We start from the raw sequence: 67075 nt of genomic DNA, 5'->3' as shown, positions 1-67075 counted from the left end.
GAAGGTGAAGTGGAGGACAAGAAGAAACAAAGAGGCTAATATTGTCTGCCTAGAAAACATCTCTACACATGTCAGTAAAAAGCAAACCATTGACATCTACTTAAATGCAAGGAGGCCCAATGCTCGCCTGGGGCGTGCCACCCGGTACTCGGCTAACGGTTGACGTATAACCTTTTATAAATACGCACGGCTGCCGATCGGAGAAATTCCATTCCTATATGGAGTCAACGACACCAGGCGTGCCATATGTTCTGGAGTTGTTAAAAGTGAGGCACGAAAGAGAGGGTCAAATGCTTTGCTGTGATCAGTGAATGTATCAAGGGAACTTTGACACTTAAAGGTTCTAACGCGAAAGCGTTAATGAATTCGTTCCACAGAAATCCCGGTGTCGGCGTCGCTTGAGCAGCAAGTGTGAACTTTGGCCTTAAGAGTGCGGGCCTGAGCGCTAGCCCACTTGTTATCTCGGCAAACATCATCAAACGGCTAATATACTTTACTATGTTCTGTGCCCTCACCACATCGCTTTGAGACAACAGAGTGCACGAAACGCTCTCGTCTCCCTGGAGGGGCCGTATTCCTTTACACCAGCGTTTTACAGTGGACATAATAAAGACGAGCTAAAACGGACGAAGTATCGTCCATCAGACAAGTTTATACTGCACGAAGAAGAGAACACGTTCGAACATGGAAACATGCAATCGGGGAAATGCGATATTTGCTCACTTCCTTCATAATTCCTTTTTCAGTAGCGGCAGGCATTTTAAGATGGCTAAAGACATAATTTGGGACAGTAATTAAGAAAGGTAAATCAATACCTTTTCAATTAGTTGAATTAAGCAGCTATGTCAAATGGGTGAATAAAATTTCTTCATGACAAGAACTCTTCACAGTTTTGAGATATAGAAAAGGCGGCGTCTATTAAATGCTGTGGCGCAACGAAATTGAACCAAATTCAACGGCGAAAGCTCTTGAATATGTTTCATTTGTGTCCTCGTTGTTTGGCTTTCGTTCTTTCGTTCCACAATTAGTTCTTCTTGGGCAAGTTGGCACTTACTGAATGCCATGATGTTGTAGGGCGAAACTCGATTAGAAATACTTAGAGGCCGACTTTCCTACATATTTCTGCCTCTTAGTGTTTCTTTTCGAGTTTTTAACAATATGGTGTCCTGTTTTCGCTCCAAGGCGGTATGTTGGAAATACAATAAAACTGAAATGAAGATATTAGGCACCAATCTTTGCTTGGAAGAAAATGAAGTGATCCGAAATGGCCCGCCATAAAATGAGCTAAGAAGAATAGGTGAAGCATTTGTGTAGGCCTTTAATAGACGCCAAGGACAAGAAATCACTGCTGGAAGTCCAGAATGGTGCACCTTTTGCCCGGAAGGACCACTCGGTCTGCTAGTCTAGTCCTCGCCATGGCGCTCATGCAACAAAAGATGGCCCCGACGGGAGCACAGGAATGGTGATACATTTGTCGCGAAATATTGTTATATCGCTTAATCGCTGCGATTTTGACTTCTTTTGCGAGCTAATTCAAGCCCAAATGAAATGTTCTAATCTCTGCTAGCCAAATGCAAATTTTGTTCCTGAATATCGTCGATATTGGGCTGCATAGATTTTAGCCGCAATATAGATTAGAGGTATTTTGATGGGATGAGCACGCTGGCTAAAAATTGTTGGAGCAGGCGCGACTATATTGTCAGCAGCAAAAAACTGTGCTTTTCTCATTTTGCGTTAAAGTTAACTTGACTCCTTTAGGAAAAAGAAACGCCACAAATATACGCACGGTGCGTACAGTCTGCTGTGCACTACGATAAGCCCTACAGAACGCACTAAACAGCCATCCGTTTCGCACGAAACACGCAAGTGGGAGCAAGACTGCGCATGCGCTGAACCTATGAGAAAGGCATGCATTTGCGCACTCAGGGAGTGCGCAGGCTACATCTCGGCGCTTGCGTTGCGCCCGCTACAGCCGTTCAGAACCTTATCAATGGCTCCCTCGCGAGATGTCGACCTGTCGAGAGCAAAACATACAAGATGGCCGCGGCCGACAACAGCACGGTGGTCATGGCAGCGAACGCAGTCTATGTGAATTGGACGTTGCCATTATTTTCGAGCTTATGTAAGTAGCTTGAACAAAATCGCTGAGCAGCTGCATTGGATTGTAATCGATGCTAAGACGGAGCACAATGCACCACTACTGGGAAGCGACAGTTCCTGCGTGCCGGCTATGTTGTCAGGAAAGCATTCTTACAAAGAAACAATAACCCGATTATTATAAAGCACCGCAACGGATTTGTGGAGTGTGCGCAGGGCGTTATGTGTATAATCCCTTTGAACTCTGGTGTTTGTTACGTGGGTCAAACAGGTACATATCTGAATGATCGCCTGAAAAAGCATGCCAGATATTATGAGCGAAAAGGAGGGTTCCAGCCATGCATTATAGAACATATGAATGCATCTCCGTGTTCCACCAAACTAAAGGAATTTTTTCGCATGCGGACAACCTGCACCCTCATCGTTGTGGAAGCACCTTGCATGGCACGTGAAAAATACCCAAGCATAGGTAAGAGAGATGGCATTCCTGGAAGACGTCGACGCAAACAATGGTTTTTTTTTTGTATTTAGCGTTTAGGGCAATCCTTATCCAGTTCTATTTTTTGTCTTCTCTTCCTGTAAAATGCCTGTAGAAACAATAAACTGGCAGTTGGCAGTAAGCGCTCGTCTTAATCTTCTCAGTGTCCCTCGTGCAGCTTCGCACTGCACCATCTAAATAAAAATGCAAGTTGAACACCCCAACAACTACTCGTCTTCGTAAAAGCTCGGCTTGTCTGGTGCCTTCACTGGCCCGTTGCGTCGAATAATATCGGTTACTACAGCTGATTGCTTCGCCACTAGGTGGCGCGAAGCAACACTCAAAGGCAAGCCTGTTGAGGCTCAGATGCAGTCCACGTTTCGGATGCTGCGCGCGGCAGTGTAAATGAATGCTGTGGGAGAGAGCCTCAAAAGTAGCGTACGTAGCGTGCAGGCCGTTCCGCACGTACAGCCTTGTGTACGCTAAACTGAAATTGTCTAATGGTAAGGTATGAGCACAGTCGTAAGCACAGCTATTTTTTGAATGTCAAACGTTCGACAGAAACCTTCTTGGTTCGCGACAACTGCACAAGAAGCGAATCAGAATTGTAACCATATTTATTATAGCTTTAAATATCCGACGTTTGCAAGCGTATCATCTTCAGGAATAGATGGTCTAAGCCGCACCTAAATGTGTTTTCCACGTTCTGACGTGCGCGTCTGCTACTCTATCCATCTATCTTTCTATCTCTCTCTTTGACGCAAATGCGACAGCGTTCCCAGAAGCTTGTCGCCGCGCTTGACAACAGATGGAGGGCAATGTTCCCGTAGGTGCCGATGGCGTTGCCGTAGTTGACGGAGGAGGCTGCCGAAGGTGGAGGGAGGCGTATTAGAAACCTCGACCCGCACATTTCGGATTATATGTGCAATTGTCTTACTGACAGGCGGGATTGCATGAAATTCAGACATGGCGTCGCTGTGGGGCCGCTGCCGTCATCTGGCTCGCAATCTCTTACCGACTATCGAGAACGCGGCGGATAAACGCCTCTGCACTGTGATTAATATCATCGTCTATGGTTACATTCCTCTTGTTCTCATCTTTTTGGAGGTGTGGTGACGAGCACATACCTTTGGCTCTGTTGATTGGGCTTCGAACAACGGAAAGCTTCTGAGAGGTAGAATGAATAAAATTAAGTCGAGGTTACGTCCAGTGTGTGCTGCCTTCCTGAAAACTTAATATGAGAGGTTCCCTCATTCTCCTTCTACGAGGAGCTACAATAACTGGAGTAATTAACAATTTTGGATTCAGCCATAAGTTATATGGTCGCCTATATGAAGTTAAAAGCCGACGAGCAAACAGCCGACTTTGGGCAGCCCCACGACGCAAAAACAATCTACTCGTTCTCGCGAAACTCTTCTCGCATAAACGCACTTCTCGTCCAACAAACAATTCTACATTCAAGCCAGTGTCATTTCTTTGGGTGCCGCAAGTTTGGCCTCAGTCGCAACACTCGCTATGAAGTACCCAGACAGCCGGGCGCTTGGTACGTTCATTGTGAAGCCCAAATTGTTCGCTGCGCAGACAATTTATTTTGCGTGGTAAGGTCACCCGATGCTTAAAAGGTGCTAGCCCACTTGAGCTCCTTAGAGACTGCCATAATTTCTACGCAAAAAATGCAATATTAGTGATATGTCCTGTTCCAAGCCGTTCTTGTTAGACTGGGTACTGTGCTCGGCGGTTGGCGAAAAAATCGCTAGTTTGATGTCGGCTGCGGTGGTCGCCTTTCTATGGTAGCGAAATGCTAGAGGCCCGCGTACTGTGCGATTTCATTGCAGGTAAAGAATAAAAGGTGGCTAATGTTTCTGGCGCCATCCACTATGGTGTGCCTCATAATCATATCATGAGTTTCGAACGTAAAACCCCAGAAGTTACTAATTATGAAAGAGCATGGTGGAAAATCTTTTCTTTTTTTAAGAAAGGCAACGCACACATGACGTTACTACCACTTGAGTTATAAACATACAGATTCCCACAAACTTTCCTCTGTCCGAAGCCTCAACAACAAAGCCCATTGTACTGATTCTTATGAAGTGAGGGTTTCGTAGAAGTTTTCAACTTATTCAATAGTTTTGGATGCCTTAAAGGGAAACTAAAAGGCAAAACGATGTTTCTTATATTAGTAAAGTAGTCTTTCACGATACCAAAAACACCACGCTTGCTGGGGGGGGGACGCTTAGTAAGAGAGACAACGCGCAAGAGCAAAATGTCGGTGGCGACGCCACCTTGAAATTTCCGAACCATTCGCATTGACGTCACATATTTTCACGGTGTCAACAAGGGAATGGGTATTTCCTAATCGGTAAAAATGAAGTACATTTTCCTCTGAGGGAGCCGTACACTTAACCTATAGAGATTGGGGTAATTTAGTTGAGCCAATGGCGCCAAAATACGATAAATAATCTTTGCAATTCGTGACGTCTCACGGGGCCATTATGGCGCGAAATTTAAAAATGAAAATTTGAACTTGATTTTCTCCTCCTTTAATAAACCTGTGACGGCAAAATTAGCCACATTAGAGTTCTCAGAGCACAATTTATCGATCTAGGCCGATTCATTGTTTCTCTTTAGCGTCCCTTGAAGTTAATTGCTGCACATCGTACTAGCTGAGAAAGTGTTTTGCTGTTGATATAAAAATGCCGATATACTGTTTTTGTAATTCCAATTTACTCCTCATGATGAAATTTCAGCGCATTAAAAACCGAAGATTTTGACCATTTCTTAAAACGCCTCCACGCCACTCTGACAAACTAGAAGAGCCAGAAAATTGATAATCCTGCCTTGCCTTAGCCTGAACTGCCATTTCCTTAAGTGATAGCTCAATAATTTTTACTTTGGCCTCTCAAATATACTTAAATATACTTGCATCTGGTACTGTTTGCCTTCCCCAGCGGCCTGCCACTAGGTCATGAAGCAGGCGAGTACCAAAGCACATTACAGTTCTCATAATTGCTACAGGTGCTATAATAAATTTTTACAGCATCGATCAGGGCAAGTGAAAATTTTTTACTTGCATATGACATACTTGTATCCTAAATAATTTTCAAGAACGCCTTTATGATAAACTATGGCTCATTCAAATAGGCTAAATTACGGCATTCAAACTGCTAGAGGAACAACGTAGCCGAGGCATAAAGTTCACGAATTCAAACAGGTGTAACCATTTGTCCCGAGAAAGTAATCGCACTTCAGAACGGAAAAATGTGTTCCTCGACAGTTGCATTTGTATTCATTTATAAGAAAGTGTTATCACCACTCAAATGTTGCTTTGCTCACGTGAAGGTTTAGTGTATGTAAGTGCAGCAGATACCTTTTGTTTTTTTCATTGGATGGTGTTCTTTGTCTGAACATGCATGTCATCGCTGTACTACGCACTTGTTTTTTCAAATAGTCTTGACCCTGGCTTGACTAAGCATTTACATTTACGTAGCCATCGACGTGGGCATTCTTAGCAGCGTTAGCTTGACTAAGCGTGAGCAATGACACGGTTAACAATCTCAGAAGTGCTATTGTAATTTATTTGCGCTACTTTTTTGAATGCTCACTTGGAATAAAATAACACCTTTTTTTTTCAAAGCATTGCTCTCAAGTGCTTACAGCTAAGAATTTACTGCTATAACGAAGCCACTAGCTATTTAAAGAGCCCATGAGCTACAATTTCCAAAGCGAAGAAAAACCTTAGTCAAACATGTTTCGTTAGTGCGAGGCGATGTGCTTGGCACGTGGTTACTAAGGCTATATATGCCGCTGTTTTTCTGACAATAAAAGTTTCAAGCGGCGCGCTTTTATGTTCTCTCTCGAGTCTATGAAAACTTCAACACTGCGTCTCACAGGAGCCAATGTTTCGAAAAGTAGTATTGCACTTATTAAAAGGTAGACACTGCCTACCATCGCGCGCTATGCGTCGCGCACGGTCCCGTAACTTAAATTCCAGTGTAGCAAATGATTGATCTCGTTCAATGTAACGAAACTTCCTTGCTGCATTTCTCTAAGGAGATCTTAGCGGCCAGCGAAATCTACAGTTTCTGGCCCTGCTATTTCATCCGATTAGTTTTGCGGGCAATATTGTCAAGCAGTCTAATGAAGTTTAAGCGGGCTTCCCATCAGTGAAGCTAATAGTTAGAATACGCGTGCTCTATTCGGGATACCCATCCACCTTAACTTTATAACGTAGTTCAATGAATCGAAAATTGTGCAGCGTGGTCTCTCTGTGATAACAATTCCAGCCTTTTTAGCGCATCCGTTCTTCAAGCTCGTGATAACTTAGCTGGCCTTTTATCACGACATCATTTATCTATCGTTGTTTTCCAGAAATTATATGATCTTTTCTTTGCAGTTTCAGCTACCTCACAATGTCATCGCTTGACCAGCGACAAAACACCACTCCCTAGTGGTTTACTCTCTACCAAAGCAAACTATCACCCATCTTCGCGCTTTTCTGGTTAACAGTAAGTGAGCTGGAACCGTGCACTTGCAATAGCCGAGCATTCCACATGCAGTTGATGATCTGCATAACATTCCCGAGAATTCCTCCGATGCACAATAATGCAGTTCTGTTGCGAATAACTCTTGAGGGTTTTGTTTTCAGTATTCATACTCAGAGACTCTCATAGAGCATTTTGTAACTGATGCATATGTAAAGAGTAAACTCAAGCCTAAACTCTCACTACATTGAACGTCACCCTCCATGCAATACATCAACTTGGGTATTTCAGCCACAATAAATGAATAATTTAATAAATAAACAAATAAATGTAGTTTTAAAATTTTGCCCAGTCTGTTTTGTGAGGTAACGGCTTCATGAATTCTCGCCCATCTTTGGTTTACACGTAATCTCGCCACACCGCTACTGTAGCCCTTATGCTCAATTTTTACAAGAGAACAAGTACAACTTGTTGTCAAATGGCAAAACGAAAAAAAAATGGTGCCGTGAAATATCGCACTGTTTACGGTCGTCATCAGAAAAACGGAATTCTACCATTGCTGCATAACAGAGGGCTCTTCCAGCGTTGTTTCGCTACGACAGCCTTGGGCCACCTTTAATTGCGAAGCATTTCTCTACAAACGATACACACTTTGTCCGTTTCTATCTATCTATCTATCTATCTATCTATCTATCTATCTATCTATCTATCTATCTATCTATCTATCTATCTATCTATCTATCTATCTATCTATCTATCTATCTATCTATCTATCTGCATATGTCTGGGCACTCTCGTGGTCGACTTCCTCCCTCCCCCCCTTTGAAACGTGGTGGCCGACGTCACGAATCAAACACGAATGCTCGAGCGAATAGCACCGGCCTGTGATTTTTTAGCAATGATGTAATGCGTCGGGTAAAAGCAATTTTCAGTTATTCAAAATATGTCGCATCACTGTGTCTTTACAAAATAGAATATTCGTGGCATCAGCTCCTAAAAGACACTGCTGCTGCGAAAAAATCACTGCAGCACAAGTTTCTAGGACCTTGAATTGATGGATCTGGCGAGCCTAAGGTGCTTCTTAGGGTTACTCTTTTTCATGTACATGGCAAACTTACTTCAGTTTTCCTTTCACGCTGCGTGTCCCACTATCCTGCGTGATAATTTCAACAGGTGTAGATTTCATGCATCTTGCACCGACTCTTTTAGGCACATTCATAGTCAGCTTCTTTTTCCGTACAGAAAACTCATCCCATTTCAAATCTCGGTATAATTATACTGCTGCTCTTCGGGCACCTTTCGGCGCTTGTGTAGAATAATGCAAACACCAGAACGTAATAATTATATGGTTCTGACATTCGGTGTACGCTGCCTTTGACCAAGCGCACTATCTGTGTTCGAAATGTCAAAGCATATGTGTGAGTGTGCCGTAAAATATTCAATTTCAGGCCGTTCTCTCGCAATTAATCATATACAAAAATGCAGACTTCACACTTCTGTGGCATCCTTTTCGTTCGACATTGATTGCTGCTTGATGGTCTGTTACTTTCAGAACAATGCAATTTTCGCCTCGCCTATCTTCACGCTCACAGCTGTCTCATCCAAGAATGACAATGTAGTTTAATCCCGATTCGTTTATAAAGCAATGTGTCAAGATATGAGCCGCAATAAGCAAAGCCTAATTGCATACTTCGACGAAGGCAACGAACAGCAGATTGACAAAGATACGAGACGGGGAAAACGATCAAAATTGCACCCCTTAGTCTTGTGCATGCCACGTGCTCAAACTTGCATAAAACGAACCTTCGCCTCCCCGTAGAAAATACAGCGCCCTGTGAGTTAAGATTTGAAGCTTCTGCTTCTTCTCGTATTGACCGCATTTCTCATTCTGGCTGTGATGCAGGAGGATAAGAGCTACCTAGTCGTTGCAGGTAAACAATAATTTTGCTCCTATTTCCTCAGGTGACATTGACAATATGCAAGACCCACCCGCACCAGAATTACATAATGAAACTATATCATACATGCTCCTATTTACTCAATACCGTACGAATATTCAAGGTACGTAGATAATGTTGTTACATGAACCTGTAGACCTGGGAGGTGCGTGGAACAAAAGGAAAATCGTAAATGAGCTTCTTGAATCAGATCATTACCTTCAACGGAGCTTGCTTTTAATTAGAGCACTGCACACCTGGCAGCACTTCAATTTACATACCCGAAAAGAGGGAAACGAGCAAACGCACGTAACTCCGCTAGCGTTCAATGTACACTTGTGCACAACTGCCACGCCACAACTAAATTTCGACCTCTAGGTGGTTTAGAGGCCCTTTAACAAAGACAAACGGCATGCCTTTCTTTGCAATCAGGCGTAGAGCATATAGCTCAGAATTTGTTTCAATAGATAAAACGACAAAAGAATTAATGTCAAATTTTCAGAAAGTGGATGATGCATGGTGAACTACAGCGCAACCACCTAGACGAGGACGATAAGAAGAATTACACAAGGCGCTGAATTACAACTATATTATTTTCTTGAAAAGCGCACATGTATACGTGCCACAAAAGAAAACACAAAGAAACAACAACAAAAACACGTGATAAATCAACAAGAGATGAAGCCTAGCCATTACCGTTATCGACACATGCTCTATTGAGATCGCTCAACTTTTTCTTGGTTAGTGCTATCGATGTCACACTTGTGCATTGCACATCCCAGCGGTAAATCGCTGCTTCCTGGATAATGTCCTAGGTAGGTGTGTGTGAACTTTTCCCAACTATGCGGTAATTCTCAAACTTGGGCTGAAACATACATTCGTCACAGTGGATGGCAAGGTGTCCGTTCGCTTTCTCTATTACATTATCATGATGTCTCAGCCGGTCATTCGCACACCCCCTGGTTTGCCCAATATACATTTTGCCACTAAATAATGGTAAATGGTATACCACACCTTGCATACAATTAACGAAGGGTTCTCGGTGGTTAGTCCAGCAAACGTTGTTTCCTTTTCCCGAACAATGACTCATACTGCAAGATGCAAGTGGTTTCGTCGAAGCAGAGAACACCAAGTGCCCGCTCGTCCAGCTATCGTTTTAATGTTATGCGAAACTGCATGAATGACAGCCCAATTCCCCTTATGCACTTTGTGATGGAATTTCCGTTCTGAGCCCTATAAACCTTGCTTTTTACACCTAAAACTTCTGTGTGCCACATAGGAAAGCAAGTGCACGGGATCATCATCAGCCTGTCTACGCCCACTGCAGGGCAAAGGCCTCTCCCATGTTCCGCCAATCAACTCGGTCCTGTGCTTTCTGCTGCCACGTTATACCTGCAAACTTCTTAATCTCATCTACCCACCTAATTTTTTGTCTCCCCCTCACGCGTTTGCCATCTCTTGGAATCCAGTCAGTTACCCTTAATGACCACCGGTTATCCTGCCGACGTGCTACGTGGCCGGCCCATATCCATTTCTTCTTCTTAATTTCAACTATGATATCCTTAACCCCCGTTTGTTCCCTGACCCACTCTGCTCTCTTCCTGTCTCTTAAGGTTACACCTATCATTTTCCTTTCCATCGCTCGCTGCGTCGTCCTCAATTTAAGTTGAACCCTCTTTGTAAGTCTCCAGGTTTCTGCTCCGTAGGTAAGTACCGGTAAGATGCAGCTGTTATATACCTTCCTCTTGAGAGATAGTGGTAGACTACCATTCATGATTTGATAGTGCTTGCCGAATGAGCCCCTTCCCATCCTTATTCTCCTAGTTATTTCACTCTCATGGTTCGGCTCCGCGGTTACTACCTGTCCTAAGTAGACGTACTCCTTTACAACTTCCAGCGTCTCGCCACCTATCGCAAAGCGCTGTTCTCTGCCAAGATTGTTCCACATTACTTTAGTTTTATGCATATTAATTTTCAGACCTACTCTTCTACTTTCCGTATCCAGTTCAGTAATCATGAGCTGTAATTCGTCTCCCGCGTTACTCATCAATGCAATGTCATCAGCGAATCGCAGATTACTGAGATACTCTCCATTAACTCTTATCCCTAATTCTTCCCAATCTAGGGCCCTGAAAACCTCCTGTAAACACGCGGTGAATAGCATTGGAGAGATCGTGTCTCCCTGTCGTACGCCCTTCTTTATTGGGATTCTGTCGCTTTCTTTATGAAGGACTATAGTGGCTGTGGATGCGCTGTAGATGTCTTCCATTATGTTTATATAGGCTTCGTCGATGCCCTGATTCCGCAGTGCTTGCATGACTGCTGATGTCTCCACCGAATCAAATGCCTTCTCGTAATCTATGAAGGCTATGTATAGGGGTTGGTTGTATTCCGCGCATTTCTCTATCACCTGATTGATAGTATGAATATGGTCTATTGTTGAGAAGCCTGTACGAAATCCTGCCTGGTCCCTTGGTTGATTAAACTCTAATGTCCTATTAATTCTGTTAGCAATTACTTTTGTGAATAGCTTGTAGACAACGGACAGTAAGCTGATGGGCCTGTAATTTTTCAGGTCCTTGACGTCCCCTTTCTTATGGATCAAGATGATGTTGGCATTCCTCCAAGATTCTGGTATCCTCCCTGTCGAGAGACACTTCGTATACAGGGTGGCCAGTTTCTCTAACATAATCTCTTCCCCGTCTTTCAGCAGGTCTGATGTTATCTGATCCTCACCAGCGGCTTTGCCTCTTTGCATTCCCTTTAGGGCTTTCTTTACTTCTCCTGTTAATACTGGTGGGATGTCAGATTCCTCTGGGATATTGCTGCTTCTTACATTATCATCCTGACTGTCTCGGCTGCTGTACAGATCTCTGTAGAACTCTTCCGCTACCTCAACTATTCTATCCATATTGGTTGTGACCTTGCCATCCTTGTCCCTTAATGCATACATCTGATTTTTGCCTATGCACAGTTTTGTCTTCGTAGCTTTGAGGCTTCTTCCGTTCTTTAGAGCATGCTCAATTCTCTCCATGTTATACTTTCTTATGTCGGCTACTTTACGCCTATTGATCAACTTCGAAAGCTCCGCCAGCTCTATTTTGTCTGTTGCATTTGAGGCTTTCATAGCTTGACGTTTCTTAATGAGGTTTTTCGTCTCGTGGGATAGTGCACGGGATAACCAGAATTTAAAAGGCGAATGGACTGCTCACTGAAAGTAGCTTGAATTACGTGACTACACGATTTAGTGAGCGCATTCATGAAACATAGTCTCGAAAGGACCCTTTTGACTAGTTTTCAATGTGCGGAAGAAGAGGCAAAAGCGAATTTTATCTATTTGGTTCACATGGCCAACAGACATGAAGAGCAAAAAAATTCAGCCTAAAGTCTGGAAAATGGATTGAATTAAATCTTGGCTGATTCATGCGTTAACATCAACAGTTTCATGCACGTTCGAAAAATGGAGAGCACATCTGCGACGTGTTGAACAAGACCTTCCGGGGTACACTCAAGTTTGATAAAAAAATCGTCCACATAATGAAAGACTTTCGGTGCACTAAAATCGGAAAGGCAACTAGATACGGTTCTTTGGAAATGTGGTAACACCAAATTGCTGGGCACTGGGGAAATACACGATCCGACACAGAACCCATCTTTCTAGAGAAGGATTTCGTTATTCCATATAACATGTCAGTTTTCGGTACATAGACAACAATTCAAGGAAACGAGTGGCACTCACACCTGCAGGGTGTTGAAACGTTACCGCCCCGAATCGGCCTATGCATTTTGAGTGCAGAGTGCATTTTGAGTGCATCTTGAGAAAGAAAATAGTACAAATCAATGATATCTTTTGAAAAGGCAAAAAACAACTTGTCAGAGGGATTGGCATGAACTGCTACCACCGACATGCAGTTCTTGATGAAGAAGGGTCATCTACCGCTAGTAAATTCAAGTTTTCTTCTAAGAGATTTGCCAATGCCTTCTGCCAGATGTGAGTCTCCTCAAAATAGCGCAAAATGACCAGTCGACGTCGTGGGCTTTCGACTTGTTGTCGGTGTAGTCGTCTTTTTATTCAAAGCCACGTTTGGTGCAGGAAGCTTTCGGAGGTCGGCGGGGAAGACCAATACATCAACTGAAGAAAAACAATAAAATGACTTTTGTAGCGTCCAGCCGAGCGCCCCAGTTTATCATCGAGACGACAATTTATAGACCCGCGAAAAGAAATGAAAGGCACGCGCCATATCCTGCCAGGGGCTTATCGGCACCGGCCAGGCGACGATGAACGTGTGGCAATAAACGTCACTCGCTCCTCGGAAACTTGTCTGCTCCTTTTTCGCATGAACCCACGCTGACACAACTGCCGACGAGGATGGGATCTGAAACCGTCGTTCCTCAATTTGGAAGGCAAGTGTTTCCGACATTCGCTCAGTGAAGAAAACCGTCTTTTTGCAGTGTGCAAGGCCGGTGACTTTCGTTATTGCTGAAGCCGAGGCGGCGGGGACGCACTTCGCCGGGAGTCTAGGCCAGCTGGAAGCTTTCGGCAAGTCCGCCAGCAACTGCGCTTCGTACGAAGAGCATCTTACGTCATTTCTGATAGTCAACCGTGTGCGCGACAGCGACAAAGTACACGTGTTTTTGAGCATCATCGGTCCCAAGACCTACGGGCTCTTCTAGTCATTAACAGCTCCAGAACTGCCTTCTACAGAAAGTTTTGAAGTCCTGAAGAGCGTTTTGAGCACCACCTGTCCCCGAAGCCGTCCGTCATTGGAGAGCGGTCCAAGCTTCCCCGGTGGTGTCAAAAGAAAAGGGAGTCCTTATCTGAAGATGTTGCCGGGCTTCGCAAACTGCCACAAATGTGCGAGTTTTGAAGGGCGCTTGACGAGTACCTCCGGGACCTCTTCGTGTGTGGCCTTCTACGAGAAGACATTCAGCGAACGCTTTTCACGGAAGATACCAAGTCAACATTCCAGAAAACGGTGAAGCGGGCTTTGGCCATAGAAGCGGCTAAAAAGAGGGCTGCTGAAGCACGCAGCAGCGGCTTTGCAGTCAGTGATGTGCACAAGGTGAATTCGGAGTCCCAGAAAACAAACAAAAGGTGGTTTCGCTGCGGTTCACCAAAACACAGGAGTGAAGTGTGGCGCCATGTGGACGCAACTTGTTTCAATTGCGACAAAAAAGGACATATCCAGAGAGCTTCGCGAAGTGGTGGTAAGACTTCGTCAAAGAAAAAGCCGAGGATATGTGAAGATGCTGACGATTGAGTCGCGGAAAGCTTCGACCCTCAGTCAAAATGGCGTGTCGATGGCTAAGCTCGATCCAGTCACCGTACAAATGGCTTCGACGGCGTCTTGGTGAACATGCAGCTAGAAATGGGAGCGGCTGTTTCCGTCATTCAACGACTCAGTTCTGTCAGCTGTTTCCTTCGGCTGTGTGGGAGCGTACTACCGTAAAACTTCGTACCTACTCAAGAGCAATGGTAGGACATCAGGAGTTCTCTTCGGTCAACGTGCAGCACGGCGAACATTCTGCGCGTCTTCCGCTTTACGTCGTGGACTACAAGGGACCACTTTTACTGGGCCGGGAGCGGCTGCACGCCGTCCAGCTGGAGTGGGCGAAAATATGGAACCTGAACACCTTGCAAGGTCAGACGCTGCTACTCATATCAGCGCAAAAAAGAGGCTCGACGCATTCCTGGTGAAGTACGAACCCCTTTTCAAAGATGAGTTCGGCATTATAACAAAAGAGCGCAGCGAACTTTTTCGTAAAATTTATATGAAGCCGAGATTCCTAAAAGCCAGGAGTGTTCCGAATGCATTGCAAAAAGCTTTTGACGCTGATTTGGCTAAAATTGAGCTACTGGGGATTATATCACCCGTTACGACGTCAGAATATGCTACGCCGACGGTACCCGTGATCAAGCAAGATGGTAACATAAGGATTTGCGGCAACTACAAGACGACCGTTCACTCTTGCCTTGATGTCGACCGCTACCCATTGCCGAAGGTGGACGGTCTGTTCACAGCTTTGTCGGACGATAAGTATTTCTCGAAGATTTATCTCAATCATGCCTATCAGCAAGTGGTTATGTCGAAGTCGTCAAAACAATACCTCAAGTTAAATACGCAGAAAGGATTCATTGCTCTTAGGGGACTAGCGTTTCGAATTTCGTCCGCATCCGGGATTTTCCAAAGAATAATTGACACCATGCTGAAGGACTTAAGCGTGGTTCGCTGCTGCCTAGACGACATTCTGGTGACGCGTAAAGATAGCGAAAAGCATTTCATGAACCTGGAAGCTGTGGTGAAACGACTTCTTGAAAGAGGCGTCCGCGTCAAGGAGAAATGTTCATTTTTCCAGCAGGAACTTTGCTAGCAGAGCCGCGCACGCTAGCGCAAGCATCCAGGCACGCTAGCAGAGCCGAGCATCACCTTGCATAGTATAGTGTAGCAAGGGGTGATAAATAGAAGTGAACGTGAGGGTGAGAGATAAAATGGTGAGGCGGAAAGAAATGAGGAGGGGGCATAGTAAAGCTTAGAATAACAGAGAGCTGAGCTAGTTGGTAAGTATGCATTCTAAAAAGACAGGTCGTGCAAACACGGACACAAGAAAGAAGTCAGGATACTACAAACGCCGACTAACAACTGAGTAGATGCACAACGGCGGAAAAGAAAAAAGGCACGAAAACTTATCTGCTCATGCCCATGCAATAGGCGAACCTATTCACTTTAGAATGAACATTGTAAAGCGTAGCACAAAAATAATGAGAGAGAAATAAACAATTGCAGAAAGAAAAAGAGACAGAGAGCACATCAACGAAAGATAGAAAGAAAGACGTAGAGAGAAAAAAAAGAAAGAAAGAAGAAGCAAGCATCGCATCGTCTAGTGACCAGATACCGCACCACCAGATACCGCACCGCGTGTGCAGTAGCTAAGCCACGCCCATCGACGAAGACATCGTGCGCAACCTCCTCTCTATTGTTCATAGCCTGGTTGCGTACTCTCTTGGGGGAAGCCGCGCATCTCGAAGCTAAACGTGTGACTTGACGGCACGTACGAGTGGCGACAGGTCAGTACTTCATTGTTCCAAGCTTTGCGCGACAGTGCGAACGTCCCGCATTTTTTCTCTCGTTCCTTGGTTCCCTCTCTTCCTGTCTTTCTTATGTTTCTCTCTATCTCTTTCTCTTTCTTTATATGATATGTGCTACTCTCTCCTCCTCCTCGCCCTCGCATATCTCCTCATCATCCTCACTTCTCCTTCCCACCCCCTTCCGCAACTACACTATGCAAGGCTAGGTTATGCTCTCCTAGTGTGCCTGGATAGCCGAGTGGTTACGATGCTCACATTCGGATCGTTGGTAAGCGTGTTCGAATGAATCGAATCTTACCTCGTCGGGAAATTTAGTTTTCAAAATAAAATTTATCTCCCTCTTTTTCTGTCCAGCTATCTTCCTCTGTCTCTCTCTTTCTTTTTTCTCTCCGTCTGCACCCGTCCTCTCACCTATCACAGTTATTGCATCCGACGCCGTACAAATCGGCGTACGTGTTCTGGGAGCGAAAGAAGGCGAACAAGAGGACGTACTGGTTCATTTTCTGCCGTCGCCAAACGGCTTAAGGAAAACCTTAAGAGCTACGCTGTAAAACATTGTATACTGTGCTTGGTTAAGTGCTGAAAGAGTCAGGCCTCGGTTGTGACCTGCGTAGAGGAACTGGGATCATCCGTGGGCTAGGCGAGCGAAGGCTCGAGCATGATGGTGAATGGTCCCATTTTCAAGGAGTTAGAAGTGGGCTGGTGCCCAAAGAATTGGGGCAGTGCGATTGCCTGTGTTCTGATTCCGCATTTTATTAGCTAATGTGGAAATGCTCATGGTCATGCATGAACTTTTTCAATCTTCGGTGAGAACGTGCCGCTAGATTTTGCCAGTATAGGCACAAGAGCTTTGATGACTGCCCAAGGCCGCGCAGCCGTGCTGAATATATCATTACACCAGTACAATTTCCGTGCTCTTGGAAAAGAGTCTAGACTATTTTGCACAACGCACTATCGATATCTATATTTACGAAAAAAAAATGAAAAGTGGACAGCGCAGTATTGAACAACGATTTTGTGTATTTAGGGTTTCTATTTATGAAAGGGTGGTATTTGATTTTGGAAACACACTTTACCCTTCGTTCACTAATAAAAAGTAGCCCATCACTTTATACTGGGTGTTTCAAGAAAATCCTCGGCAATCCTCAGAAATAAGATATTTTCACGCTGCCTTCATAATTACTTTTTTGGTGGTGGCAGGCACCTTGTCATAAGTAGAGGCATCGATTATTAGAATAACAAAAGAAATTAGGTTAATCAGCTTTTTAATTATTGGAGACAGGTGGTTGGCTCACATGGGAAAATTGCAGCCCTCCCCGCGGAGAGGCTTTTGCCGCTTTCAGAACTCGCGAAAGCAGCCGCTGGCAATTATTAGCGATTAATGAAATGTGACGAATTTCATCGGCGAAAGGGAAACTGACACTTCGAAGAGCGCAGCTGTCATACTCTTCCGAGACGCCCGGAATCAGCGCGCGTCGTTGTACCAACCATCGATGGACCTCGCTTCGCGGTTGTGCTAGTTTTGTTTACGATTAGAGTACGTATGGCTCACATACCTTATTAAATGCAGAAGAGCCTAAATCCCTGCAGTCGCCGTCGTGAACAGTGACCTCATTCTCGGCGTCTCCTAGTTGCGCTCATCGGAGCTTCCGTTTCGGTTTCGCCGGTCAATTTGGTTAAAATTCATAGCTCCGCATTTATTACCAGTGGCCCATTTTTCAAAATTTCAATGCCTGGATGGCCTCTTATCACGAAGGACCGCAATTGTTCCATTTGACCCGACCGCTTATCTCGGCTAATTAGAAAGCTAATTAATTATTTTTAGTTACGGTAGGTCTTAAATGTCCTGCCAGTGGCGATGATGCAACAGTGCTCCAAGTCGATCATTTACATTATTGACTTGAAATGCATCGAGATTTTCCGCAATTTCAGTGTTTTTATCGTAATTTAGTGCTCTTCCAATCCCGCGCGCATAGTTCAGCTTCTTTATATTGAATAAAATTTCCGGTACGATAAGTTACTGATTGAGAGTTTTGCTCTTGGTCACATTTACCCCACATAGTTGAAAAGAAATTTATTCGCATATGTCATCGAAAGGTCGCTGAGCCTCCTAAACAAGCACATCCAAGCTGAACACGCTCATGAGTTGAACAAGGGTCCTGAATGATCTTCATGAATTTTAAAAATCAAGATATTTCATCAGCGTGTGATGACCCCATCTGCAAAGGTACATGCCTTCTTTGCTTTCATGGATGACTTTATCGGCTTAGCACACTTCAAGGATATAAAAGATGTAAATTGAAGAGAAAAGATGCTTGGGATGTAAAAAGAAAATTTTTGTAGTATATATTTATCACGAACAAAAATATGCCTTGGACACTTAGGCAGGGGCAAAACCCGCTAGTTGGGGCTATGCCTTTTGCTAATTAGTCATACTGTGATTATTAAAGCAATATTTTTTCTACTTAAAATATAGGAAGACGACGAGGTGGTGGCGGAGGAGGAGGATATGCAGGAGGACGGAGAGGAGGCATTGGTGGAGGCGGTGGCAAGGGCCCCGGTCGATGAGCCGTCTCGATAGAACTTCATTGGCAGCTCACTGCCGGCGTTGTAAATAAGCAAGCTATAAACACTTTCAAGCTGGTTTGTTAAGTGACCCGCTCACTTCTACAACCGACTCACTAATGTAAGCAATACCTCTCCCTCCTTTCACACGAAAGTGTTTTATGCTGGGGACCACCAAGACTACAGTGACGTATTTCTGTAACGAAAAAGACATCAAAAAATACACACGATCAGATGGCAAAGAAAAAAGTTCCTTCAAAGGGATTCGAGCACATGACCTCTTGTCCGCGGTAACAAGATGCCGGGCACGCTATCCACTGCGCCACGGTCACACTCTCTGGAGGCGGTTTGAATAACGGAGCAGTGTGAGCTCTACGAACGGGAATGGCTAGGTGCTCGTGATACGCACTTCTTCAGATTTGACATTAGAGGAGCTGCATTTAGCGCATGATTTAGAAGTACACCAATCACTACACAAGGTTTTTTTTTTTTAACACGGAAGTGTTTTATGCCGTGGTCCACCAATACTTCTGTGACGTATTTCCGTCCCGGAAATGACGTCACAAAATGCGCACGATGAGATGGGAAATAAAATCTGAAGAAGAAAGTTCCATGAACGGGAGTCCAACCAACGACCTCTCACTCCGCGACAAGAGATTCCGGGCACGCTATCTACTGCGCCACTATCACACAATCTGGATGCCTTACAAACACGCCTTTTATATCTAATAATTTCTTCTCCCAGCGCTCCTGATCGGCGGGGTGGTGTCGCCGTCCAGGCGCGGTAAAGAGAAGGACTGTATCATGACCATGGCCTTCGCGATTCGCAGCTGCAACGCGTCCTTGCTATGCGTCCGTTCCATTCGGCGTGTTTCCAATAGATGAAGTGCAATTTTCTCAACGCCATAACACACCACGAGGTGGTGACCTTGAACCAAGCCTCGGCCTCGCTCATAGTATCCATCTATATGAAAAATAGCTCTGCGACGCGCGCCTGCCTCGCCTGGCTGTAACACTGCCTTCCCTGCTTAGGTTCGCACCGAGAAGAATCGCGGCCGGGCTAGAGGGGAGACACGACGCGCGTTGCGTCTCCCTCTAGTCCGGTCATGCTGTTCTGTTTACTGTTTAACATGCCGCGGGATGGCGACCATAGCTGTCGCCCTTCTGGCTGTCACACCGCGTTCTTTGATTACGCTCTAAGTGTTAACTACTACATCAACCACAAAGGTTTGTTTAGTCGTTATTCATGAATGTTAGTCATCGGGATGGAGATGTGTCACCAAGCGTCAACTTGGGTGCATCCACGCTAAATGGTGCTGTATCTGCCAAATAGCAACAGACATTGAGCAAGCTATCTTATATGAATGTACAGTAAACATTCAACTACTTCTATAAGGACACGTTTTACTTTCGTGTTATACCGATTCCTATGACGGGACGATCAGCCATGTTTTTTTGTCTACGCGCTCGCTCTACGTACGCAGCCATCCGCTAGAAACTAAATTGTAACGACTCCGCCGTAAAGTTTATCACGTGTTGGTTATAAGATGGATCCTCAACAAGTGCGTGAAATCAAACAACTCAGTACGCCGAGCAAGTGGTTCAGTATGGCTGTAGGCCAGTCCTCAGTCTTTTATACTGAGTACTGGCATTAACATTGCTGTAAGTGTTACAGTCGAAACCCGCGATAACGAAATCCCGAGGGAACGAAATTCTCACCGCAAGGAAATATTTTCGGAGCACCGGCGAACGCCCAAAGGAGACAATGCATTTCGTAACTCGCGACTACGAAAGATATTCATACCGCAGTCCCTCATTAACGAAATTTTTGAAACACGAGTGCGCAAATAATCTGCTCTCGCAGCATTAACTATACATTCGAAAACTGCGGAAACGCATTCATGCTACACTTGAATTGTGCAAAACTATCGCTACAGCGCACTTGAGAAGCAGCCGTCTTCATTGTTTAGAAAAAAAAAAACAAAGCTGGTGACAATGATGATGACGATGGCTTGCCGAAACACCCGTTCGTTATCGCGGACTGCGTAGCCAAATCCACATTCCTCATAGTTTCTTTCGTTGGCTTGGCTCTGTGGTGCGACGTGAACTGTGTGTTGCGATTGCTTCGTCCGACTTCGCTGCCTGCGAAGATGCCGCCTCCAACGAAAAAGCGGAAGTTCATCACGGTGGAAAATAAGCCTGCAATCATCAGTTAGGTGGAAAATGGCAGGAAAAAAAATGGACATCGCCGAAGAATTCGGCGTTGCGTGCAGCTCGCTGCCTACGATTTTCCGCATTTCCAGCGGAGCCGGAAGAAGGTTTGCCTGTAGGCGCACTTGATGACGGTACTGGTGCATGAGGCGAACTTTGTGCCGTGGCAAACGAGATTCCCGATCGAGAGGCATGAATTTGCTGCATGGTAAGGCCCGCCAAAGCAAATTTACTGACGTTTGAAAATAAAAAGTGTTTTTTATAAATTCCATGTCTTTTCTGCCGCATTCTCGCGCCAATGAAATTCCCGCAACAGAGAAATTTTGTGCTTTCACTGCCGATTTCGTTATTGTGGGTTTCAACTGTAATTCAATGTAAGTACACTGATGCCATCGCATTTATCTACATGCAGTATGATGTATCATCTACCTTTACTTCTCGTAATTGTAATGTTACCTATGTATGTGCACTAGGCTGTCTTAGCGGTATTGCGACACGTTTAATATTGTGTCCTACATGTCAACGCTCGATGTTCTTCAATGTGCGCAAAAGTGCACTTTGTTTTCACCCACACAATCTCTCGCGCAATTTCAGTACGATCATTTAGAAACCAAGTGTCCAAATGGGGACAGCGACTTACCAGCTTGAAAGTACGATAAATAAAATTACTAAATGTGCAACCACTTCTTTTAAACTAACAGTTTATGAAAGCGTCTCCTATATTTATACTGCGTGAAAAAAGCAAATAAACAATATCAATGCCTCTTTTTGTATTTTTAACACGAAAGTGTTTTATGCCGGGGTCCACCAAGACTTCAGTGAGGTATTTCCGTCACGGAAATGACGTCGAAAAAATATACATAATCAGATAGCAAATAATAAAAGTTCCCTCAACGGGCATCGAACCCATGACCGCTTGGTCTGCAACAAATGATGCCGGGCACGCTATCCACGGTCGCAGACCCTACAGGCTTTACAGACGCGCCTTTTATATATACCACATCTACCACTCTACCGGTCGGCGGGTGGTGTTGCCCTCTGGGAGCGGTAAAATAAAGTAATTCTTCATTACTCTGTCCTCCGCGATTAGCACCTGCAACGCGTTGCACGTGCCTCCCATTTGGCACGTTTTCAATAGAAGTTCAATTTTGTCAATGCCTTAACACACCGCGAGGTGGCCACCTTAGCCAAGCGTCGTAAAAGCGTCGGCCTCGCTCATAGCTCTGCGACGCGCGCCTGCCTCACCTGGCTGTAACACCGCGTTCCCCGTTCACGCGCTCGCCGTTAGAAAAATCACGGCAGGGCTACCGGGGCGGCACGACGCGCTTTGCGTTTCCCTCTAGTCCGGCAAATGGTCCGGCCGTGGTGTTCAATCACATTTTAACATGCCGCAGGATGGCGACCAAGTTCTGTGTCCAATATGCGACGCTCTTCTAGCTATCACACCTAGTTCTCTGATTACGCTTTCACCGTTAACTACTACAGCTACCACAAGGGTTTGTTTAATCATTTAGCAGGGACGTTAGTCGTCGGGATGGAGATGTACCACGAGTCATCAAAGTGGGCATATCTACGTTCAACGGTGCTATAGCTGCCAGACATCAATATACATTGTGCAGACTCCCTTATGTCAATGTACAGTAAACAATCAGTTACTTCTGTATGGGCACGCTTTACTTTCGTGTTATTCCGATTCCTATGACGGAGGGATCAACCATGTTTTTCTTCTTTCATTTTTTTCATACAGCCTTTTCGTTTTTCTCTTTTTGACGGTATTATACCTCACCAAGTATTTGTCGCACATTCACGAATGTGAATGTGAGACAAATACACTCAGGAGGTATAAAGAGGAGATATGAACAGGAGATATGAATAACAAGGAGCGTCCATCAATTCCGACTCTACGCTACCATCATACTCTACACTAGCAATGCAGGCCAACGTTGCCTAGCGTTAATCTTTCATACTTTCACAAGAACCATTATTCGCACCCATTCATTGGCACCGGAAAGACCAAAATATTGCGGGGTGAAATTTCCTTTTATTCTCACATCACTGTCTTTCATGATATTTGAATGTAAACATTTTATTCTATTTCGTAGTTCCGCACTTCACTATAAAGAGGGTTCAATAACAGGATAATTAGCACGGGAAGTTAAGGAAAGAATATTGGCTCGCTGCCTTCACAATTACTTTTTCTGCGGTTGGTGATATTAAGACCACTATACCCAGCAATTACGGTAGTAATTAAATAAAATTATTTAATTATTATTTTCATTAGCGGAGAGAGGCTGTCGGGTCAAAAGAGAGAATCGCTGTCCTCCCTGGGAGGAGAACATTGCCGTTTTGAGATTTTGAAATATCGGCCTCTGTTGCGAAGCAATCACATTTAACTAAATTACCCGGCGAAATCGAAACCGAGCTTCCGAATAACACGACTAGCAGACGATAAGAATAACGTTGCTGTTCAAGGCGACGATAGCAGTAATGTTAGTTCTGAATTTCTTAACGTACGTGCACCATACGGGCTTTAATCGCAAACTAAACCCGCACACCAGCAAAGCGATGCCACTCAATGGATTGTGCAACGGCGCTCGCTCAATATGGACACCTCAGAAGAGCATGGCAGTTTCGCTCTTCTGAGTTTCGCTTTCAGTTTTGCCGGCGGAATTTGCCAGACTTTAGTTCTCCTTAATAACTGCCAGCGGCTGCTTTTGCGAAATTTGGAAGTGGCAAAAGTCTCTTCGTATGAAAGGCTGCAATTTTCCCATTTAACCCTACCGCCTATCCACACTAATCAAGAGTTAATTAACCTAATTTCTTTATATCCAGCCGTTATTGACGCTTTATTCATGTTAAGGTACCTGCAACCGCAGAAAAAGTAATTATGATGGCAGCGGGAAAATCTCCTATTTTTCTTAGTTTTGAGGATTTCCGGACCCATTTCTTGAAACACCCTGCATTTTCGCACATGCCATCTGCATTTATTCTAGAAGTTACGAAAATGTACTGTTGCACAACATCCACTACTTTGTCAATTATCTGAATATTCTGAGCTTCTTTAGCTGTTCTCATTGCTCTAGGCTGAAGCCAGCGAATGTCATTCTGATTTTCGTTCGGCAAATGCTGAAAGCGCTTTGAACACGTTAAGTTGACGACGACCTTTCTATTTTGCATCATCGTAAAGTGCTTACCTGCTCCGAAGCCTCTTTCGCACAGTCTTCTTCTCTTTTATTTGTTGCCTGTTTGTATTATGCTTTCGTATTTGTATCTTCCCACGATGTATCTGTGTGCAGGATTCTTCGCTTCCTTTACTTCGTCCAGGATAACGCTGCAAAATTCGCAGGACTGAAATACAAGAACAAAATTAAAGTGCGATGTCCATTGGCTTTTGCTCGTTCAGTGCACAAGTCTGACATAATTTCCCACATAACAGCTCACTGAATTTCAGCAGCCTAGAATGAAGACCCCATACAAATGTCCTTTTTTTTAGAAGTTGCGCGTGTGTGTGTGCGCGTGGTGTCTGGGGAATGGGTGTGGAAGAGGTCGGCCTCATGTGTGATGCCCGCTTCCCATTTCCTTCAGGCAAACATTACACGGGAGACAGAGTGTACCTTCAAAGCAGCAAACAAAAAATAAGGATTTGATGTTCTTGTAGCAATTGTGTGTATAAGTACGCAAAAAAGAGAACTAAGGGCAATTATGTGGACGCTTGCAACTGTTGTTCTCCGAAGAAATGCGCCGTAGGAAAGAAAAATGTCCTCTATGGAGTCCTCTATACAGCTTCGATGGAGTGCGGGTTAGGACGTTTACCTGCGTCTTGTGCTTATGACTACAACAAATGAGCTTACTTACCCCATGCCCTCCTCTATTTGAATATAAGTTTACATTGGTCCAGTTTTAGAGGGACAAAAAGCAAGCGAAAACAAAATGGCACAGACAAATGACATGGCGTGTGTTACAGTTTTGTCTAAAATGTTTGCATGTTTCGTTATTTCTAGTAGAGCTTTCCCGCTCTGTCTCACTTGAAACAATGTGATTTCGAGCTATCGTGCTCTAATGCCCCATCGGGTTTCCTATGCTCTACGCTATTTCCAACTTTGTGGTGACACATTTCCGAAGTAACATTGCATCGCAACGATGTTTTCGCGGAAGACTCAATCGCGCTTTGTATGATGTTTCCTTTTGCAAAATATGGAAGCGAACCTGTTTGTGGCTGGCGTGCTGTGTAGGAGGGTTAATTTTTTTGTTTCTTCTTTGCAGCATTTTCGTAATGCACGTGAGGGACATGTTTCAATTTTTTTAGCGCAGCACTGTTCGTCGAACGAGATGGGCCATGACTGGTCCCATGAGAGGGAGTTATTAAGTGCTACTGAGATTTTTTTCTGACCTTGAAAAATTTTGGAATCTCATGTCTATCGCTACGTCAGTTTCTTTTTTCTTGTTTTTTAGCGTTCTTGTTTAACGAGTGACCTTCCAACATCAGAATAAGGCAGACGTTTAGGGGAAGATGGAAACTTAATATAATATCTGGGGTTTAACGTCCGAAACCAGCATATGATTATGAGAGACGCCGTAGTGGAGGGCTCCGGAAATTTTGACCACCTGGGGTTCTTTAACGTGCACCTAAATCTAAGTACACGGGCCTCAAACATTTTCGCCTCCATCGAAAATGCAGCCGCCGCGGCCGGGACTCGATCCCGCGACCTTCGGGTCAGCAGTCGAGCGCCATAACCACTAGACCACCATGGCGGGGCGAAGATAGAAACTTAAAGATATGAAAATTGCTTGAACACGGGGGCTCAGTGCGGCCAACATTTCCACTGGTGGTGTTCTTTTTTTTTCTTTTTCAGAACAACCTACCGGAGCGCGTGTATTTGTCTGCTTATGCACCCTCTCCCGTAAACAATACAATCAGAGGGAGAGGGCAAGTGTGAAAATGGTGTTGGGGATGTGAAAGAGAGGTTGGCATTTGCTGTTTTGAAAAAGACAAGACCACTTGCGCAAACGTTGGCTCTCGCGACACCCCATCTTCGAAGATTTTTCATCGCTTTCAACACTAAGACATAGAAATCAGAGCAGCTACGTAATAGGCGTATTGGTTTGTCGATAAATAATAGCTCAGGAAATGACGTTCCAACAGTGACAAACCGCATTCTTGTAGTGAATGGCTCTCGTGCACTTCCACACAGAATATCTCGAACAGTTTCGTAGTTTGCTGCGCGACCACGGCGAGGTACGAATGTACTCTCAGCGCTCTTTGCATATTACCAGCATTTCGTAAGGGCACCTGCATGTAGAATAACTATAGTAGTTCTATATTGAATTCGGGCCTGTGACGCTGCCGTACGATTATCGCTAATTTTTATGGAAGCATCCGTAGTACTCGTGCAGCTCATGTTAACATCTGTTTTTGATCAGTAGCTCTACGCTTCCGCCTACACAGCCATAAAACGCCTTTGTGCATGCGTTTGACCTTCCGACTCAGCCAAGGTCAACGCCAACGAAAGATCTTCAGCGAACACTAATGCACCGCGTACACACAGCGTGTGTGCCAGGTGAAAAGGGAGAGTGCACACACACGGAGAGTACATACACGGTGTGTGTTTGCACTTTCCGCTTTGTTCGTTCTCGTGTTCCCGCCCTACACAACAAATAGGCTAAAGCAATACGCCCAGTCTGATATTCTTACAGCATAAATCAAGATTTGAAACAAAGATAACCCTCTGCAAATGAATGGTCCGGTCATTTTCAAAAGCAAGCAAAATGGAGCTATAGCTTGACAAACCTCCGCGTTCAACCACGGCAGTTATATTTTTATTTTTATACTTCACTATTCCGAAACAAAGCCGCAGTTTTCTGAGCGCCAGTGCACTTTAATTGATCGAGCCTATCTGCTTTCTCCAGGAAATACGACTTCTGATAGTTTTTAAGCAGCAGCAAGTTGAAGTCATTTCAACGAGGCTATAATTGTACGCGCTTCAAGCACTGCTAGGGCTTCGTAGGGAAGGGCAAACAGCATTAAAAAACTTAATTTCCACTTTTCTGTGCCAAAACCCCGGTATCCTCATAAGCCACGCAGCAGTCGGGGCCCCGAATAAATTTCGTCGCCTAGAGTTTTTTCCTTGCACGTAATCTATTGGGACGCAAGTGTTATTCAATATCTTCCCCACTAAAATGCGACTTCCGTGGTCAGGAATGAAGCCCAGAGCATGACAGCCTCTAGGCTACAGTGGCTGGTCACTAGCATTTTCTTCGCAGTGCCGAGTGCACAAGAGCCCCGCTGGTGAGTTTTCTGTTTTAATATACAGCTATATTCATCTTAGAATCTTGGCTCTTTAGCTAAAGAGAGTGAGCACCAAGAGCGAACATGTGCTTCTTCCCTAGGATCCGGAAATGTACACGGTACGCTTGCGCGGAAAAAGACGAACGCAACAGCCGGAACTCATTCGTGGGGAAAACGAGAAGGGAAGAACAAGCGGGAACAGGGAAGCAGACGGGAAGCGCGGCTTCGCTCGATATCCACAGGGTGGCGCTGGCGTCAGCGCTGCTCTCGGTTTTCAACCCGGCGCGCTCGCCGCCACGCTACTGACTTCGCGTTGAACATCCTTCCTCTTACCTATGACGCTTAGCTTTTGAATTCATCCTATCTCTTCCTCTCGCTCACACCCTCTCTTGCTCTTCAGCCACTTTGTATATCTCTTCAACTCCGTCCGCGGCGTCTGCTTTTCTCCATCCGCTGCCCAGACGCTTCCCTTTCTCCGGAAGTTTCCCAACGGCTCCCGGGAAAGGATGGAGGCCGATAGAAAAGCGCGGAACCCGAGCGAGTTAGAGGACATCGGCCTCGGACGCGGTGCTGTCGTGGTGTGCTCTCCAAACGTGCTCAACACTGGACGCTGATCGCTTCAACTTGGATGCTTAAGCACGCGTGCTAAGACTCGACACTGAAATGTTGTCGCCCTCCGCTTCAAGGACATTAGCCGGCAGGTAGGACAACCGGTGTTGCCTGTCATTCAGCGCTACCTTTGTAGGACTTCTGTGTCTGCAGCATTTAGAGGCCGACCTGTGGAAAAGGAAAACGTTTCGCTAGAAAAAAATATTGATGCTCTTAACAGCACCGTTATTATTGTCGTGATCATTCCGGCGACGATTACCTTGGGGGCAGGATTTTCAACTGTCGCTTCAATAGGTGAGTCTTGGTGCAAAACTCACCAGTCACTTCTTCACTTTCATAAGAATTTCGCCGTACCATGTACAGGAAGTGACATTTTGGCAAGCGAACAAAATAAGCAGACAAAATGTGAGACTATTAATTTTTTTTGCGGAAGTGCATCATACATAGAACAGTTTTTTTTTTGTCGTTCCAAGTTTGTTTTTGTTCAACTATATTGTAAGGGGTGTCTTTTAGTTAGAGGGACGGAACTAAATTGAACAACGCATTTTGCCAGCTGGCTTCACGTGGATCGGGACCACAGGAGCATGTTCAACATCATTTCCAAAAACAAAGTATTTCCTCCGTGATTTTGCACTGGAAATATCCTCCTTGCGATTGATTCTCAGGATTTATTTAGGACCACTTCGCCTTTAATTGTAATTTGTAGTATTATTACAGCTTCAAGGACGACTGCTCTGCACGAATATAGCGGCTATCTTGAGCTTCGGTGTACTTATACTAGCGTCAATGTCGGTGTCGCCGCTTCTCCTTCATCATTTCGTTTTCACCGGTGCTCCAATGGTAGGCCCGTAAAATTCCTCGTACTACTAAAAATTTGTACGACGGAACAATGTAAAACTTTCGTGCTTGTACCATTTTTACCACTAACGTTTACATCCTTTTTTAGTCCTCCGAAGCTCTTTAGACCACTGCTGGACTGATTGCGGAATTTGTAGGTCCATTACGATTTCGACATGTTGAACATGCATAGATAGCTATGTAGCCAGTCCCGCTTCTGTAGCGATGCTGTTTTACTTTTAAGGCTGCGCTACAGTGAATAATAAATTTGGAATAGAGTTAAATAGTGCGCTTGATGATGTGGTTAATTGACAGGGAAAAAATGCCTGAGAGAATCCGCTGTCCTTGTTGGCACATAACACGGACAGGTTGATTACTTCCGATATTTTCTCAGCGCAGGAATCGGTATCGTGGGCTTACAAACTTAGTGAAAGAAAACATTTTCGTTAAAGTCTTATGTAAGCTACTGCGAACGGTGTCGCTGAAGGATATCGTAAAGTGCAACACAATGTGTCTCAGACATGTCTTATTAAGCGGCAGCTGTCATTGATAGTGAAAAAAAAACAGCTGTAAGTACCCTGAACAGTGAAAAAGTGGACGGAACTTCTTTAGGTGAACGGCTTCTACAAAAGCGAGAAGCCTCGTGGAAAATGATCAGCAAGGAAGCCTTACTTCATGGTCTGGGTGCTGACTTAGCGTTTGGAGCTCCTAATGGTGAAAGCGCCGTTAAGCTTTCGCGTGAACTTTGGCAAGTCGCAGGGATGGTGTACGTTGCTTTTGCTTCTATGAAATGGTTTGGGTGCAGACAGGAAATTGTGCTGCTTTGTCGCTGGTTAGCGTAATCCACTATTTTTGTTTGCTTGTTTTGTCACTTGATGCTGTCAAAAACAAGTAAAGATTACTGGTAATCTAAGCCAACATCAAGGGTAGATGCTCCACTGTGCACAGTCTTTCTTACGTAATCTCGGTCAGCAAAGATAACCCCGGTGCAAATGTACTTAATAGGTTTATCAATTTCCTTTGATTCAGTAAAAGAGGCTGCAGTGGTTACGTCGGCTCATTCCAACTTCAGATTTTTTTATCCGTTTAGTCGCCTGCAAGGCTACTGCTGAAAATCAAGAAACTGACCATGTTAGCCGTTTTCGCACCTGGCTCATAGGAAGGGAAGAACGAAATAGCAAGGGAGAGCGATCAATGACTCTTTGGCGAGTGGGCGCACCTGTGCGGCCTGCTTTATCGTAGTGAAGCATACTAGACATCGATAGTCCCCTCCACAATGCGGCGCGCATCCCCGATAGGTACCTGTCTCCGAAACCATCCCCTGTTCTCTTTGTAATTTCACTATGACTCTCAGAAAAGTCATTCTGGCTTTGCTCCCATGCACATCGAGAAACATGTTCTTTTCTGAAATAAGACATTATTTTTACTTTGTTTTCCGAAGCTGAACCCGTATAGCGTGCATTTCGATGCCACGGATTTGAGATGCACTTGCATGAAGCACAGACGCAAAGAGAGAAATTATCCTTCAACGTCATGTCGTATATCTAGTCGGGCGCATGCGCTGAAATTGCACTTCACCCAACCTTCTATTTTTTAATACTAGGTGCAATATAAATGGCGTGGTGGGAAAAATGGCCAGTAGCATGAATGCTTTAGATTTGCTTAAACTTTTTCGATAATCTGATCTCCGCCTCTCTTTCGTCCGTATCATCCGCAGGGAAGTCACTTCTTTTTGGTGGCACACCTGAGAACACACTGGACATAAGCGGGCGTTGACATCCACATCGTCCTCACGTTCATCAACTACGAAGAGTCGACATGCCGAGCACGGGACATGTTCCATCGCTGTCAGCTCTCCAGCCCCCGCACGACAACGCCCACAACCATCACAACCCTGCAAAGGACCAGTACCGGGTCGTGGTACTCGGGGCAGCTCGAGTGGGCAAGACAGCCATCGTACATCAGTTCCTCTACGACGAGTTCCCCGCGGACTACTTCGCAACTGTGGAAGAGGCGAGTCCACCTTGTGGCACTTTTATTTTTTTTTCCTTTACAAGAATGCGCGCACATCCACTCAACATACATACATACATACATACATACATACATACATACATACATACATACATACATACATACATACATACATACATACATACATACATACATACATACATACATACATACATACATACATACATACATTAACGTACGCATGATCAGAGACGAAAAGATAGGGAATGTTTTTTTCAAGGTGTTACAAGGCCAGAACCTAACCTTCAGCGAACTTACTACCTACGGTTACCTTTACGCTTAAACCGTAGAGATGAAAACAGTGAATAACTTACTTGAAGTTAATCAAGATTGTGGCTTACCTAAGCGGCGGCCATCATTTGCGAAACAAATAAAAGCTTTATATAAAAAAACGTGATAATATGACTTCTGTCAAATGAAAAACAATTTTATTTACACCCGTTTTCAAATTTTCATTCAGACCAAAACTGACACCGCCTTTCATCAAAATTTCGGCTTACCACAGTAGCAAAGTGCTGCACTTTATTAAGTTGTTGTTCGATGCGCCAAGGTTATTATTGCTCACTTGAGATAAAAAAATAACAAAAGACGCCATAAGTGCCAGATCTTAAACTCTTTTTTATGCTTCCCTCTCACTCAGTTCCACACGGGCGAATACGAGCTGAACGGTGCCTCGCTCAACCTAGACATCGTAGACACGAGTGGCAGCTACCCGTTCCCAGCCATGAGGCGTCTGGCCATCACCACTGCCGACGCGTTCGTGCTTGTCTACGCCATTGACGACCCGGACTCATTCGAAGAGGCTCGCCGCATCCACGACCAGATCACCGACCTACACTCGGCCAAGGCGCCCGTGGTCGTGGTGGGCAACAAGTGCGACATGCCCTCCGCGACGCGTCGTGTCCGAGGTGAAGTCGCCGAGACCATCATCACCATCGACTGGGAGAATGGATTTCTTGAATGCTCAGCAAAAGAGAACATTAATGTGTTCGAAATCTTCAAAGAGCTCCTAGTCCAGGCCAAGATCCCGTACGACTTGAATCCGGCCGTCGTGAATAAGAGGCGTCGCTCGCTTCCTGTGTACCCGACCAGTCCGAGCATCAAGGACAAGACGCTGCTCAAGAGGAACAGCTGCGCTGTTTCGTAGCTGCGTGGATGTGATGTCTAGTGTGACGTGGGCTTTTGTGCACCTGCTGGTGTCTACTGTGGCCATGGTACAGCTCCCCACGCACTTCTTTGGAACTCAGAAGACGAACTCGGAGGCGAAAGGTACAATAACACTGATGTGTTAACGACGAACGTCTCCTACCAGAAGGAATGACGATAATGGACTACAACCACCTTGCAGGAGAGAACAATTGTGCCACACTGTACTTCTCGTGAAAGCTGTGAACAAACGAAAGAACCTTGATTCTTAAGAGATATGCCGACGTATGCGTCCGCCATAATATTCAACACTACATGCGCTCCCAAATGTATTCGGTAAAGTTGCGAAAAGACGAACATCAGCTGTGAAAACCTCGTGTGTGCGTACATGTATCCTACCAACACGGAGATAACATAGGTTTTCACAGGCGCAAAAATATCTGTATTTCGTCAACACAGCGGTAGCTGCCTGCTGTCGATTACGTGTCTAAGAATGTTTGCGATGCAATTTAGGAGCAAATAAGTTCAGCAGCCTTGTCACTTGACGTCACCGTTCTCTGCAGAATAAAGAAGCCTAATCAACTGAAGCGCTTTGTTTGCATGTAAAGGGAAGTGAGCGTTAGAATGAGTGATGTGAGGGTGAGGAGCACGGAAATGAGGAGAAGAGAGGGTAAGGCATTGCATAGCCATGTATAGAATGCTATAGGTGAGCGTCTTACCCGTCTTCTAATCTCCACACCACACCAAGTTCCTCTTTGGAGCGTCGCGTTGCAGAGATACCAGTGCGAGGCTATATTTTTACGCTGTCGGCGGTTAGCACGCTGCGCCCGCCCTGGTGGTTATTCAATGTACCCCAGACATGCACACGTTACTCGGACTCTGGAAGAATTGTCGCCGCGCACTTAGACATGTCTCAGCTTATTAGCTGATTCAGCTGTTGATAACTCATCCGTGAATTCTTGCACTCGCACGAGCACTTTCAAAGAAACTCCCCTTTCTCAAGGGAGAAACAATCCAGAAGTATGGTTTTGCTGGACAAGATGAGTAATACATCTAGACGCGGAGGATGAATCTTCTTCTTGACGTCAAGAAGGTTAGTTGCTCGGGCAAATGCAACATCTTCTCCGAAGAGACCCCCCCCCCCCCCAGAAATGAAAAAGAAAACAGAACAAAACCAAGAAATCTCACAGAGCCTTTTATGCTTCCGCCTAAGACGACTCGAAGGCAAAAGCCATCTTCTTTTTCTTCTCAGTCGATATAACGACCCCCCCCCCCCCCGACCCACCTCCCTTTCTATCCGAAGGTTTGAGTACCTAACGTGTCTTTGCATTGCCTCCAGGATTGGATGAATTGCAAGCTTTCTGCACCTTGTCTGGCTTTTTACTGACTCCGTGATCGGCCCACCTTTAACCAAGCGATGTTGTCATGTGATGACGTCATCATGTGACGCCCCCTTATGTGACGTCATCATGACGACATGATAACGTTAAAATGTTCAAAATGTGTGACGTCATCACGTGGCGATAATACTTTGAATCATTCTTGTTGACGACGCCAATGGTAAATTTTCGCGTTTGATGAGGCATCTAAGGCTATCACCTTAAAAAAAAGAAACGGAAGCTGCGATGGGGCTTCGAGCAGCAAGTGCATCCCATTCGTTGCGTGACAGACGAAAGGCTCCCACTGCACTTAGAGCTCGAGTGAATGTACCAACCTGTTAAGCAGTGAGCAGGTGTAGTGAAACGCCTAAATTCGAGGCCTCATAAACCAGCATGCATGGCCTTAAAAAATCATGCCATATCCACGAAGTGAATGATGATTGAGGAGCTGCTTCGAAGATAATCGGGTAGGCCGTGAATTTTCCGTACAATTCCTCTACTGTCATATAAAGACGTCACACGTTGTTATAGTAGCGATTGTGGTCAGGTTGTCGAACCACAAGCGGTCGCAGACTTTGCAGCTGTGGCCGAACGTGTAGTCGAGGAAATTGCGCTTGAATCGCGCGTCGGTGCCACGAACTTCAGATAGCGACCGCTTTCGGCGCTTGGCCGCTGCATCCCACGCCCGTACCTCTTCGAGGTTCTCTTGCCGCCGCTTCCGCGCTGCTTCGGCTTGGCGGGCTTGTATCTCGGGGTCCGCACGACGCTGACCTCTCTCTGCGGCCTCGCGAGCTCTCACCGCAGGGTCCTGGCGGCGAGCCCGCACTGCTGCAGCCTTGCGAGCCCTCCGCTTCACTATTGCGCAATAATGGCGCGTTCACACTGAGACATTCGGCGGCGAGAGCGCGCGGAATCCGCTTCGGCGGCAGCGAGATCCGCCGGAAAAGCACTTACCGAGCCTATCGGTCGAGGACCGATTTTTGCGGCAGCTGCCGCCGGATTCCTTCACAGCGAACCAATCGGAACGCGAGTCGAACATTCGAAAAATGGTGGCATGCTTGTGATATCGCAGTCGTCGAAGCCCGTAGCGACAGCGAATAAGTCTTTCGTAATCACCCTGTAGTTCTCGACAACTGCCAAGTGTTGTCGCGGTTAGCATCTTTGGAATACATCATCGCGATCTCGCAGAACGGGTAGTATTACCTCGGCTCCACCAAGCTTCTGGCGTCTTGCAAATCAGGGCGAACCAACGACAACTGCTTGCGTCGTTTCTGGTTCGGCGAATGCATGTTTCTCTTCGTCAGACATAGCCAGAAAGTTGCTTTCCAGCGGGCCCGGCAGTGCGACGACCCCGCTCCTGTATATGCGCTTCGCCATAAAGAAACGCGAACACAACGCAGAGCGCGTCGATGCCAGCGTTCCTTCGCGCGAAGGGACGATGATAACTAGGCGCCCTAGTTTCGGCGGTGCGTTTGCTAAGTAGTGTGAACAATGTGGAAATTCGGCGGCGCGCGAATTCCGGTCGCTGTGGCCGGCGGATTCGCCAATGTGAATGAGCCATAATCGCCACTGCAGCAATTTTTTAAAGACGATAGTCTTTCTTGGGGAACTTAAACGCAGAAATTTTGGTCTGTCTTTCTGTCTGTCTTTCTGTTTGTCGGCAAGTCCCTCGATTCAACCGCTCGGCCAAAGTTGAATCACTTGCCCAAGGGCCAGCCGTCTTGAACTGGTGCGGCTGTTCCTACTTGTGAACGTTGTCGATCAAAAAGTAAATATCATGCCTATCTGAGGTGCAACATCACTAGGTAAGTATTAGGTGGCGTGTTCCTTTAATAGAAAATGCATACATACGTAATTTTAAGGACCCTAGTTTCTTAAGCTGCGCTGAAAATGCATAAGAATGGAAGCTTGAGCGAGTTGGTATGCGTTCATCTTTGTTGAAACAGCGCTCACTAGACGACGACGAAGTAAAAGAAGGCACAGGACAGGCGCTGCCTGTCCTGTGCCTTCTTTTACTTCGTCGTCGTCTAGTGAGCGCTGTTTCAACAAAGCTGAAAATGCGACTGCGCTGACATTTGCCTTCCTCCGTGCCCTTCGCACGAGCTCATTGTTGTGTTTCGGTTTCGGTTCTGTATTGCACTGTACGAATACCATGGGTTGGTGTTGAAAAACTTTAGTTTTGAGAAGGCCAAGAAGGTGAAAAAAAATATTTAAAAAATGAAAAAGAAGCGTTGTGGGCGGCCTTCAGGCTGCCGGTTGTGGGCGCCGCTCTGGCGTTCCTGTTTTACCCAGGCGACGTGTAAATAAAAGAGTGTGCGGAGAGTACTCGTTGAGTGCGGACGTTTCTCTGCTTCAGCGCTTTGCGCCAAACCGCGTTTTTGGGCTGGCTGGCGTCCCTGCCGGTCACGTTGGTCACCGCCGGTCTTCGCCTGCTGCTGCGCCGTTACTACCAGCACGCAACACAGCACTCATGTTTCCCGACGTATTGCCAGATGGCGTCCATATCTCACACAGCGCCTCTTCTATCGTCTTTACACGACATTTGCAGCGAAGCACGCAGATACGCGGCCAAGTTTTTTAAATTGCTGGAGTGGCAATTATTGCGCAACAGTGAGGCCGTGCCCACCAAAAGATGTAAAGTTTGTCGCCTTAATGAAAGGATCGGCTCGCAGCCGCGCAAGGAAAGATTAAGCACCAACATCATATTCCCACATTTACCGATTGTTCTAAGTCGAAGACTCGGCACAGTGCGCAGTACCTCCGTTCGTATAAGTTTATTAATAGAGAAGCCGCCTAATAGGAGGATGGATGGATGGATGCTATGAGCGTCTCCTTTATAACGGGGCGGCGACATGTCTGCCACCAGGCTCGAAGGCGAAAAAAAAAGAGGAAGAAGAAAAAAAGCTTCCTTGTTTCATGTTGTCCTAATGCCTTATCTACATTGATTAAATTTATGTTATTATACCAAAAAATATAAATTCACGGTCCATCTCTCTGCCTCTTAAGGCAGAATGACCTTATTTTCCCCCATTATTTATTTTTGTACTTTATCTCTACTTTTCTGCCACCAATACTCTAACCGTCTCTTACTTATTTCTATCGCGGACGTGTTCAGCTTTCCATTGTTGTCCCTAAAACCCAAGGCTTCATGTAGACTCGTGCCCACACGTATACCTGGGTGAATATCGCCACATTCAATCAGTACATGTTCCATCGTTTCCTTAGTTCCCCCGCAGCATGTACATTGTTCTTCTTCGTTACTGCATCTCGCTTTATAACTACGCGTTCTAAGGCAGCCCGACCTTGCTTCAAACAGTAAAGCGCTTCCCCTTGAATTATCATAAAACCTTTCCCTCCTTATTTCGTTTTTTTCCTTTTCGGTAGTTACTCAGAGCCGGCTTCCTTTCCATCGCTGTCATCCAATAAGTCCTCTCCGCCTCTCTGACCTTTCGCTTAATGCTCCTTGTTGCCATATCGCCCGCACTGCCAGCCGTATATTTACTGGTGAGCCTCCTAGTTCTTTGTCTCCACTGCGTGTCAACGCTTTTTCTATACAAATACCTGAAAACCTTCTCTGCCCATCTACTCTCCTTCATTTTCCTCAGCCTCTCTTCGAATCTCATTTTGCTCTGCGCTTCCCTCACTTCAAAGCCTGTCCATCCCATATCACCCTTTACCGCCTCATTTGTCGTCTTCCCGTGAGCGCCCAACGCGAGGCGGCCCACCGTCCTTTGATTTACATCCATTCCTGATTGCACCTCTGACTTCATGCACACCACTGAGTTCCCAAATGTAAGCCCCGGAACCATCACACCCTTCCACAGCCCTCGAAGCACCTTGTACCTATTGTATCCCCATAAAGCTCTGTGCTTCATAATTGCAGCATTCCTCTTTCCCTTTGCTACCGATGCTTTCTCTTGTACCTCCATATACCTATCCCCCTCATTTACCCATACTCCGAGGTACTTGTACTCGCTTACCCTCGGTATTTTTTGGCCCTGTATTAAGACCGTATGGTCTCCGTGATCATTGAATACCATCAATCCACATTTTGTTGCACTAAATCCTAGTCCTAGAGCCTCACACTCCCTTCCGCATATATCTGCCAGTCGCTGTATATCATCTTGACTGTCCGCAAATAAGACAATATCATCAGCATAAAATAGACCTGGAAGTTTCTGCTCAACCATCGCTCCGACCTGTTTGTGTGACAAATTAAATCCAATGTTGCTACCTTCTAGCGCTTTTTCCATCCTCGCCATGTACAGCATCAATAACAGCGGGGACAAAGGGCATCCCTGTCTCAGCCCCTTGCTAATTTCAACGCTGTCCTTGCTACTTATTCCTTCCCATTCTATACAAACCGTATTTTCTCGGTATATTTCCCTCAAAAGCTGTATACAGTCGTCACCTATGCCCACTTCCTTCAATATATCCCGCAAAATTTCTTGATTAACGTTGTCATACGCCCCGGTGATATCTAGATAAGCTACGTATAAGGGCCTGTTTTCTATTTTAGATATTTCTATACACTGGGTAAGAACAAACAGATTATCGTCTAACCGCCTGTCGATTCGAAATCCATTCTGAAGTTCTCCCAAAATATCGTTTTGTTCTACCCACGCTTCTATTTTTAATTTTACTGCCTGCATCGCCAACCTGTATAGCACCGATGTAATTGTTAGCGGTCTATACGAGCGAATGTTATCCCTTTCTCCCTTGCCTTTATAGATTAAGTTCATTCTACTTTTTCGCCAACTGTCTGGTATTTCCCTCTCCTGTAAGCACTTTTCTACGGCTTTCAGCAGTGCTTCTTTAGTGTTATGTCCGAATTCGTTAATGAGGCTGACGGGAACCCCATCTAAGCCCGGAGTAGGGCGCTTAGGAATTTTTCCTTCGGCCTTCTTCCAATTGAAATTCTCTAGTACTACATCTTCGTCGGTTGCACCCCTTTGCGTACTTTTACTCACCGGGGGAATCCCCTGGGGGACCTTTTTAAACGAATCGGCTGTTATCTTTCGGATGTAACCTAGCGCTTCATATCCTTCCAATTTATTTCCTCCTTCATCTACCATATGTTGTTGCATTGTGACAGACTTCCTACCCAGCGCTTTTAGGTGGCTCCAAAATATCCTAGGCGCGGCCTTCTTCTTTTCGCGAATCTCTGTCATCCAGCGTTCACTTTCACCTTTAATTTTTGCCTCGACTAATTTCTGCACAATGGATTTTTGCTCTAAATATATTTCCCATATTTGGTTGACTTCGTCCTGTGGCCGCTTCTCCTTTTTTGCCTGTCTGTGCTCCCGTGATGCCTGACGTCGCATCTCGATCGCTTCCCGGATTTCTTTGTTCCACCAACTTTTTGGCTTTTTCTTTCCTTTCCAACAAATAGTTTTCTTCTCTATTTCCATTTCTTTCGTGATTACGGAGGGAGAGAAAACTCCGCCCTAGACGCCCCTATCTCCCTGGCTGAGGTGAGAGCGGAGATTAATCGGCTCAGGACTAAATCAGCGGCAGGGCCGGACAGAGTGACCAACAAAATGCTCCGTAATTTAGACGATAGGTCCATCGCTAACCTCGCAACGTACATGCAGGAGTGTTGGGAAAAGGGGACGATACCGCAGGAGTGGAAACTCGCAAACGTCATTTTCATTCCCTAGCCGGGTAAAAAACTGAGTTTCGAGAACCTCAGACCGATATCGCTAACGTCTTGCGTGGGTAAGCTTATGGAGCATGTCGTTCAGACGCGGCTCAATAGGTACATGGAAGAAAATGGTTTGTATCCTGACACCATGATCGGTTTTCGACCAAAACTATCGGCATGTGACGTCATGCTACAGCTCAAGGACCAAATTATAGAGAAGCCAACGCGAGACACAAAAGTGATCGTGGGGTTAGATGTGGCAAAGGCATTTGACAACGTGAGGCACGTGTCGATCTTAGAGAATCTGACCTCACTGAACGTCGGGAAGAGAGTTTACCACTACATCAAGGACTTCCTTTCGAACAGGAAAGCCACCTTAAAGATAGGGGAAGAATCCATCGAGGACATTAAATTAGGTAACAGGGGGACGCCGCAGGGCTCGGTGTTATCACCAACCCTTTTCAACATTGTGATGTTGAAACTGCCTGAACAGTTAAGAGATATTGAGAATCTAAATCACACCATTTATGCGGACGACTTAACATTATGGATTAACAAGGGCAGTGACGGGCAAATTGAAAGTTCCCTGCAAAACGCCATTGATAAAATCGTAGAGTACCTGAAACCCAAAGGACTTAAATGTTCAGCCGAAAAGTCGGAAGCACTGTTCCTCATGCCCCCCGGACAACGGCGGCTCCACATGCAGCCTGAAGTGGACATCCACTTGTATATTAATGGCGCAGAGATCCCCGCGGTCGACAGTATCCGCGTTCTCGGGCTGAGAATTCAGGCGAACCGGAAGAATCATGAAATGCTTGCCAGGTTAGAAGCCAGTTCAAATCAGACATGTCGTCTCATCAGACGAATAGCGAACAGGCACGCTGGGATGAAGGAGGCGAACCTTCTTAGGCTCGTGCAAACCTTCATAATAAGTAGGATAGTGTACGTGGCGCCTTACCTCAAATTAAACCAAGCGGAGCGGAACAAGCTCGATACCATTATCAGAAAAAGTGTGAAAGTCGCGCTCGGACTTCCCCCGAACACGTCCACTGACAGACTCATGAAATTAGGCGTATCGAACACACTCGATGAGCTGATTGAGGCTACCGTTACCGCACAGCATCAAAGGCTACTCGGATCTAAAACGGGGAGAGCAATATTAGAGAGATTGGGTTACGAGCCTAAGCGTGATCAAGTGCGCTCAAAAGACATACCGGGACAAATCAGGGACAGAATAAAGATACCTCCGCTACCCAGAAACATGAACCCTGCCTTTCACGAAGGCAGACGTAAAGCCAGGGCAGAGGCATTACAAGCCAAGTACACCGGTCGACAGGACGTCCTGTATACAGACGCAGCGGAATATGAGAACAAAGCGGCACACACGGCAGTGGCAGTCAGGGATAACGGCGCCCTGATGGCGTGCTGCACAGTCAGTGGTGGTGAGACTGTAGAGGCCGAGGAAGTGGCCATAGCCTTGGCCATCAGCCAAAAGGGGGTCAGGGTGGTCATCAGCGACTCCAAAAACGCCGTGAGGAATTATGAATCGGGAAGGGTGACGGAGACTGCCGTCCGTATATTAAACACGTTAGGAAGACCCAGAGAGATTATTCTGCTCGTCTGGGCACCAGCGCACCAGGGACTTAGAGGGAACGAGGAGGCTCATTCGGTCGCCCGAGGTCTCACTTACCGGTCGACCCCCGGAACCTCACCAGTTACCGAACTTCGAAAAAGAAGTGAGGATATGCTCGCATATCATGAAATCGTAACACAGTACAGGCTGAATCGGCAAGTATACCCAGGTGCGGATAGGTCGCTCAATAAGAAAGACGAGGTTATGTGGCGAAAGTTGCAGACGGGGGTTTTTCCAAACCCCGTACTTTACAGCAAGTGGCACCCAGAAGTTTTCCGGTCCCAGTGCAAATTTTGTGATGAGGCAGCGAATTTGGTCCACATGGTGTGGACATGTCCGAGTCAGAACGATGGTTCCCACACACTAGAATCCTGGGAGGCCCTGCTCCGCAACCCAGACCCCAACGTCCAGCGGGACCTCATCAGTCAAGCCCTTGCTGCTGCCGTGTCTCAAGGGATTCCGGCCGACGGCTAGGGGCGACGGGCAATGCCTGACGTAATTGACTGATTTTAAAAATAAAGTTTTTTCTCTCTCTCTCTTCGTGATTACATGTAGCAGCTCACTATACTTCCAGTCTTTGCCTGGTAGTTCGTCTACTTTTTCCTCGACTCTTGCGGCTATATTTGTTATTTGTTTCTCATTTAGATACGAGCTGCCAAACTTTGATTCTATGTTCTTATTTTCAGTTTTATATCCCATTTGTAATATTATGCGTTTATGATCACTACCCAAGCTGTTAATGCCTTCTTCGTCTATTCTCATCTCTCTAAGTTTGTCATATATTCCTTCTGTCATGAGACAGTAATCAATGCTCGATTGCCTGTTTCTGACTTCCCACGTGATCTGCCCCTCACACTTAGGCCCCACGTTAACTATCTCAAGACTACGTTGCTCGCAGAGATCTAGCAATAACTTGCCATTGGTGTCTGAATATCCGTCAAGGTCATGAATGTGAGCGTTCATGTCCCCTAGAAGGATTATCTCGGCATCATGACCAAATTCTTTAATATCGGTGCTTATGCATTTCACTATCCCCAGATTCTTTTCTCTGCAGTTATTCCCTGTCCACATGTAAGCTACACCTAGCCACGTTTTCTTTCCACCTACTGTGCCCGAAACCCATATGTGCTCTGAACACGTTTGTTTCACTCTCTCCCATTTTGTTCTGCTATGAATTAGCATTCCAACCCCCCCACCTCTCCTTTCTGATGTGATCCTGTTACATCCTTCCCAAACATAATTTTCAATATGTGGCGGCTCTTCCAAGTCTCTAAGGTGTGTTTCTGTCACCGCATAAACACCTATCTGTTCCTTGTTTAACTGTCCGTCAATCTCTAACCATTTTGCCTTTTCAGCGCCACCTGTCGGCAGCAACGAGAAGCATTTCTCAGCCGCCATTAGTTGGTCGCGCGCCGTCAGAGCAGTCAGAGTACACGCGCGCGCGCTTCAGATTGAACGCTCGCGTGCGATCCTGTTTGCGCAAATAGTTGCCGTTTCCGATAGAACGGGATCAGCGCAATGCCAGCCCATTGCTGTGTACCGCAGTGCACGCAAAGAGGATTTCGAGACGAGGATGGGTCGAAGGTAAGCAGAAGCGCGCTTGCCCGCGGCTTTGTTTACAATCGGTGCGCGGCTGATGCCTACCTTTTCTTGCAGGTCTCGTTTTTTTTCTTTTCCGAAGGATACGGACTGGAGGAAAAGGTGGATTATAGCTATTAAGCGTGGCGACGGCCCTTTCTTCACCGTGACGAAGTTCACAAAAGTTTGTTCAAGGCATTTTACTGAAGCAAACTACTTGCCAAACGTCGCCGGAAACCGTCGTTTCTTGAAGCAAGACGCCGTGCCCAACATCTTCGCGTTTAGTTCTCCGAGGCCTCCACCAAGAAAAAAGCCAAGAAATCGAGAACCACTTAACCTCGTCAGCGCTACAGTGCCTTCCGAAGGCGGGCGATCGACTACTGCGGATGTGAGCGACGTAGACATCTGCTCTCCTACATCGGTGACGAGCAGCATCGATGGCGTGGCGTGTGGTTGTGCGTGCTCGCTAAAGATTTCCGACCTCACCGAACAACTCGACGTAATGACGGCGCGTGTCCGTGCGTTAAAGTCGGAAGTAAAGAAAAAAGCCGAATAAGTGGAGCTCACTAAAAGTTCGTTGTACAAAGCAGAGCGAGCGCTCGACATTGCAGCACAAGAGCGTAGCCAGCTGGAGAAGCGCGTGAGCCGAAAGTTTTCCGTTGAGTGCTTTCGGGATAGCCCTGTGTACGAAGACGTTTCGATCGAGGCGGTTTGGACGTAGCTTCCCACAGCAAACTTGTGACTTCGTTCATCGTTGTGCTTCGCTAACCTTTTTGAGGCGCTGTAGGCTTCCACTTTTTCTTCCGTAAGAGTCTCCGGAATAACTGCGAGACGTTTGGACCACGACATCACCACCAAAACAGTAAGCGAGACGCTGTAGTGTGGGCTCTCCGACACTGCCCATGCAACTGCCTGAAATGACGCCCTACTAATGGCGGACGGCAAAAAAATCAGTGTGGCCAGACTGAATTAGGAAAATCTCCTATAGTGAAACTGCTCGCGCCGCTTTCGCTTTAGCAAATAACGAAAAAATATTACAGAGATAGACACTTGCATTGCGCATAGCAAACTAATAATACAACGGTGGTTATGCAATACGTTACGTATTCAGTGCCCCCTTGAGTGACTGGAGTCGATACGAACCAATACAAACACTGAAATCAGTTGACGAACAATACTTCGTCGAGTGACAGCTTACGGTTCTCCCGTATGGAATGCTTAGTATTCTAGGTTGTCTGCAAATATAAAACCACAAAGTGCTGCTAAGAGATACCGCGGCAGCTGATAATTGTGGCCAGTATACCGATGATTGAGCCAGAATTACAGTCGATGCTACTCAGTACTAGGAACAGGCGAGGAAATAGTGTAGGATAGAAATGACAGAAAATGTTATGTATTTGCCGAACTTTTCAGACTAAAGGCGGGGTTGCCGTAGACCTGTCTGCAGTTTTGATTATCCGGTCCGCTAGCAACTTCTGGCAGTCAGCATCCAAAAGTGGCTAGTCGAGAGGTCCATCTGAGCTTCGGGAAGTCCAACGGAGATCGGTCCGCGCTCGGCGCTTATCAGTAATTGCGGGTATGGCTCACATAAGCTTTGCATGTGACAAATGGTCATTTTGTGTCGGTCTCGAAAAGTTGGAACGGAGAGGGTTCAGAAATCTATTGCCACAGACATCAACGCGCGGAGCACGATTGAAGCGCGGCTAGTTGAGATGGGGATAACTGATGAAAAGCAAAACCTGAATAAATGTTTTTCGAATGTTTCCTATTTTATAGTTGACAATATAAACTGGCACTTCACTTTCTGGGATATCTGGCATTTGGCTAAATATCTGACTGCCGTATCTTTTTGGTCGATCGCTATAAAGATTGGGCGTATGTAGGCAGTTTGCTAGCGTGGGCTTGCGTTTAGTTTTGCACATTCTTCGGTCAGCAAGGTACCGCTCTCATTTGTGCAATGGTTTCGCGCATATCCTCCATAGTCTATTTATCTGCGTATGTATCGTTTACTACCGCGTCATTTCACAGCAGATAAACCAGCTCGCAACAGTTGTCGAGAACTCTTCCTGTGACTGCTTTCGCTGTCGCACGGCCGGCGTGCTGTCGCCCTTTCTGACGATGGATGGGGCACGCTACGCGAAGGAACGCTGCGCTGTGTACAGCTGCAAAAACGACCCTTTCACATCTGGTGCAAGGTATAAGGAAACTGGTAGCCAAACTTACACAGAAATCCCCATGTCAAAAAGTTGACGGCTCGTTGCCATCGTCGCCCGCTTCGTATTGTGGCGACAACTAACAGCAAGCAAAACATAATGAAAAATATAACGTCGCCACCGGAAGCGGTAGCGACGTCCCGCATTTACGCTGCGTGGCACAAAATTGCCATTTTTTTAATTGCTGCTCCTTTACTTCCTTTTGATAACCGGGCCATTTTATTTCGTCTATAAGTCTCACTAATTGCCGTATGCGAGAGAAAAGGTGGATCAACAAGATAAATAGAGAAGATTCGAGAAGCAAATAAGAGAGGTTAATAGATAAGAGTGGTTTAGAAAAAGATGCATCAAGCAGAAAGATCAACAACTAAGGTAGTCGAATGCGATTACGCCACGCTTTCTGTACACAATAAAGTTGCAATTAAGAGACTCGAGCAATCACTTCCCATGATGCAAGAGCATCGATACATTTTACATTTCAATAAACCAGATGCGTGAATACGTAAGAAGGCGCTTTAGGCGCAGCGTCAGGAACAAAGCGACTTGTAGCTGCGTGCCACCTTCGAAACGAACGGGAGAACTGTGTGATGGTGTCACCACGCGACGCGTCTGGGCGCCCTCCCATTGGGCGAGAAAAAAACATGTGTTTTTGGTAATAAAAGCGATCGTATACACAATGTATATTTCGGGCAGCTGTTCCGGTTGTCAATCTCTTCGCACGAACTGAGATGAATACTATGAGGAGAGTGTGAAATATCGCTGTTCGGTAGGCTCTGCAAGCTACTTTAAATTCACTTGTTCTGTCGGCCGATATGCGTCGTTATTCAAAGTCAATGAAGACTCACTCAACGCTTTTCAACTTTCGGTTTTAGACTTTTGATTATCATAAAATCACACTGTTCTTGTTACTCGCAGCTGAGAGAGCTCTGGAGAAGTAAAAAGCGATAGATTATCCCAGGAATAATGTGCAAACAAAGTTCATGTGGCTGTTTGATCCTCAATGATTGAAATTTTAGTTAGTACACATCTGTGTTTTTTATGTGCATCGTTGGCGCTTCAAAAGGAACTTAGCCTCTGAAGGACTCCGTATTCTTCTGGATATATTTCCACTGGCAAAGATAGAAAATGATCAAAACACCCTTGCAACAAACAATCTTTGGCGCCTAGCATCGTGATCAAGCACCTGTCTACAGCAACGCTCATTCAAAGTTTGTACACTGCCCTCAGGCGCGTTCGTTAGGTGCGACAGTGTACTGTTCTCCTTGGATGTATTGTTCGCTAACAAGTTCAAGAACTCGGAGGATGTGTACTGAGGGTATCATCTCTTATTAACGTTTGAGTTGTTCCGTTGCTTGCGAAGACCACTGACAGTGTCTCCCTGGCCATCGATGTAGAAATTTATGATGTTCACCAGACTTGGATCCAGTAGAAAAAAAAAGTTGAAGAAACCCAAAGAAGTAATATATCTTCTCCTCCCCATACATCCCCTCCCCCCTCCCCCCTTGGCACCATTTGCAGTGGACTCACCCGCATTCTAGGCGAGTATAACTCAATACGGTTTCTTTTGCACACAGATCCTGGGCCGAACCTACTTTAACTTTGTCCTCCCTCCAATTTATTTTGTTGTTTGAGACCCGGGAACGACCAGCGAGCGTAATGGCGGAGGAGAACGACACGTGGAGACCATCAAGCCTTTGCTTCGATTGTAAGCCCACAGAATCGCAGCTCTACAAACACTCTTTTATTTGTGCAATACAACACGAAGATATCAAAAAGGGACCCAACAAAGGATATGACAACGCTTTTTTTTATAAGCAATGGTAATAAAAGCGACGTAAAAGGGACAGACATTGTAAGTGAAGTAGGATGTTGGAGGATCGGGAAATGTAGACTTGTGGCTTGATGCAGGAGTAATCAAATGTAATAAAACAACCCAGCCAAAGAAAGCAGGCTCGAAGTGCTTCGACAACAATGAGGGCACCCACGTGTGCACAATGAGAGAAAGTGTGTATCTTTCGGTGAGTCTTCTCAGGTTGTTATATTGTTCATACACCGGATCCATACATTCTGCGTGCGGTGCAGGGGACGGCGCTACTGTGGTGCAGTATACCTACAGAAACGAGAGCTGAGCCGAAGTGGACACAAAGAAAAAGCGAGTTCCGCGCAATGGTACAAACTTCTGAAATAACTTCAACCCAGACAGGAGGGACGCTTTTATGAGGTAGCCCTCTCGGTTCTTTCAACAAACTCATGCGAATGCTGCACGAATGATTGCTTTATATATCCGTCCGTTTCCTCAGAGGTACAAATGATTTCGTGAAGATTTTAATGAATCCTCGACCGGTGAGCTTTAGCAGAGTGGTTGCTCTTTTAGTGACTAAAGTTGGTGACACATCTTCAGTGGTGTACAGATCAAAGGTAACCGGAACAGCAAAGACTTGGACAAGCGCCCAGATCCAAGTGAAACGTATTACCGAGAGCTATGAGGTGTATACAAATACATATTTCTATTCCCTTCAAAAGCATTTTTACGTTATTGCATATAAATGATTGCTGCAAAGCTGCACACACCCGCGCCCTTCTTAAGTTACACTTGAGTTTCTTTTTATTGTGATAGCAATTATATGGACAGTCTCGGCTGGATTTTGCCGTCGCCGTCGCCGCCGTCATGCGCCGTATATGTATAAGTATGTATATATATATATAAAAGCCCCAAAGAAAATTATTTCAGAAAAATGCTTCCGAAACGCAGAATCGAACCAGGGACCTCTTCCTCCGCAGCGAGTGGCGCTAACCACTACGCCACGAAACGCAGATCCTCCACGTAGGTAACGGCGAGCGTTATATACACACCCTTTACCGCTGGACGGACTCAGAGACGGCTGCGCTTAAAGCGTTTCTTCATTAGCAACGAGAAGGCGTTAGGAGCGCGACAGGCGCATTTAAAAGTCGTCGGCGAGCTCGCTCGCTTCTTCTTATACTTGCGCAGGGAGAACCTTGCCCTTCCGCTGTCTGCTCGCGCGGTTTTCTTGTGCTGAGGGGAAGAGGGATGTTTCACGCTTTCACCGTGATGTCCGCGCTCATGTTACGGAGCGTACAAAAACCACTCGAGCTCAAGGGACGCCGCTAAACGAACAAACAGAAGATGAGCGCCAACTATCAAGTGTCACAGCTCGACACTTGAACCACGCTGGTTTCCTTCGCTGCTTCGGCCGCCTTTGCAACAGGAGCGCTGTTCAAACTGAGAGTATCCATTGGCGAGCCTCATTTCATATAGCATTAGTTTCTTGCTATCGCATTCATTGCTTCGGCCTTGCGGCGAAACTGTGACTTTTTTTATTTATTCTCAGTTACGTGCGCCACGTGGAACAAGAAATATTGGTTTCAGTTACGGCGTATTGATTTTTTTAAAGACGATAGTCTTTCTTGGGAAACTTAAACGCCTAAATTTTGGTCTGTCTTTCTGTCTTTCTGTTTGTCGGCACGTCCCTTGATTCAGCCACCCGGCCAAAGTTGAACCACTTGCCCAAAGGCCAGCCACCTTGAACGGATGACTAGGTTCATACTTGCGTACATTGTTGATCAAAAAGCAAACATTACGTATATCTGAGGCGCAACATCACTAGGTAAGTATTAGGTGCTGTATTCCTTTAATAGAAAATACATAGATACGTAATTCTAGAGACCCTAGTTTCATAAGCTGCGCTGAAAATGCGACTGCACTGAAACTTGTCTTCCTCCGTGCCCTTTGCACGAGCTCATTGTTGTGTTTGGGTTTCAGTTCCGTATTGCACTGTATGAATGCCATGGGGTGCCGCTCTGGCATTCCTGTTTTACTCAGGCGACGTGTAAATAAACGAGTGTGTGGAGAGCACTCGTTGAGTGCGGACGTTCCTTCTGCTTCGGCGCTTCCCGCCAAACCGCGTGTTCGGGCTGGCTGGCGTCCTCGCCGGTCGCGTTGGTCACCGCCGGTCTTCGCCTGCTGCTGCGCCGGGACTACCAGCCCGCAACACAGCGCTCATGTTTCCCGACGTATTGCCAGATGGCGTCCATATCTCACGCAGCGCCTCTTCTGTCGCCTTTAGACGACATTTGCAGCGACGCACGCAGATACGCGGCCAATTTTTTTTACTTTGTTTCCTTCTGTGTTGGGTTGAGAGAGGGATGTTCGTAATAGCACAGAAGTAGGAGCTTTTAGAAAGCTGTTAGGTGTCTCTTTGTGCCATCTGAGGATGACCCGTCAGGATACGTAAAAAGAAAGGCAATTTAGCATAGAGAACTCGCAATGTTATCCCGCACAAAGCATCTGTATATAACAGAAGGTTGATGAGGGACGTAGCAGGAATAAGAAATTCAGAGCGTTTCCACTTCTCCGAATATGTAGGCCAGCGAAGCTATTGGCTACGACTGCGCGTTTGTTTTCGCGTCCACTCACGCTTCTGTTCGCGTTGGCGCTCCTTCAATCGCCGCTCTACTTCCTCCGAGCAAACGGCATGCGGGCGTCCCCTAGCGAGTACAAAGGACAACTGCTGAGAACAGCGCTAGCGCGATCTCTACGTCCCGAGATAAAGGGACACAACGATTGGTGGCGAGTGCCACCGCCGAGTATCGCGACACTTGTGAAAGAGGCATAGGCAGTGGCGAGGGGGCGAGGGGCGGCAAAAATTGTCCTATGCGTCGTTTTTTCCAGCGCACGCGATCCGCCAGAACCTAAAGATATACCGCTTGGCTGTAAAAGACTATAAAGAGCGAGCGGCTTGGAATCATTTTCCTAATGATTACACGCCGAGACGTACTTTACGTTCTGTGCAGATCAGGCGCTGCAGAACTTAGAAACCGGAACCTCGCGGCAGTTTCCGCTTTCATTATGGGCTCGACTCGAACGAACCCAAGGTTTGTTAAGACTCGCAATCAAGTGACACTCGCTTTATCTCCCTTAAGCCTACAGCCTGGGTGAACAGAAGTAGCTATGGTAAACTTTCACTTTCGGTAACTGCAACACGCGCACTAAGTTCAGCGCTCTTTGTGGAGCGTACTAATGACTTCTAGCACAGGCGACACGTACGGGTATTTTGGTTCCTTCCACAACACGCAAGGCTCTGCTTTCGCCATGCAAATGAGACTGCTTGGCGCGGTGCAAGCGCTTGTTCGTCTATTGTGTGTCCCAAAGCGTCTACTTTGCATGCGTTTGTTCTTGCTGCTCATATATACGGTGACGGGAACAACAACTCCTATTCTATTTGCGCTTTCCTTCCTCCATTACACGTCCCTGAACGTTCTTCATACGCGCATGTGGTGGGTTGCTCATTGCATATGTGAGCTCGTCTTGTGGCTGGTACAGTAATCGCGCTAATGTGCCTAAGGCGACCGCTTGCACGGGCCGTTGCTCCATACGCGCGTATTCATCTATTTTCTGTTCTGAGCGGCCGCGTGTGCGTAATCAAGCCTCAGCCGTGTTAAACAATCATGCTTTTTCATCCTTGTCTGCGAAAGCATGTACTTAAAAATTTAGTTTTATTTGTGCATTCATACTCGAACGTGCGTACGGGTAGAGCAGCTAGGAAATATCTAATACCATCAAGGGAAACCAGAAGATGAAACAAGATTCACTGACTCATTAATTGATTAATTCATTCATTCATTCGTGTGCCTCCTAGTTGGTTTAATTGATCGAAGAGATTGAATTAACTCTGGAGTTCGGCAAACCTGGGATGCTCCTCGCCCGTTGTAAAAATATGCACATCGCAGATAACAATGCGTTAGGAAGAAAGCAGATGTCATTAGTAGTAGGAGCTAGGAAATTAACGGGATGAATGAAGGGACAGAGAAGAGGCTGAAGCACTGTAAGGTAATACGGTGTCAGTCGAGAAAGCGGCGCATTGTGTTCCGAAGCTCCATCCCCTCTTCTATCGCTGACTCACGGTCCGGGATCGCGAGTCTATAGAAGCAGTGTGTAGAGTACAGTTATTTTTGGAATCTTGCGAATCTCCCCGCATCTCTAATACTCACTATTGCAGCTACGGCTGTAAGCAACCCGTTTGCATCGTAGCGAACAAAAGAAAACATGCCCGTCTCACTAAAGTTTCGCGACTCCAACGAAAGCTTCAGAGGAGGCATATATTTAGGATAAACAGTTAAATCTTAATCTTTCATTATTAGGAGTGCAGTAATAGCGATGCATTTTCATTAATGAAAGACAGCCAAAGTTTGGTTCGGTACGTCTATCGTCTCTTCACTTTTCTTAGCATTATCTTCTGTACCTAAATTTCTCATTTTCCTCGAGACACTCTACAATGCTTTACCGCGTACATTTGTAACTGCTTGAGTTCTACAAATCTTTTTCGTACAGTTTTTCCTGTCTATGTTCTAAAAGTATGCTTATGCTTATCTCTACCTCCCACCGACTGATACGTTCACGTGCTTTATGTATACGCTTTAAAAAATGACATTTCTCACGGGTGTTTTACGGGCGCATATATTTTCGTTGAAATATGACAAAGTTGAGTCATCGCAGATGTTTATGTCCGGGAGCCACTGGCGTTATCCTGTTTCCTGTGGTTTACAAGACGCGAGATATGAGCGAGTTTGTAAGATTGCACAATTGAGCGGGTAGCGCAAAAAACAAACACACACACAAGAAACAAATACACGAGGCTGCGTTTACCAAGAACGGGCAGTGCTCCTTCTTGAAGGAACTTTTTTCTGGGCTTGCAGCACATCTGCTCGAACTGAGCCCAGACTGATGAATGAGCCGTGAGCTAGGCAGTGGCAGCGCAATAATGAGACTTCCCTTCTCATTCATGGAAGAAATGAAGTTGGTGGGCAGAACGTGTGACCCGGAAGTAGCCGTAGGTGAGCAGCAGAACAACATCTAATGATAATAATAATAATAATAATAATAATTGCTGGGGTTTAACGTCCCAAACCCACGAAGAACATCTGAAGCCGTGATGCCACAGTGGTGGTGGTGCGTCGCTGTTCTACGGATTATGCAGAGTTTTCTTTCTTAAACATCGCGCATTCCGACGTGAATAAAAATCACTTAATTTTTGTGTCTGACGGCAATTGATCCCTTGTGTCTTAGCCTACACGATGACTAATCGTCAAGTGACAAATATTTCTCGATAATACCAGCCCGATTAAACATCTTAAAATTTGCATTGTTAAAATTTGAACATACCCTGTAATAGAACACTTCACCTTAAGAAATATTATCGCTGTGTGTATTCTTGATAATTCATGGCCGTATAAATGGTATTACACACTTCTCTTTTTGACTTGGTAAAACTTCAGCAGTTATTTTTTAGCTTTTTTGTTTCTCTGCTGTATTGTAACGAATATTACCTTATTAATGTTACTTGGTCCATGGCGTACCCTATTGTACTGTGTAGCGTTGAAAAAAGGAACCCTAATGGTTACCAATAATTCTTTAATATGCCCGCCATCTTAAAAAATTCTCAACTTTAATACTGAATGCTAGTTCAGGACTCATTAGCTTCTCGCCAGTAATGCAGAAGGGAACGCTAGCATCAGAATTCGGATAATATGACAGTCGTTATACGAGAATAATAGAAAAAAAAAACATGGTATCGAGTTTTCGTTTTTACTATCTGTCTTAGGACAACAACGAATACCTAGCGATTCTGAGACTGAATGTGCACCTATGATCCAAGGTCTGGTTATTTTTCAACGTTTGAAGTATCAGATAATATTCGAAGGGTACGCACAAAGAAACACGGAGGAAAACTATTCCTACAAGATCTCAGTGACTGAGTTGAACCGTTATCATGTAACACGTTGATGTGCTTAAATGAGAACCGCTATATTCAATATTATTTCTGAGCTTATAATATGGGAGTGGAATGGGGCTCAAAATGCAAAATCTGTTACAATGTACGGCAACATATAATAACACTCAAGGCCTAAGTGTTCCAGAGTGAAATGGGAGGCCCATGTACTCACGGTCTTGTACATACAGATACTATTCGAAGCGAATTTTCTCTGGGGACATCGTTAACCTTTATCACTAACTAACATAACTCACGAAGAGGATAAAAAATGACCTATATTTACAGTACAGCCTTAATGAAAACCAACATACAATGAATTCAAGAAAGGTATAGAGGACGTTAATTGCACTGTTTTAACTGTACTGTAGTAATTACGACATAAATCTTAAGAAGGGAAAGTGGACGAAAAGAGAACTAGGCGCCGGCAGGGACCGAACGTGATACCTTCGGATAACACTCCCGTGGCTCTATCAAGGTGACCTACGGCGGCTGTCGCCTTTCGTACACTATATCAGTTATTTCATAAGCATCATCATCATCTTCTTCTTCATCATCATCAGCCTGTCTACGCCCACTAGAGGGCAAAGGCCTCTACTCTGTTCCACCAATCAACCCGATCCTGTGCTTTGTGCTGCCACGATATACCTACAAACTTCTTAATCTCATCTACCCACCTAATTTTCTGTCTCTCCCTCACGCGTTTGCCATCTCTTGGAATCCAGTCAGTTACCCTTAATGACCACCGGTTATCCTGCCGACGTGCCACGTTCCCGGCCCATATCCATTTATTCTTCTTGATTTCAACTATGATATCCTCAACCCTTGTTTGTTCCCTGACCCACTCTGCCCTCTTCCTGTCTCTTAAGGTTATTATGTGAATCGGTTATTTATGTTATTGGTTATTTATGAATCGGCTATTATGTTATCGGTTATTTATGTGAATGCAAATCTAGGAGTGTTTGTTAGCGCCGCTCGCAGCCATGACGGCGAGTGTCGAACACTCTTTTTTTTTTTTTGCCAGGTGGCCTCCTGTAGCGCTTCATCTGTTACCGAGCGGAAAGCTGACCAATAAGCCCCCGCATACTACCTGAAGGCATCAAGTCGGCAGGAACGAGACTCTCGCTATGAATGATGAAAGAAGAAGGCAACTGTAAGGGATGGTTTATTTGTTGTACAGACTTATAAAATACCAACAGATAACGAAGTCAAGGAAGGTATAGCGGACGTTAGTTCTACTGTTTTAACTGTATTGTAATAATTACGATACTAATTTGATGTAAGTTGCAGGTCCCTGTCGACGGCAAGTTCTCTTTTCGTCCACTTTACTTTATTCAGATTAATATCGCAATCATTACAAAACAGCTAAAACTATAAAATTAACGTGTGCAATGTTTTACTTGGCTTCATTATCTGCTGGTTTTCATTAATGTTGTGTCAACAAGGAACGAGCCCTTAAAGGGACACTAAAGAGCAAAACGATTTTTTCTCATATTAGTAAAGTACTCTTTCGCGATACCAAAAACACCACGCTTGCTGCGAGAAGACCCTTAATAAGCGAGAAAACACGCAAAAGCAAAATGTGGGTGGCGACGCCACCTTGAAGTTTCCGCACCTTTTGCCGTGACGTCACATGTATTGACGGTGCCTACTAGGGACTACGTAGTTCCTAATCAGTAAAAATAAAGGACATAAATTTCCTCTGAGGGGGACCATAGACTTAACATACCAAGTCTGGGGTAATTTTGTTTAGCCAATAGCGCCAAAAGTACAAATAAATACACTTTGACATCCGTGACGTGACGCGGGAAGATTTCGGTGCGAAATTTAACTATGAAACTTTGAACTTAATTTTCTCCTCTATTAATAAACCTGTGATAGAGAAATTAACGAAATTAGAGTTTCTCAGAGAACAATTTATCGATCTAAACAGATTCATTGTTTCTCTTTAGTGTCCTTTAAAGTTCCCTTCATTATAGCTTATCTAAAGATACTGGGCAGTAAAGACATGCCTCCTTCCTCCGTGCACCGCACAGAAACGCGGCACACGGCTAACGGAACTTGAAGCACACACAAACGTTAGCAAAGAAAGTGTGAAGCCCAGAACTTTTCCAAAATATTAAAGGCAGTAAAAAGCAAGGGAGGTCACTTTTTGTGAAGATATGAAGGACGTTTTGCGCACTTGTAGTTTATATTGAAGCATCTAGGGTTCGTAAAATACCGCAGAACTGTTTTTTAAGCTTAATATTTTCTTGAAGCAAACCTAACAGGCTAGTCATCACCAATATTAAAAGCGAATACTGGAAGCTGAAAATTTTAAATGTGGGTAACTTTCGAACGTGACTTGCAAAAAATCGAATGTGCAAGTTTGGTGTTGAAATAAATTATTTTATATCTTCTGATTGCTTTTTATCTCTAACGATTATGTAGCCCAATGTGCAGAGCCTTAAAACTTTAGGGCATGTTGCTGTGAGGCACACGCTGTAATCTCATTATGCCGGCTGGTCTTTGTTGGTAACATTGTGTGCACGACGTGTACATGGGTGCATTATGTGCCATAAGAAACCTCCAGAAGTTTTAAGTAAAACGCATCTGTCTTTGATCAACACGACTCTCTTTGATCAAAAACACCGTGCATACACATATAAGAGGCAACTCCTTTGTATATATATCGTAGAAAGACATGAAGGAGTGGACAAGGTACTGCTCCGCAAGGCTCACACGGACCACCGACTCAGAAATAGAAATTATCAAAATGCACCTTTGGATGAACATGTTCAATGAGGCGTAAAAAATAATTAGCGTCGCTATAGCGCAAACACATTGCAGCTTTCCAAAAACCGTTTCATTTTAGTCTTTCATGCGAGATGACTGTTTCTATAGAATAACAGAGAGCTGAGCTAGTTGGTACATATTCTTTCTAAAAAGAGACAGGGCGTGCAAACACATACACAAGAAAGAGGTCAAGACACCACAAACACCACAAACCGCCGACTAACGACTAAGACGCACAGCGGCTGAAAAGAAAGAAGGCACGCAAACTTATTGCGCATGCCCATGCAACAGGCGAACCTATCAATCCGGCACGCGTGGCGGTCTACGTGGAAGATAACTGTTAAGGCATTTGATTTCATCTTTATGCAAGTTAATCGACGGTTGGCTCACGCATGCGCTACCACTATTCTCGATATGCCATGCTTCAATCATCAGGCGCGTTTCTTCATTTCTATGCCGGTACAACACTGCGCATTCATCGAATTTTGGCGTGCACTTACAATCTCGACAATGTAAAGATAGATTAGAAGGTGAGCCTCCTGTTAGCGCTCTCTTATGTTCCAACAATCTCTGGTTAATGCATCGGCCCATCTGTCCTACGTAGAAGCGGCCGCAGCTGAAAGGGACCTTATACAGCACACTCGTACGGCAATCAGTGAATTTGTTGGTGTGTTTTACGAAACAAATATCGGTCCGCTTCTTGTCTTTTACTCGCTCATTCTTCCTCTGCACAGCGGCACAAATCTTACCTAGCTTATTGGCAGCCGTGAAAACAACATTAACGCCGTATCTACTTCCTACTTTCTTTAGCCTGTGAGATATGCAATGAATGTACGGTATACCTACGACACGTTTCTTCCTATCGCTTTCTGCAGCCATGCTCGGACTTAACACAATAGACTTCTTTAAACGTTCAGCGACCGTGGCCACTGCATCACGAGGATACCCTACATCTAAAAGACGCGTAACCTGTGCGCTAAAGCTATCACTCATTTTGTGCTCACACGACTTGGTGAGGGCTGACTTAAGGTAAGACATGACGATGCCGTTTTTTACAACCTTCGAGTGCTTCGGCGAAAATATTTAACAGCGGTTTCGAAGATCTAGGAGTATACTGCCAGCACACGTGGTTCTTCTGGAACGTTAAGGAAATGTCTAGAAATTGTATTCCATTATTCTGAGGCACCTCTTTAGTAAAGCTCAGCCCTCCTCCATTTAATTCAAATTAAATTCATTCCTTGTGTCCGTGTTTCCACGCCCTGTCTCTTTTTAGAATGTTTCTATACGTGGTTGTGGCACGGCTCTCCCGAATATTTGCACACTTCAACTTAATGGTTGCTCAACATCACTGGAAAACCTCTTGCACACACCGAAAGCGAAAACCTCTTGCACGCTCCGAAAGCGAAACCCTTATTCTAGCGCAGCATTCTTTCAGAATGCACACAGGAAAACGCACATTCCAGCATTCTCTCGAAGAAACAAACAAGGGGTCGCTGTTCTCGCTGGCTTTAGTAAAGCAGGCACCGCGAACTGTTTCGCAAGGGTATCCATCGTAAAGAATGGGAGAAGATCTCTCGTTAAATGTAAACGCGCGCATATCGACGCACCGTCCGTTTCTATTCACGGCATCGCTGAGTGAAGCTCCGGGATGGAAATTCTCAATGAAGCTGAGAGGGGCAACAAAACAAATAAAGAGACGAAGGTAACAAGAGGCTACACCACGGACCGTAGCTGTTGATCGTCCGTACAAGAGTTACGCGTCTCACAAGGCTCAAGAGAAGCGTAAATGGAACGTTCCACTGCATGTATCGGTGCGAGGGTTGCGTAATTTGGTATGCCCGTGTCTTTTGTCCGAGCCTAAAGCCGTCGCCACTTCTGGTGAAATGGGATCGACGCCCTATCCAAACAGGCATCGGTAATGCCTAGACGGCGTTACTTTGTTCGCATGACATACTTGTAGATATTCAGTGTGTCACTCACGCTTGCGAAAGTTCAAAGGTACCTTGCCTTCAATCGATTTTTTCGATAAAAGTACACAAGGAGAGCTTGGATCCAATGCGTCGCGCCGGATATACTCCTCTACTTTTGCACAATTGTTGTCGTCGCGAAGTAGAAAATAAACACAGGGCTATACAAAGGCACGTAGTACATAATACAGCACTCACGCACTCAGTGCAGCGAAATGCATAAAGAAAAGTGGAAATAGAGAGATTGTGGGGCTGGAAAGGTAAAAACGAAGTTTTAACAACAGTGTATAAAGCCTGATATATCTGCCCTACATCAAATAAACGTTCTTTGTCTGAAAAAGCGGGCGATATGGTCTACAAAAATGTCTCGCTTTACAGGACTGAAAGAGAAGTGCTTGACAGCTTTCAGTTTAAGTTCTCTTGCCGCAACTATGTGGACCATCGATGCGTGCGTCACAGGGCCGGTGTTGAGATCGAACGCGCTCTCCAGAAATAGGTAGTCTGAATTCTGAGAACGGCTTTGAAGTCTTTTCAAGGTCGGTTCCGCCTCATCGTGCGGGCTTCTTTGTGTTTACTCTCTGGGTATTCCGAACACGTACTGCGCGCAGAATTTTTATCTGACAGTTTGCGAAGCAAATGTTCACAAACGTGGGAGTAGAAAACATTAAAGAAGAGCTGAGGACACCTTGTATGTTCGAATAGTGCCGACAAGGCAGAGTGAGGGTTACTTGTACTAAGAAAGCGTGCAGTGTAATATGTGGGCTTTTAGGTTAGCGCTACGAAACAACATCTCAGAAACATCGTGAATTCCTGTGTTCTTTTTTTACCTTTAACTATCGCATTACCGTCGGGCTAAGGACCTGACATACTTGTTCTCGCATGCCAGCTATTTGCGAACAGTTCAGCTACTTTTGTGCCCCTTCCTTCGCAATGAACGAGCCCCGTCGCGCATACGTGAACAACGTAATAAGACCGAGCGCTGAGGTATTTCTGACCTACATACCGGTGGAACACGACAGATGCTTGTCATTATTATCAACCTCCAAAAGGTTCACTCAAAACAAAGAAGTCCATACTTATAAGAAAGAGTTTCTTTAAGGGATTTCGGGTTTTTAGAGCGAGGACACTGCTCACGCGTGTCAGCTGCATTCTTCTCGATTGAGCAGGAACAATAAATAGGTACTAGTTCACTGTTGTCGTTCTTCTAAAGCGAGTACTTCTTCTAGACACCAAGAAAAAAAAGAGTATGTGTTACTTGTTTCGTTAGGTCCTGACTGACCACGCATACGACTTGTTTAAAGATACACGTCGTGTTCTTCTGCCTTAGTTGCTGTCTGTTAGTGCACCCCGTTTTCACCATCAATATGAACGTAGGACTACTCAGATGTGTCTTTCTTTTCTTTTTGTTTTTTTTTTGGGGGGGGGGGGAGTGGGAGGGGCGGGTCCGGGCTGTTCTTTTGCTGTCGTCGCTCCCCATACGCAGCCAAAACAACGTATGAAAAATAGAAAAGAAGACGAAGCAAGCGAAGAACGGGAAGGGAGAGAAGAAAACAGGAAAGGTAGCAAGAAAGATAGAAATAACAGAAATAAAGTGCAAAAAAAAGAAGAAAAAACCGCAAAAGAGAGATAAAGAAAGAAAAACCGACAGAAACAGTGAAGGATGCCATGCTCCTAACTTCCTTCGGTCTTGTCACCACTAGTGGGAAGGTCCCCTAATTTTATTCCCTTAAGCACAATTTGATAAAAGAACAAAACAAGAATAGGTTCGATGCGTTTTAACCACTTCGCACACCGACCTGGTCCAATCACGTATTTCATCTTTACTTTCTGTTTTATTCATGTACCAGATTAACACCTGCGCCTGTTGTCTTTGCTTATAGCTCTCAGTTTGTTTTAAGCTCGCGGGAACGTTAACTAGGTCAACAAGGTTTCGAACCGGGCGCTCTTGTGTTTTCGGAGTCAAGGTACGGCGCTGTTCATTTGAAACGCGTGGACACCCATCGTAAAACAGTGCGCCGTTTACGGCGCCAATCTAGCCCGAATATCCGACCTAGTCATGCGAAGTCTGTCTGATGATCAAATAGGTTGACGTGCAAACACGGACACGAGAGAATACATGAAGCAACGCACTTCTTTTTGTGTCCGTCTCTGCACTCCTTACTTCATTTCATCATGAATCCGTGAACAACTAGCTCCGTTTTTTTGTAGCTCACTGTCTTATTCGTGCGCTTGGCACTAAGCAGACTATTAAGGTGGAACGTGAGCTAGTTGGTATCGAGAATAACATGGTACTAAAGTTTCCTTATGTTTGCAGGCAGGTGCGTTCGCCGCATTCCTGTAGTTGACGTCTATGGAGCGCGGCAGGTGGGAAGCCACTGATCTGAACCACTAATAAAATCTCCTATGACCCTTCGGCGAAACATACGTAACTGCAAGCTCAATTTCCTAGGCGTTGTAGTACACACAAATGGTAAGCAGGTAATGCGTGGCCATTATTTGTTAAAGCTCAGAATATTTTTTTTAAACGTGAAAATTTTGTTGAAGTACTACGGCGTTCGTTTTCTATAAGTATGTTTGGGATGTGTCCAGTATTTATGCCATATTGAGGAAGAGACCACTCGTGCTTAAATACATACCTACAGGCAAACCACCTCTTATTAGTTAACTTGTTTGCCCTTTCATGCAGTGGTTTAAAGCATTAACCGAAGGCGTTAGTTACTGCGGGGACGGAGTAGAGGCCAAGAGCGCCTCTATATTGTTTTCAGATGCCTCACTAAAGCAGCAAATTGGGCCTGCTGGTCTATCATAGTCAAGGGTCATCAATAGCGCAAGTGCGCAAAAATAAACCAGGAGAGATAAAGCGCTAGCTCCCAACAACCTTTCTACGAGGAAACAGCGGCTAATATTCATGCATGTGATAAGACGTGACAGCATAAATGCACTTTTTAGAAAGCAGATCCCTTTATCAGTTAAGATAAATGTCGGGTCGCCTGCACCCTCTGGGCCATGACGTAAAGACGTCTTTTATGTAGCAATGGGCGAATAGTAAATTTGAGGTTCGAAGCGAATTCGAAGCGAATCGTGATTTGGTCGAATAACTTCGAATCGAATGTTTAGAGTAGTATATATCACACACAGGCACATATAGGCAAGGGGGGCCTGGATTTCCCCAAATTTTGTCCCACTTCTATATTGGCCACGCAACTTTTTTTTTCTTTTGGCCATGGAAAGACTTTCTTTCCAACAACTAGCCCCCCCCCCCCTCCAAAAAAAAAATTCTGGCTACGTGCCTCATCACACATTATTAGGAAAGAAAAATGACCATTTTTTTCATGACCTTACTAACTCGCACAATATTACCTTATGAATTGGAACTAGGCATGCGTGAATATCAGATTTTGGGTTCGATGTGAAGTGGAAGCACTGCGCAGAGTACCAAGACGGGTATAGCAATATCATGCCAATTTATAACTGGTACAATACGTTACGTTTAAGAAAATACTATAATTAGCGCATATGACACCATATAACACGCTTTTAAAGATAAGAGATTATTAATTTAGGTGAAGGTAGTGTGTACATTTAACCTTGAAGTCTGGATTCGCGACAGTGCTAATTTCCCTTGGACGGGTGGTTTTACGGCATAGCAACGCTATGCTTCAGTGAAATTACTTTTACAGGGGGTTCTATGCAGGGGGTCCTGTGTCAAATATACATATATCCATTCATTTCAAATAATTCGAAATTTCGAATAATCTCAATTCCTGTCGAAATGAATTCGAACACTAATATTCGTTCAAATACTCGAAGTGCCCGAATATTCCCCTTCCCCACTTTTATGTCGTGAACTGTTCTCGCGCTCTGACGTTCAGCGAAACTGAAACAAAGGAAGGTGTAGAAGGGAGGGCAAGAAGTTCACGCTGTCGTCTTGCCCTCTCTTCTGTCCCTGCTTTTGCTTTCTTTTACTCTGAGTTCCGCTAAAGACACTTCCGCTATACCAATTCGCCCAAACTGCTACTCTTGCGAGCTGTGACGCTATCATCTTTCGGAGGCGTCAGTTACGGCAGTGGGCAGCGACCTCAACTTCAGTCAACGTCGCTGCATACAAATTATAGGTTGATGCCACCAGGGCCTCTCTGTCCTGTCTTCATTGATCACGGCTACCAGCTCTATTAAAGTCAGGCGTGAGTGCAACACTGTACAATGGACATTATCAATATATAATATCTCACACAAAAGCAAGTAAAGAAGCCACAAAAGTACGCGAGTTCCATTGATATGCGCAAATAGTGAGAAAAAAAAAAGAAACGACTAGCATCTCTCGAGATGCGTGGTAGCAATGTGCGTGCCGTCGTGGAGTTTGTTCTCTGTGCAGCAAAAGAAAGACGAGAATCCGTTATGTAGCAACGAGTGACTGCACTCACGCAGAAGATTAGAGAAGACATCAACGATCCTGAGGCATTCCCCTATCGGTTTCTCCCTAACGGTGGTGCCCGCTTACAGATACAAATGCAACGACGCTCCAGTTCATTTCCTTCCGCTCAACGATTCAGTGCGTCGACCTCTAAACACACGCCTGTAGGAATACTTGGTTCCCACGACAGACGCAAGCAATCATTCTTAATTTAGGACTCGGGGAACTTGCCGGTACGGGGACATTGACTTTGTCTTGTTGATTTCTTAAGAGAAGCGGTGTGCGCCGAACTCTGGCGCGGATTAGTCGTAGACCAACAAAAGCAACGACACCAATGAAAAAACTTGGGAACGCTTGAGCTTCAACTTCAAGAGTTGAACCCGTGAGGTAGTTGGACCTCCGGTCACACCGCCCCTCCCCATTCGCAAATCAGGGCTTCGATTATTGTTGGCACTTTAACAGTGCGAGAAATGCAACGTCGGTACGCGTAAAATTGTTCGTATTCAACTATCCGAGAAGGCCTACTGCAAGTAAATTTGCGAAGTGTCCACAACGCAATAGTCAATCATTCACTGAATTAGTTAAAGTGCCCACTGCGCGTTCATACGCGCGCGTTACGCAGCTGCACCCTTGTTGACGCTGTTAAGATTATGATTAGCGCTTGGAAATGGGTGGACACCTAAACGCCCACTCGTAGCGCAGTCACATTGTGTGTCGCCCGGTGCGATTCTGCGCTCCTGCCGCACATTATATTTACGTGTTAACGTGGCTCGTCGCACATATGACACCTGTAAATGTTTTTTTTTTTTTCTTCGCAACTGTCTGAACCAGTGGTGTAGCTCTCTATTATCACACCTGCTTGCCACGTAGAAGTCCTGGTTTCGATTCCAGCTCGGATACGTGATTTTCATCTTCGCATCCATGGAGATAGTCACTCAAGGGCAACGCTGATTTTTCGCTCGCAACCAACGATGCCGGACGCCGACAAGGGCATTTCTGCCAGGCGAGCACTTTGAAGCTTTCGCTTTAGCATATTTCATTTACCTGTTCGGATGCCAGAACTCACTGCGCAATTCGTTGCAAAGGTAAATGTTTTAGGGTGGTTTGTTTTTCTGATAATCCGCCTCGCACCGCAGCCGCTAGCCTCCTGGAAAGCCCACTTGACAGAGCAACCGCTTCGCAAAAGAGTTGGTCTTGAGTGCGAGCCTGTGCCGGGACGAAATTTCCGCCAACTAAAATGCTTGTTTTTCTAAGAAATGTGTGTGGATTTTCCTGTAGCGTTGTGCTACTGGTTGGTGAATGGCCCATAAATGTGTTGTTTATTTGCGACCAATTTACAGAGCCGTTGCCTCTTAATTGAGTTTTTCTTTTTTTTTATGTCGCACACTTTTAATAAGAGCCGTGTTAATAGTTATTAAAAACATATTTTATTGCCTCTTCCTATACACACTATACAATCATCCGACTTTTTTCTCTTGCCGATCAGTGCAATGAAAAGACTGATATTCTGAACGGTGGCTGTCGCTGGAGCCAGAGTTTGGACAAGTGGTGTTGTCTCCTTCAAGGCCTTGAAATTGTCAATACCACTTGTCAAAAACGTTCGCGCCAGCAACAACGTGTTTAAGAATATTCATTTCTTCGAGCCTCCTTCCCCTGAAATTCTGTCGTGTTTTCTTCAATGCAATAGCACATCGCCAAATCGGTTCCAGTGAATGCGCAAGAAAAAGGAAGCAAAATTCTTCTATTCCCGCGTACTTAAAATAAGGATTCCCAGTGTAAAAAGAATTATGAGAATGGATGCAGTTAATTAGGAAAGCCTATAGGCCACCAATCCTCATCATGAGCGTTGTTTATTTCTTTATGTTCCGTTTTAACGCAGTTGAGGGTGAATTCACGCGACCCAGCGACCTCATAATTTCATAACACAAACGCCTAACTTTTGCTTCAACCACTCGTACAGAATAGCTAGCTGCGGCAGCGCCACTATTATATGCTCTCAGTCACGTGCCCGAGAAAGTGCACTTGAGCGAGGCAACAAACTCGCTTCGCGGTAACTTCTCTGTTTACCAGCGAGTTAAAGGTCGCCTAATTCTATCTAGTTCCACGTCGGTTCAATAGAAAAATGTCAGAAAAAACAAAAACGAAGGCTTCCGCAGCTCTTCTGGTTCGTGACCGAGAGGAAATTTAATTAGTACGCTCGAACTCTGACAACGGGCCCCCTCGACACCTAAGCCTGTTATTTTAGCAGAGAGCCGACGTGCTTTGCTTACTATATTCCTATTGTCACATACAACTGTACTCCAAACAGAAGACACACACAAAAAATTCAGCTGAGCGGCTGCCAGTAGTGCTGCGCAAGACAGGAGACAACGTCCTCCTGACCATGTAGGGAAAAAAAGTTACAGTTCATATAGTTATCTAACGCTAAGCAGAGAAGACGCGCGAGCGTACGCTCTAACTAGACACTGATTAAATTAGCTCGGCGTTCTCCAGTCGCTTTCATCATTCACCCACCCCCGTCGTCGTACTACGTCCCACTGATGGACGAACCCCGTGACGTTATCGATGCGCCATGATGAAATTCAACACGTGACGTCATTACGAGACGGCTTCACTAGGTGGCGCGCGTCGTTCGGTCCCATTCATATTCACAACGCCTGGAACGCCGGAATTTTTTACTCATAAGACTAGTAAAGCTTTGGCTTCAATAAATAGTACGGTTACAGCGTTCCTTTTGCGCAGCCACATTTTAACGCGATAGTGGTAAAGAGCTCGTTTCGCAGAAATTGCCTGCGTCGGCGTCGGCGTCGGCTTCATTGGTTGTGAGGAAAAATCAGCGTTGTGCGTATGCGAAATTTGAAATAAATGCAAATTAATGATAAAAAATTCCAGTTCGAGTAGAAATCTAACCGAGGATCTTCGCGTGTAGCAGGAGTTTACCCACAGAGCCACAACAGCACTCGAAATTGCTTCGAAAAAGAAAGACCCTGTTCGAATGTCATGTCGTACGATACTCCCCTAACGCATGTAATATTGCGTGACAGAAGCTTAGAATCGAACCAGGCGTCAAAACATGCGAACTGAGCAACGAGTAGTTGGTTTACAGGACTACCCAATTACAAAAAAACACGGCCATAATTAATTTCATTTATCACCACCGATATCAATCAAGGTGCAGACCAGAGTCGAATGTGTACTCTACTACAAATCCTAATGTCACACTAAGAAGAAACCTCGCCAATGAAAAAAAAAATTTTCTGTATAGGAAAGCAGCTTGAACATGCTATCCTTAATCGCATATCGCGCTACATAGAGGACCACGAAACTCTTTCCATTCAACATGGTAGGGTTCCGACCACACCTCTCAACACAAGACGTCATGTTACTGCTAAAGAAGCACATCTTCGACTCAAAAACGAGAGATGTCCGCGGCATCCTCGCCTAGACCTCACCAAAGCTTCGACAACCGTTTCCCACCGCTTCATACTGGAATCCATTGCCAGCCTTGGCCTCGGTAAAAGATTCCAGGCATACGTCCGTTCTTTCCTGCAAGACAGGAAGCTCAACTACGAGTATCGCAACTCACATCCGACACATACACATTAGGTCCCAACGGGACACCACAAGGGGCAGTCATTTCGCCCCTTCTTTTCAACATAGTAATGAAGGGACTGTCTGACAAACTCCGCGACATCCCCAACATAAACCATGCTCTTACGCGGACGACATCACCATCTGGTGCACGGGAGGTTCCCTGGCGGAAGTAGAGCAAGCCCTTCAAACCGCTCTCGATATCACAGAAGCCTACCTACAAAACACCGGACTGAGACTGTCACCCACGAAATCCGAATTGCTACTGTACCGGCCATCTCGCCAAGGCGTTCTTAATCTAACCCCTTTACACGAGCGTCCCATAGCACTACAAGCCAAAGACGGGCAACGAATACCCCGCGTGACTCCATACGCATTCTCGGCCTCCTAGTCGAGGCCACCGGGTGCCATGCACGTACAATAACACATATCACAACTAAAACGGAAAACATGCTCCGACTGATCCAGCGAGTCTCGGGTCGCAGGCAAGGTCTCGGTGAGGCCAACCTCCTGCGCATATACCACGCGTTCTTAATGAGCCACATCAATTACGTCGCCTCTGCCCACAACTGGACAAAAGTGGAAAAGACTAAGCTGAACACACTCATGCGCAAAAGCATTAAACAAGTCCTCGGCCTACCCCAACACGAGTACCTCCCGTCTCGACAACTAGGTATGCACAACGACATCCGATGAAGTGATCGAGGCCCAGACCACAGCCCAAGTGGTCCGCCTCTCCTCTCCAAGGCAGGCCGTCGACTACTAAACGAAGCCGGCATGTCCTCACACCCCTACCTTGAACGCGCAGTACCCTCCCGAGAGATGTCCGAGAAACCTACATGGTAACCCCATTCCCGCGAAACGTCCACCCACACCACAATAAAGGCAGACGCCTGGCCCGCGCTCGCGCTATCCTCGACCGTACCGCCGCGAATCGCGGCTCTACCGTATTCGTCGATGCGGCGCAATACGGCAACTCTCCACCTTTGCACTCGCAGTAGTAGATGGCGATGGAGCCCTACGCTCAGCCGCTTCGGGTTAGGCTAGCAACGAGCGCCATAGCCGAGCAGGTCGCCATAGCTTTAGCGATGACCGACCCCTCGCACACTAGCGTCTTCACTGACTCTCGCGCCGCCATTCGGGCTTACGAAACCGGCACCCATCGCGCGTGAAGCAGCCCACATCTTACAAACACGAAAGCACACGGGTTCGCACTGCCTCTCTTGGTTCCCTGCCCACATGGGCAAAGACGTCCATTCCCAACAACCCAACCTCAACGAAACGGCTCATGACCGAGCGCGAGAGCTCACCCGCCGCGACGATCAATCAGCCACCGAAGAGCTGGTCCCAGACATACAGTTTAACGACCCTTACTAACCTTCCACGAAATCACCTCTCACTACCGCAACAACAGATGCCAATACCCATTACCACACACAAGCTCGAACGTGCGCAAGCGGTAGCCTTCGAATGCTACAAACAAATCGTACCTATCACGGGGCCGACTGAGCCATTATAACACAGAAATCCATCCCCAATGCCCAGATGCAGAGAACTCTATTGTCACCTCTCGCACATGCTATGGCAATGTCCCGCGTTACCTCAGGACCTCTCACCAGTGAGTCCGACTGGAAGAGGCACTCAGAAGCTCCGAGCTCCACCAACAACTCAAGGCAGTCCAGAGGGCCCAAGAACTGGCGGAACGCCATCACGTTCCCGCCCCGACTCGGGCGTCGCCTACGGTAGCGGCTGCTAGAGTGTCCCCCCTGGATCCCCCGGCGGCCTAAACTCCTCAGGACCGATGAATAAAGTTCTTGACTGACTGACTGACTGTCTCACATTCGTTCAGTGCATGTCTCACGGAGGGATCTTGCTACGTTGATTTAGCGTTTAAAAACGAATAATATTGCTTGCCTCGAGGTTAACGATTGCATTAAAAATTACAGGCTATCAGCGAAGACCGGAGTACACCACTGCGAATACTTTTGCAACCGGTGCATTTCGGAATATTCACCACAAAAAAATTTAATTACCCAAATTTGTCCGCGTTTCTCAACCAAACACAAAACAAAACACGATAAACGAAGCCGACAGCGTGTCGTGGCCTCCTAGCAAGTGTGGAGGGTGACTACCAATATCTCAACCACTGATAAAAAAAAGAAAGCGGATAACACATGTTGGCAACAAGGAGGCTCTGATCATTTTTATTTTCTCCGCAGCACTTAAATCGACATTTTTAGTAGGTAATTACGTGGCGGATTGCATAAACGAATATACGCATGCAAGTGTATACACGTGGCCTGAAAGCAAACACAGATTGCCTATG

At 45.6% G+C, this 67075-nt stretch overlaps 2 protein-coding genes and 1 long non-coding RNA gene across 5 annotated transcripts; all 3 read left to right on the top strand.

The window, feature by feature from the left end:
• Window positions 1-8762: 8762 nt before the first annotated feature.
• On the top strand, window positions 8763-32346 carry LOC119377955 (GTP-binding protein Rhes). Of its 2 annotated transcripts, XM_037647236.2 has the most exons (3): window positions 8763-8987; window positions 30306-30601; window positions 31263-32346. In XM_037647236.2, exons 2-3 carry the CDS (start codon window positions 30407-30409, stop codon window positions 31767-31769), a joined length of 702 nt encoding a protein of 233 aa, XP_037503164.1. In that variant the 5' UTR covers window positions 8763-8987; window positions 30306-30406; the 3' UTR covers window positions 31770-32346. The 2 variants fall into 2 exon arrangements, 1 of the variants encoding a protein (XP_037503164.1); XR_007414720.1 differs by lacking the exons at window positions 30306-30601; window positions 31263-32346 and adding an exon at window positions 18557-18732.
• Window positions 32347-38939: 6593 nt separating this feature from the next.
• Window positions 38940-42143, top strand: LOC125756752 (uncharacterized). The gene is made up of 2 exons (XM_049411680.1): window positions 38940-40527; window positions 42106-42143. The coding sequence occupies exons 1-2, from the start codon at window positions 38940-38942 to the stop codon at window positions 42141-42143; spliced, it is 1626 nt and encodes a 541-aa protein (XP_049267637.1).
• A 3612-nt stretch (window positions 42144-45755) lies between these two features.
• Window positions 45756-53140, top strand: LOC125756257 (uncharacterized). Of its 2 annotated transcripts, none has more exons than XR_007414722.1 (3): window positions 45756-46233; window positions 46298-46384; window positions 53027-53140. It is a non-coding gene; the product is annotated as an uncharacterized LOC125756257 (long non-coding RNA). The 2 variants fall into 2 exon arrangements; XR_007414721.1 differs by having other exon boundaries at window positions 46298-46436.
• Window positions 53141-67075: the final 13935 nt, after the last annotated feature.

This window comes from Rhipicephalus sanguineus, unplaced genomic scaffold (assembly GCF_013339695.2).
Source record: "Rhipicephalus sanguineus isolate Rsan-2018 unplaced genomic scaffold, BIME_Rsan_1.4 Seq6307, whole genome shotgun sequence".
Classification (NCBI taxonomy): Eukaryota; Metazoa; Arthropoda; class Arachnida; order Ixodida; family Ixodidae; genus Rhipicephalus; species Rhipicephalus sanguineus.
This window is presented reverse-complemented; position numbering and strand designations above follow the sequence as displayed.

Bases quoted from the DNA above. Each gene is read 5' to 3' on its own strand.
- LOC119377955 (XM_037647236.2), top strand. From the start codon at position 30,407: ATGCCGAGCACGGGACATGTTCCATCGCTGTCAGCTCTCCAGCCCCCG. The intron at 30,602-31,262 runs GCGAGTCCACCT...CCTCTCACTCAG, and splicing joins ACTTCGCAACTGTGGAAGAG to TTCCACACGGGCGAATACGA.
- LOC125756752 (XM_049411680.1), top strand. From the start codon at position 38,940: ATGATCGGTTTTCGACCAAAACTATCGGCATGTGACGTCATGCTACAG. The intron at 40,528-42,105 runs GTGAGGATATGC...TCTTTTCCGAAG, and splicing joins TACCGAACTTCGAAAAAGAA to GATACGGACTGGAGGAAAAG.